Source organism: Bos taurus, chromosome 13 (genome assembly GCF_002263795.3).
Source record: "Bos taurus isolate L1 Dominette 01449 registration number 42190680 breed Hereford chromosome 13, ARS-UCD2.0, whole genome shotgun sequence".
Taxonomy (NCBI): Eukaryota; Metazoa; Chordata; class Mammalia; order Artiodactyla; family Bovidae; genus Bos; species Bos taurus.
Genome location: NC_037340.1, coordinates 35,289,842 through 35,361,930, shown reverse-complemented (window position 1 = coordinate 35,361,930; position 72,089 = coordinate 35,289,842). Strand labels below are relative to the sequence as shown.

The 72,089-nt window shown below is 44.0% G+C and overlaps 1 protein-coding gene and 1 non-coding gene across 3 annotated transcripts; both read right to left on the bottom strand.

Moving 5' to 3' along the window:
- Positions 1-20,826: 20,826 nt before the first annotated feature.
- TRNAW-CCA (transfer RNA tryptophan (anticodon CCA)) lies at positions 20,827-20,899 on the bottom strand. The gene has a single exon. It is a non-coding gene; the product is annotated as a tRNA-Trp (tRNA).
- Positions 20,900-40,137: 19,238 nt separating this feature from the next.
- On the bottom strand, positions 40,138-67,155 carry MAP3K8 (mitogen-activated protein kinase kinase kinase 8). Of its 2 annotated transcripts, none has more exons than XM_010811244.4 (8): positions 66,742-67,155; positions 62,100-62,461; positions 53,385-53,552; positions 50,713-50,974; positions 49,092-49,198; positions 43,983-44,135; positions 43,010-43,256; positions 40,138-41,272 (listed from the first exon to the last, which is right to left on the bottom strand). In XM_010811244.4, the coding sequence occupies exons 2-8, from the start codon at positions 62,436-62,438 to the stop codon at positions 41,142-41,144; spliced, it is 1,407 nt and encodes a 468-aa protein (XP_010809546.1). In that variant the 5' UTR covers positions 62,439-62,461; positions 66,742-67,155; the 3' UTR covers positions 40,138-41,141.
- Positions 67,156-72,089: the final 4,934 nt, after the last annotated feature.

Below are 72,089 nucleotides of genomic sequence, written 5' to 3'. Positions count from 1 at the left end.
TGGAGTCTAATCCCATAGGAAGTTCTGGAGCATCTGTTGTACCAGAGTTGGTCCTGCCTTTAGGAAGCCTAGGGTGTCAGCCTTAATTTTACTAGGCATGTTAATTCTCATCATACATCCAGGAATTCAGGAAATTGCCACTGGGTGAGTCTGTGCCTTAGTAGACCCGCTATGAGATGGACCTGCTAAGACTGCATTTACCACCTAATCTCCACCTGCCCCTACTCCACCTGCCCCTACTCACCTGACCCTATCAGGTCAGCTTGTCCTGCATCCAATAGTCCTCAAAAGGTGTGGCTCCATGACTTTCTTCAGTATATGGTACCCAGGTAAACCTTTGGGAGAAAGACCAGGAAAATCACCTCTTTACACAACTGCCATGATATTTTGGGGTCCTTTATGGCAAGCCAGCCTCTCTTTCAATCGAGTTTTACATCTAAAAGCTATTCAGAAAAAGAGCAAGGTCCCTACCTTGCCATTGTGGTGACTGACCTCAGCCTTATGCTCACCTGTTTTTGAGGTTCTTTGAATTTAAACATTGACTAAGACCCTCCAAGTCTGCCTATCTCTCTTGTCTGAGGATCAATACATTCTAGTAAACATCTCTATGTACCTCTATGCTGCTGCTGCTGCTGCTAAGTCACTTCGATCGTGTCCGACTCTGTGCGACCCTGTAGACGGCAGCCCACCAGGCTCCCCCGTCCCTGGGATTCTCCAGGCAAGAACACTGGAGTGGGTTGCCATTTCCTTCTCCGATGCATGAAAGTAAAAAGTGAAAGTGAAGTCGCTCAGTCGTGTCCGACTCTTCGCGACCCCATGGACTGCAGCCCACCAGGCTCTCCGTCCATGGGATTTTCCAGGCAAGAGTGCTATTCAAATTCTGTGGCCCGCTCTGGTCATTACACCCACCTGGTTTCCGAGATGGTGTTCGGTGCTTCCACCTGGCATCACCTTGACTACTAGGGATCCCAATTCTGGAACAATGTCTGTGTCCATTATCCCTGATGTACAAAAGACAACCTCTACTGAGCTCCCAGAAATGTCAGTGCTTCCGTAGCCAGCACGTCTCTTATCATCTTAGTAAATAGATATCCTTTAGGATCTCCTAAATGTTAGCAGTGTCAGCTGGTGAGTTCTCCATCTTAAATAGCAAATCATTGCAGCAGGCCCACCTCTCAGGGCCTTTTGATCCCTTCCTCCATGGTTGCCATGGCAGTTTCAGCATCTCTGCTTCATTGACCATGGCCCATCACTTTCTCTGAGCAAAGCAAGTCAGCCAACTCCTCGTTCTTGGGCTCTTGCCAGGTTGGGCCCTCCTAATTAACAGGAGTCGCTCCATATTGACAAATACCCTTTTTATCCAGACACACATGGATTCGGCTTGATCCTGAACCACCAAGAGTTACTCTCAGATGTAGATTTCCTGTCCCTGCCAGGACTGAGTAGCCAGGGCCTGGAGTGATTTGAGGGTACAAATTCCTTCCCATGCCTTAGCATGTGCCAGCCTGGGATTTAACCTCGGGTGCATCTGGTGGTCTGGAGGGGAGGGAAGAGCAGGTGCCATACAAAGACAGGCATTAGCCTGACCACACCAGCCTCCACCTCATTTAAAGCTTCTGCATGGTCCTCAGGAAGGGAGCGAGTGCTGTTTTTTATAAAAGAGAAAGAGCCCTTTTTTCTTAATGGGGGAAGGGGTGGGCCACTTCCCAGGCTACAGAAGGCTAGGGGATTTTGCATATCTACTGCTGCTGCTGCTGCTGCTAAGTCGCTTCAGTCGTGTCTGACTCTGTGCAACCCCATAGGTGGCAGCCCACCAGGCTTCCCTGTCCCTGGGATTCTCCAGGCAATAACACTCGAGTGGGTTGCCATTTCCTTCTCCAATGCATGAAAGTGAAAAGTGAAAGTGAAGTCACTCAGTCGCGTCCGACTCTAGCCACCCTATGGACTGCAGCCTACCAGGCTCCTCTGTCCATGGGATTTTCCAGGCAAAAGTACTGGAGTGGGGTGCCATTGCCTTCTCCGTTTTGCATATCGGTGGCTTATAAATACAAATACCCAGATTGCCCCAACCCAAGCTTTAAGGTTCTACTTCTTTCCTATCAGAGTCCTGACTTTGGCAGGAGACTTGCCAGGGCTAAGAATTCGACCTTCCATAAAGCTCTGCTAATCAACTGATCAGTCCCTGAGGCCGGAACTCAGCTCAATCTGCCCTCTAACTAAAGGAGAAACTAGGATTTGTTTAGGAGCTTCCCAGGTGGCGCCAGTGGTAAAGAACTGGCCTGCCAACTCAGGAGACATAAGAGACGTGGGTTCAATCCCTGGGTTGGCAAGATTCCCTGGAGAAGGGAATGACAATCCACTCTAGTATGCTTGTCTGGAGAACCCCATGGACAGAGGAGCCGGGCAGGCCACAGTCCATAGGATGACAGTTAGACATGACCGAAACAACTTAACATGCACGCAGGATTTGTTTAATGCTGCTGAGGAAACCCTGTCTTCCACACTTTGCTTTGAATTGATGACTGATAACCCCAAGCCTAACATTTTCTTCCTTCAAAGCATCAGTGCAAGCCCCTGATTCCATAGCTCTTTGATGACTAAGGTATAACTTTCAAACAGATGAGATACTATATAAGCCAATGCATCTATTTCCACTTACATTTCAACCCAGGGTAAGAGAGGTAAAAATCTGTGCAGCTGCACTGGTGCACACCAGGGATCAGAAATACTGCATCTTCTACCAGGGACACTGCAGAGAAATGTGTATGAAATGGACTATTCATTAAAAAGGGCTACTAATTAAAAGGGGTAGTTATGTATTACGAGGAGGAAAAAATGAGAAAATGGATTCCTACTGTATACCATACCCAAAATGAATTACAGGTTAGATTATAAACCTAAATGTCAGAGGAAAAGCAGTGAGCTTTAACAAATATTCTTACAACCTCAGAGTACAGGAGGATTTTTAAACTACATACACACACATGCAATTGAAGCCCAGAGAATCTCTTTCACATGTACACCAAAGGACATGAAAAGAATGTTCCTGGTATTATTGTTGAAAAAGCAAGAAAGTGAGAAACAACCCAATTGTTTATTGATGGGAGAATGGATCAATCATGGTATTTTCTTACAACAGAATATTATACATCACCAGATTCATAATGAAATCAATGACCTACAGCCACAAACACCAATATGAATGAATCTTCAACTTTCTGAAAACAAGTGGCTGCTGAATACAAACAGTGCAACATTGTTTCCAGTTGGCTCTAGTGGAAGGAAGGATGTGTGATCAGAGAGCAACCCCCAGGATGGTTAATAATCTCAACCTCGTGAGAACATGTGTATTTGATTCTTTTCTACATGTTTAACAGGTCATAATTTTTAATAAAAAACTAAAATTTATTTAACTGTATCCTTTGCCTCAAGCTGTTTGCAATCTAGGGAGGGAAGTGAGACATATTTTTTTAAAAAGTAAACTGAGACAGAATGGTTAAGAAAACTGCATCGTGGAGGAGTGGGGTGGGGGGTTGGAATAGAACTAATCATAACTGGGAAGATCAGGGAAGGTTGGTGACATTTGAGATGAGCCTTGTGAAGATTTTTAAGGAGATGAGAGAAAGAGAAGAAAGTTACCATCCAGGGCAGATTAGAAGAGTTTGCAGAGGATGCTGGGATATGAGGGCCATGCTACGTGATCCCACCCCTTAGGAATTCCTACAATTCCGCACCTTTAGAACAATCTCCGCTGTAACCTGGGGCTACTCATCTGCTCCAGTGAAATAGAAAGAGCTCAGCTGAAGAACGCTTTGAGCTGTAGCTTTGCTGCGCTCCCACTCTATGATCTGGGATGGCCCCTTCTCCCTCTGTGTAAAATGGAGATGCCACAGTTACCACATAGTTATTTAAGGTATGAAAAATGTGAGTCAACCGTGGAGAACGGTATGGAGCTTCCTCAAAAACTAAAAACAGAGCTACCATCTGATCTTGCAATCCCACTCCTGGGCATATATCTGGGAAAGATGAAAAGCATAACTCAAAAAGATACACGCACCCCAGTGTTCATTGCAGCCACTGTTTACAATAGCCAGGACAGGGAAGCATCCTGGGTGTCCATCAACAGATGAATGGATAAAGAAGATGTGGTGTATATATATACCCTGGAAAACTACTCAAGCATACAAAAGAATGAAATCATGCCATGTGCAACCACATGGATGGACCTAGAGATTACCATACTTAGTGAAGTAAGTCAGAAAGAGAAAGACAAATATATGATATCACATATGTGGAATCAAAAACATGACACAAATGAATCTATATATTGTAGAAAACATAAACAGACGCACAGATACAGAAAACAAATTTATGGCTACCAAAGGGGAAAGAGGGGTGGCCACTGCTGCTGCTGCTGCTGAGTCATTTCAGTTGTGTCTGACTCTGTGTGACCCCAGACACAGGAGCCCACCAGGCTACCCCGTCCCTGGGATTCTCCAGGCAAGAACATTGGAGTGGGTTGCTGTTTCCTTTTCCAATGCATGAAAGTGAAAAGTGAAAGTGAAGGGGGGTGGAGGGAGGGATAAATCAGGAGACTGAGAGTATCATATACACACTACCATGCATAAAACAGATAAATAACCAAGAACCTACTGTATAGCACAGGGAAAACTGTACTCTATATTATGTAATAACCTATAAGGAAAAAGTATTTGAAAAGGAATATACATGTTCATGTGTATATATGTGTATATGTATATATATGTTATACATGTTCAGTTATACACACACACATATGTATATGTAATGGGATGGCTGTGCTATACACTTGAAACAATACTGTGAATCAACTATACTTCAATTAAAAACAATTATTTTCTAAATATGGGCAAATATTGGCTCATCTATTCTCAGGACACAGTTATGTCAATGGCTTGATTTTTATCTTTGGCTTGATTTGTATCTAAATTCTATGTAGAGTGGACATTGCTTCCTTGGGCTGAGAGAAGCGGACTCAAGATCAGACTGGCCCTCACATGGAAAGCTTGAGGAAGGTGGTCCCACCCCCATCCCATCCCGAGGCTCAGGCTCCAGACTGAAAAGCAAGAGGAAAACTGACTTGGGAAATCTTCTCAGCTGTCCTCCAGGGCAGCAGCTGCCTGCGCACCGAACAAGCAAAGTTTCTGACCCCGCTTTTGGCCTCCATGGAAGAGGAGGTCCTGACCCATTCATGTCTGATCAATGGGTCAAGATCAAGGGCAGTGGCCTGTCCTGGTCTATGGCCCTGTGAAGTCAGAGGCCCAGTGACATAGCTGGTCCACTGTCAGGACAGTCTGAACAGCTGAGGTTACCATGAACTCCCCGTTCACCAGGCGTTTCTCTCCTGTAAGTAAACAAGTCAGCTTATGGTTTCAGCTGATTTTTTAACCCTAAAATGAATGTCACCAAAGAGCTTAGTGTACTTCTAGGAAATGTCCCCTTTTAAGTTCCTAGCTTGGGTGACATCAGATAGAAGCTTCCAGATGGAAAATAGGCTTCTCTGGAGGAAAGTTGTGACCTTTAAAGAAGGTGTGAAATAGCCTCTCCTCATTTCAGCCAGGCCTTTGGGTTCCAACCTTGATAAACAATGCCCAGAACAGTTAGATGTGAAACTCTGATTTGCTGTATGAGTCAGCCAAAGCCGGCCTGGGACAGGGGAATACCCGGTCCACTAGACAAAACTTCACTGTGGCCCAGGAGCCGGGCTGAGTCAGCCCACAGCTACTCTTGAGAATCTCCGGCCTAATAGTTTTTCCCACTTGGCTCAAGTACCTGAAGGGCTTTTCCTTTGTTTAAAAACGAAAAAAAAAAAAAAAGTGCTAACATACCAAATGGTATTTCAGAAGCTGGTCTCCAAACTGTTAAATCCTGAATCCTTTGAAGTAAACTTCTTTGTTTGTTTGTTTTCACTTTTTATTATGAGACATTTCAAAATTATTTAGTACGAATTGCCAGGTACTGATCACTCAGCTTCAGCAGCTCTGAATTCATGGACTATCTCACTTCATCTCTACCCTCCCTTACTTCCCCCACCCCATTCCCTGGGTTATTTCAAAGTAAATCCCATATGTCATATCATCTCATCAGTAAATTCAATGGGGGTTTTTTAACTCTTGTTTCAGAAGTTAAACAAGCTATGACCAAGCAAGTGGACTCTGTCAACAGTAAGAACCCATCTGTTACTACTCACCACTTACGGACAGCGACTTGTCCTAGGTAATGGGGTTGGTGAGTCACAGAGCCAGGGATAAACACAGGCTGTCCAGCTCAGCAGAAGATAAACGATTGAAACTTGGAGCCCTGGTCAAACTGTAAGTGACTCTCTAATAAGAAATACTGAATGGGGTAGGTTACTGCAGGCTTGCATAATAGGTTTAATCAATAATTTTTCAAGCACCTGCTATGTTCAGAATAAACACTTCTCCATAAGGAGCGTTTTGCAATGTGCAAAGTCCTTTGAACATCCTGGTAGTCCTCCTAGAGTTACCGTTGTGCATGCTCTAGGAAGGAACAAGCAAAAGCTCTGAACAGCCAACCAAATCTCCCAGACATTCACTGGTAAGAGGCCAGTTCTTCCAATATACAGCTGATATGTTGCTATCAGCAAACATGCCAAGAAAAGCAAAAAGCATTAAACAAATATAAGTCTCCCTCTCTACCAAAAAACAAGCAAGCACACAAAGAATGAGCCATTTTTACTGAAGGAAAGTAAATAGAGTGTCAGCTCCTGGACTACAAATTACCTATGATAACTAAAAGGCTGCCTATCTCATGGATGACTGGACCTGCAATCTATGCTGTCGTAAGTCTGAAAAGATGAAATATGCCCCCAGAGAAGAGGAGATCTCTTATAGGAAATTCTGAATTACTATTAATAGAAGCTTCTGTGTCCAGCTCAGTCACCCTCCCTGACCCCACCCTAGAGCCATGTGGCCTAGCCCATCCCCCAGAAGGAAAGGGTATTTTCGAATGTCAGACACAACCCAGAGCCACACAGAGAAAGTCCATCAGAAGTTCAGCCTCAAGAAGGGGGTGGTGGGAATGCAATAGATAAAGGAATTTCAAGAAGTCATAGGGGAAAAAAACTACAAGCACTGAAATTACATTTCCTGTAATTTCAGGGGAAATATTCACTGTCATCATTCGGTCAATCGCGTCCACAATTCTGCTCGTACGCAGGGAAGGAGAGGAGGCTGGCAACTTTCCTGCTGTCTTCACTCCTTCTGGGAACTCTTACAAAACCACCCGTCCAGGCTTTTTTTTTTTTTTTTTTTTTATGGCAGTAGAGTTGATTTACAGTGTTGTGTTAATTTCTGCTGTACAGCAAAGTGATTCAGTTATACATATATATCCTTTTTCATATTCTCTTTCATTATGGCTTATCACAGGATATTGAATATAGTTCCTTGTGCTATGCTGCAGGACCTTACTGTCCACCCATTCTATATATAACAGTTTGCATCAACTAACCGCAAACTTCCAGCCCAGTCCTCTGCATCTTATGTCTTGAAACCTCTCAACCAAAATATTTATCACTCATTTAATAAAGCACTCTTCCTATACACTGAATAACAATGCATGTATTAATTATTTCAGTGTACCAAAAGGAAAAAGTGCGTACTTTACTTATTAAGGCATACTTCCTTGAAATACTTTTGCATGAAGTATTTAAAATCTACTTCTAAACAATCAAACATCTATGACAAGCACATTTTCAAGCAATTTAGTGTTTAGTCTGTTCTAGTGAATGATGTCTTTTATTGTAGATTTAACCAAAGAGACCTTTAAGAAGCCATGCTTGGACTTTCATGGTGGTCCAGTCATTAAGACTCCATGCTTCCAATGCAGGGGGTGAGGGTTCGATCCCTTGTCTGGAAATTAAGATCCTATATGTCACGTGACACAGGCAAAAGGAAAAAAAAGAAGCAGCAGCCATGGTTATTTTTAAACACAAGAGCTAAATATTCAATCAACTTTCTGAGTATCTTTGTCAAATCATGATTTTTAACACTTCTTCGACTTCGCTTTTTCTCAGATAGAAGCCACTGCTTACTCGGAGAAACTGTTTAAACTAGGGTAAAATCACCAATTCTGAGGTGGCAGATCCCAATTCCAAGTAAAATGACCAATTCCAAGGAGGCAGTTTCTCCTCTGCGAAGGGGCTAAGATGTGTGTCTTCTATTCCAGGGGCCCAGGAGGAAATGGTGTGGGAGGGGAAGGCATCATGGGAATGCCTTTAAATGCTAAAGACCCTTGTTACCGAGAGACACAACGTTGCTTGCGTCACTGATCTTAGCTCCCAGTCTTCAGAGGGTCATTCCTCACTGATTTCCTTAAAATGGAAGGTCAAAGCCATCCCAACCTCAACCTCTTTGCCCTCAAAAAACTAACAATCTAGATTCAGTTCTGCAGTTGTCGTTATTCTAAAGAATCTGACCAGACATTTTTTTCTCACAGGAGCTTTGTAAACACTCACTCACCATCTTCCTCCGATGCTCCCGAGCTGTGAACCAGGTTGGGATCTCATGTCTGGTGGGTTTCTTAAGGGCCAATAAGCAGTTGATGTGGGTTTGGAGTTTAGATTCTATCCTGAAGTTTAGACGATGCTGACCATGAATTTATTTCTTTTTAAATACACCCTTCAGCAACGGTCTAGCTTGTGTCTGTTTGGAAGAGCAGAGCTCTACTAACTAAACGAAAACATTTATTCCAGATGTGTCTCTGCTCTGAAGGAACCAGAATCAGTTTTCCAACCACATCTCCTTAAATTCCCAAACAAGGACATGAAGAAGTGATTCAGTGAGGGGACACCGTCTGGGATATTGACCACTAACTGTAAGCGAGGTCAAGCCATATTCCCAACATTTTGTATGCATTACCTCATCGAACCCTCATAACTCTTTGAGGCAGCAAAATTATAATCCCATTGTACAGATAAATAAAACCAATATATGGAGAAGTTAAGTAACTTCCCAAGTCACAGAGAGATTCAAGAGTGTCTAGCCGAGACTCAAATTGATCTCGGGTGGCCTTGGCCTGCAGTAACTTGAAGCAAGCAGAGATTTTGTTCTTGGCCAGAGACTGAGGTCAGGTCATGACCGTGAGAGTGCTGAATCCTAGCCCCTAGAGCAAAGGTCAGCAACAAGGTCTTGGCCCTTCAGCTTTGCAGAAAAGAATTCCCACAAGACAGTAAGTAGTGAAACAAGTAAAGTATTTATTAGGAGGAAAAGAGTACAGTACCTATTGGTAGACACATGGGCAGACTTAGTGGGAGAGTCACACCCTCATGGGTGTTTGAGTCACTTTTAAGGGGCATTTCTTCCAAGTTTCCTTGACCAATGATTTTGATTTGCCTGTTTCAGAGTCTGTATTTTGTATAACTCAGGATCCTCCTATAGCTACGTGTTCATCTCTCAGCCAAGATGGATTCAGGCGAAGAGGCCTATGGGTAGGTTGACATCACTCCCTTTTGACCTCCAAGGATACTTCCTGTACATGTGCAGTTGGCTAGGTCTCCTGACTTCAAGAATGAGAAATACGTGGTCTCCTCTATCTGGGCAGGGCCCATCCTCCTGTCTAGAGTGTTCTGCTGTTCTCATCTTGGAGTATCAGTCCACAAGGAATGAATCTCCAGCTGCTTTCCCTTGGGGGGAGGGGGGGCGGGCAGTTATGTCCAGGAGGCTACCTGCTCCTTTTCTTCAGTTAGTGTTATCTGGTACTATCTCCATGCTGGGGCCATGATGCACTCTTGACCCATGTTATCTAACAGCAGCCCTATGAGATAACACCATAAGTATCCCCATTTTCCATGTGAGATTCTGAGGAATCTCAGTTAAAAACCATGCCCGTATGCCCACCACTGTCAGTCAGCTTCGAGCATCCAACCATTAAATATGAGTGAACAGCCAAGGATCAGCAGGCATCAGAAAAAGCCTTGTAGTAAGAAAAACAGAAGTCAAAGCAAACTAAGCAAGAATAAAAATGTATAAAAAGGAAGGAAAGAAAGCTTAAAAAAAAAAAAAAAACTTTGTGAATTTCTTCAGAACAAAATAAGAGAAGATATTCTATCCATAAAATAAGAACAATGTTTTAAAAGAAGTTTTCCTGAGACAAATGTTGTGTTTAAACTTAATATATAATAGGAGAAAAAATGTTAATTTCTGAAAGGTTTTGAAGTTAAAATTGAGAAAATGTCCCAGAAATTAAAAAGGAAAAATAAGAGGAAAAAATCATAAGAAATTTATAGGTGCTAATTAAGAGTTGAAGAAAAAAGCTGAGAAAATAAATGAGAATATAACACTAAGGAAATTATGCATATAAATTTCCCCAAGTCTCAAAATGAGTTTCCAAATTAAGAACCCCAGGATGCCTGAAAAATGTGCTGAGACACATTACCACTGTGTTTCAGAACACTGGAGCTAAGGGTCAAGAACTGGAATGACTTTAAAGTTGTTAAGAGCAATACTAGAAGGTAGGAGAAAACAGAACAAAATGCCTGCAGAGTTTTGAAGGGAAGTTATTTCTTATCTAGATACCTATGCACAGCTGTTTGTTAAGTATGAGAGTTCTTCTGGAGGGAGAAATTTCCTCTGTCCCTCTACGTATCAAACAAGAGTTTAATAACACGCATACACAGGAGAGGGGCTGCTCTGGTGGCTCAGCGGTAAAGAATCTGCCCACCAATGCAGTAGACAAGGGTTCAATCCCTGGGTTGGAAGATCCCCTGGAGAAGGAAACGGCAAACCACTCTAGTATTCTTGCCTGTGAAATCCCATGAACAGAGAAGCCTGGAGGTTCATGGGGTCACAAAAGAGTCGGACATGACTTAACTACTAAACAGCAACAACACACATAGGAGAGACTCAGGAAAACTGAGTAATTTGCCAAAATGGCCAAAGCTCTCATCTTAAAGAGCATGTTCAGCTGAAACCAAAAGAGGATGTTGGGGTAGTGGTTTTGGACTTTAAAGGGGAGGGAGCAATCGACATGAGGATGAGAAAACAAATGTTTGGCAGACAAATGTTTGCTGGGTCAGCAGAGACAATGGGACACAGAGTGGACTCCGATTTCTGGGCCCTGCCAAATTTCCCCAACCACACCTGGCCTGTAATCTTTGCAAACATCTCCAGTAATAGACCTATTCTGGAAAAAGGCCCTTTATCTAAATTCTTTAGGCAGGTAAGGGGAAAGGGGAAAGTGACTTTCTGTGTCTTTGGGGCCTCGATTGCTTTCAGCTCAAAATAATTTGTATGCCAAGGAGACATTTTGAGGTGGCAAATTTTCCTTCCCTGTAGAATAAAGACATTTTCAGAGATGCAAGCTTTCAAAAACTCATGGACTCTTCCTCAGGAAGCTACAGAGAAAGAACTCAGATGAAGAAGCAAACAGCTAAGAAATAAGATGGAAACCATGAGATGGTGAAAGTTCTCAAGGTCTCCAGCCTCATTTTGTGGCCCTTTGGAGCAGAAAACCAGGAGCCATTCCAGCCTGTAAAGATGTGGGATGGCTGTTCAGCCCTTCCCTCAGGCGATAACTTGCAGAAGGGAAGCAGTCAGTGACAGCTTCCAGCTGGCGGCTCCCAGACAATGCCTCAGCATGGCAGTGTTAGGGGACCATTGAGCGAAACAGCCTGCCTTGGCCAGACATGATGATAACCACTTGGATGAGTTGTCTCACAGCAGGAGGTCCTGATAAGGAAGATGGTGCTGCTGCTGAAAACTAACTGGGAGAATTTGGGAGGGGCCAAAAGGAGGGAGGAGGCACCAGCCCACAGTATGTCCTACCAACCTCCCAGAATCCTTCACATGAGAATCCATCTCAGCTGGGAGATGCCAGTGCCACCAAGAAGAACCCTAAGTCAGACCGACTTGGGCCAAACAAGATGATGGGCCAGAGACAACCCAGAAACTAACCCCATCACCATAAACCCTGACACTGTGAGCCACGTGGCAGAGCAGCCCTCCTGGTTTCCCTTAACCTGCTGCTCTCCGCCTGGGTGCCCCTTCACAATAAAATCTTTGTTTTGTCAGCTCATGTGTCTCCTCGATGAATTCACTTCCAAGTGTTAGACAAGAGCCCACTCTCAGGCCCTGGAAGGTGTCCCCCTTCCTGCAATTGCAGGGTTCCTACAGCTGGTCTCTTCTGCCGGACATAGCATTCTTCTAAGGAGACTCCGGCTGCCACCCTGAGGTTTCCAGGAGCCACAGTGCAGTCTGAGATTCTTCCTACCACACCTTCCTTCCTTCCTCCTCTCCCTTCCCAGGTGTCAGACCTGCATCCCCGTCTGAAGGCTCTCCCTGCCTCCTCCTGCCCCTTTATGTTCCCCTCGCCCAGGCAATTGTCCTAATAAATCTCTTTGCCCTTCAAATACCATCTTGGTGTCTGCTTCCTGGAGAACCCAAATTGGCACAAATCGAGAACAAATTTAGGTCAGAAGTTTCCTGGAAAAGCTTTTTCAAGAAGAAAAAATATTAGAATACCCAGGATTGATTTTATTGAGCAATACTAACACACGTGGAAGTGAGAGGTGGATAATTAGTGATAAATACATAAGCAGTTAGCCTCCTGCCTGCCCTCTACAAAGGCAATAGTTAACCCTAGTGAGGAAAAACCTAGTTTACTATGTTGACTGAAAAATGCACAACAATAGAAGTTGAGAACTATGTTTTATTCAGCAGACATACTGCGGACTTAAGCCCAGAAGGCAGCCTCTCAGGTATCTCTGAGGGACTGCTCTGAAGATTTCAGGGAGGAGCCAGGACCTATAGGGGGGATTGTAACAAAAACCAGTTAGTCAGAACATCCAAAGATGACTGTTAGTTAAAGAAAACCGGATATCTTAAGTTAATGAATTTGACACTTTGCATATATGGGAAAATACAAGAGTCTGGGCTCACTGAATTCATTCCTTTGACATGAACCTTAGCTGTCTAGGGCCAGTTTCCTACTTTCTCCATCCTGAATCCCCTCAGGGTACACACAGTCCGGCAGCTACAGTGGCTGCTGGCTTGATGGCAGCAACATCCTTTTTCACTGATACAGCAGGCAACATTGTTCATCCACAACCATTTGGCTCAGCTTTAAATAGTAACATAATAATAATGCAAACACCACACAGTGTAACCTAACTGAAATTATAACTCATGTTGGAAGAATAGGGAATTAGAAAGTGTCCAAGGATATCGCAAAGGTTTGTTCGGGAGGAGAATTAAATCCTCATCTTTCATATGGAGAAATCAATAGATGACACCTAAACAGGAAAATTAAGTAGTTAATATGTTATTTAGTAAGTAAGTATGTTAGAGGAAAAAGTTGGTTTAAAACTCAACATTCAGAAAAGTAAGATCATGGCATCTGGTCCCATCACTTTATGGCAAATAGATGAGGAAACAATGGAAACAGTGACAGGCTTTATTTTGGGGGGCTCCAAAATCACTGCAGATGGTGACTGCAGCCATGAAATTAGAACACGCATGCTCCTTGGAAGAAAAGTTATGACCAACCTAGACAGCATATTAAAAAGCAGAGACATTACTTTGCCAACAAAGGTCCATCTAGTCAAGGCTATGGTTTTTCCAGTAGTCATGTATGGATGTGAGAGTTGGACTATAAGGAAAGCTGAGCGCCCAAGAATTGATGTTTTTGAACTGTAATGTTGGAGAAGATTCTTGCTAGTCCCTTGGACTGCAAGGAGATCCAACCAGTTAGTCCTAAAGGAAATCAGTCCTGAATATTCATTGGAAGGACTGATACTGAAGCTGAAACTCCAATACTTTGGCCACCTGATGCGAAGAACTGACTCATTTGCATAGATCCTGCTGTTGGGAAAGATTAAAGGCGGGAGGAGAAGGGGACGACAGAGGATGAGATGGTTGGATGGCCTCACCGACTCCATGGCCATGAGTTTGAGTAAATTCCAGGTGATGGACAGGGAGGCCTGGCGTGCTGCAGTCAATGGGGTCGCAAAGAGTCAGACACGACTGACTGACTGAACTGAACTGAACTGAACTGAACTGATGTTATTTAGTGATGAAGTGAATGTTACCAAAAGAATCAATTAAAACTGCTGAAAGTAGATGCCTTAGGGAGCAGAAAATGGAGGGGGAAGTTCAGGGAACTGGGATTTGGGAGTTAAAAACCGTGAAAACAATTCAGCTCTTAAACCATGCACAGCTATAACTTTTATTTAAAAATACATTGCCAAGGGACTTCCCTGGGGGTCCAGTGATTAAGAATCTGCCTTGCAATGCAGAGGACATGGGTTTAATCCCTGATGCAGGAACAAAGATCCCACATGCCAAGGGGCAATTACCCTTACACAAAACCAAAGACAGTCTGAGAACCACAGTGAAACATCTCACACGACACAACTAAGACCCAATGCAGCCAAACAAACAAACATGTACAAAGAATTAATTTTAAAAATATATTGCCATACAAAAATATACAATAAAAAGAACCAAGTAAAAAAAAGGGACTTCCCAGGCCACACTCATGGTAAAGAACCCACCTGCCAATGCAGGAGATGCAAGGGACACAGGTTTGATACTTGTATCAGGAAGATCCCCTGGAGGAAGGCATAGCAACCCACTCCAGTGTTCTTGCCTGGAGAATCCCATGGACAGAGGAGCCTGGCAGGCTACAGTCCATGGGTTCACAAAGTGACTGAAGCAACTTAACACACACACAAGTAAAAAGAAACAGGAAGGACCCTAGGCGACCTCGGAGGAGAGAAGAGTTAGGTAGGTGTGAGGTGAGAGTTAACCCAGTGAGCTGGACTGAGCATCTCATGTGTGTCTGACATGGGGTTGGGCAAGGTGAGTGTGGTTGGAGTGTGGCGAGCAGGGAGGACAAGGACGCAGGGGAGGCAAGCAGAGAAGTGAGGACACAGATGACCTTGTCAGCCACATCATCTCGGGATATTTTCTTAGGAGCCACGGGAAGACTGAATTGTTCCCTTTGCAAAGATGTCTCAGATGAACGCCTACGATTCGTGTCTAGGATGCTGAGAACTTGTTGGAGGTAGACAGGGAAAAGGAGGGAGAAGAAAATGGGTGTCCTGGATGTTGGCCAGCATCTTGGAGGATGGCTGTGCATCTTGGATAAAGCACATACCTAAGTGCAGGATGGGAACAGAAGGTGTGAATGTGTTCCATTTTTGTGATGATGGTTACGTTGTCTGAAAGTTTTCTGGGTCAAGATGTCAAGTAAGCAGTTAGATTCACAGACTTAATAGAAAAATCTGGCAAATTTGAGTCATTAACACATAGACGCGTGGTAATTCAAATCCTTGGGAATAAGTGAGGTGTTTCAGGAAGAGAGAACCAACCTTGGGCAGAGCCCTATGGAACCCCACAAGGGCTGAGTATGGAGCAGCCAAGGAAACAAGGGAGGGAACAGTCAGAGAGTAGAGAGTGTGTGTGTGTGTGTGTCGAACAGTCTCTCACTGGAAAATTCACTTTGATACATCATTCAGATATTCAAATGCAACTGTCTTGTGATAACTGAAATTTGGCCACATAGAGGGGGTGCAGGCTGACCCCAGAGCTACTAAAGCACTGCTGTGCTGTGCTCAGTCATGCCCGACTCTTTGCGACCCCATGGACTGTAGCCCACCAGGCTCCTGCATCCATGGGATTTAGTAGAGGCAGAGGGAAAAGAGGATGCAAAGTCCCCAGCAGCTTTGTGCCAAAGAAGCCTGATGCTGATCCCAAAGGCTGAGATACAGAAAACGGCTCAAAGGAAGCAGAATAGTAAAAGAGAACAGTAGGAAAAAAATGCTGTTGTGGGACTTCCACGGTGATCTAGTGTTTGGGACGTCACCTTCCAGTGTGGGGAGAGTGGGTTCAATCATTGGTTAGGGAGCTAGGATCCCACACGCCTCAGGGCCAGAAAATCAGAACATAAACAACAGAAGCAGCATTGCAACAAATTCAATAAAGACTTTAAAAGATGAGACTTCCCTGGTGGTCCAGTGGTCAAGAATCCACCTGCCAATGCAAGGGACAGGGGGTTCGAGCCCTGGTCTGGGAAGATTCCACATGCCGAGAAGCAACTGAGCCTGTCCACCACAGCTGCTGGAGCCCACAGGCCCAGAGCGCGAGCTCTGCAGCAAGAGAAGCCACCACAGTGCGATGTCCGTGTTCTGCAACAAGAGTAGCCCCTGCTCTCTGCAGCTAGAAAAAGCCCGTGTGCAGCAACAAAGACTCAGCACAGTCAAAAATAAAAAAAATTTTAATTAAAAAAAAAACTTTAAAGAATGATCCACATCAAAAAAAAAAAAAAAAACACCTTAAAAAAATGGTACTGTGATAAACTGTAAATTAGCTAAACTTTCAGGAGTTTTGAGACTTGTCTTAATAGGTGAAAAACAGTTGTAACCAAAGGTTTATAAGAAACCGTTTGATGTATAAACACTAGACTGAGTGATTTCTTTGGTTTTTCGTCATTCATTTGGGCAAATTGATGCAAATCCCCAAACGGCTTAACCCTAGTGTGTGATTTCTGGATGGTTTCTCCTCACAGTGGGTTGCCCCAGGCAGGTATTGTCAGAACCTCCAGCTGTGCCAGCCCTGCTTATCACACCCTGTGACTGAGGTCTTTCCAAGTGCTAAAACCACTTCCTAAGTACGAGAAACGAGATGTTTTTCTACTCAGGTAAAATACAAAATATAAACACAGGCTCTCTTGAAAGGGTACCTGAATAAAATTATGCCAAACTGGAACATTTACTTTAAAAGTCTGAAGATAATGACCCCTTTGTTGAAACGGTCTTATCAGTTGCTACGTTTGCTTGGCACGCTGTCTTCATAAAGCAACATCAAAAACCTGATGGGAAGGGGTTATCATTCTTTTACTTCAGCAAAAAATAAATAAATGAAGATTCTGGTCTTTGTGTCCCAGTATCCTCTGGGTATTGTCTGCATCTATTTTGAATTTTGTCTTGATTGCTGTGGATGTTAAATAAATAGTAAACGCCTTTTAGGAGAAGAATAGTTAATGCTGTTGCTGCTGCTGCTGCTAAGTCGCTTCAGTCGTGTGCGACCCTGTGCGACTCCACAGACAGCAGCCCACCAGGCTCCCCCGTCCCTGGGATTCTCCAGGCAAGAACACTGGAGTGGGTTGCCATTTCCTTCTCTGATGCAGGAAAGTGAAAAGTGAAAGTGAAGTCGCTCAGTCGTGTCTGACTCTTAGTGACCCCATGGACTGCAGCCTACCAGGCTCCTCCATCCACGGGATTTTCCAGGCAAGAGTACTGGAGTGGGGTGCCATTGCCTTCTCCTATAGTTAATGCTAATAGATGCTAACTCATAGCAGTGAAAATAGGGCATCAGAAAAATCAGAGAACGGTAGTTTGACCACAGAAACTGTGGTTGGTATGGTCACTGCTGTAGTGAAAGGAAATGCAAACTTCTTTTATTTCCTGTCCTGAAACAAAGCTTATCAAAGAATACTTTAGAAAAAAGTACCTTAAAAGAATAACATATATATTTCTCTTTTCATCTATTCCTTTTAAAAAAATTTTATTGAAGTATCAGATCAGATCAGATCAGATCAGTTGCTCAGTCGTGTCCGACTCTGCGACCCCATGAATCGCAGCACGCCAGGCCTCCCTGTCCATCACCAACTCCCGGAGTTCACTCAGACTCACGTCCATCGAGTCAGTGATGCCATCCAGCCATCTCATCCTCTGTCGTCCCCTTCTCCTCCTGTCCCCAATCCCTCTCAGCATCAGAGTCTTTTCCAATGAGTCAACTCTTCGAATGAGGTGGCCAAAGTACTGGAGTTTCAGCTTTAGCACCATTCCTTCCAAAGAAATCCCAGGGCTGATCTCCTTCAGAATGGACTGGTTGGATCTCCTTAGTATAGTTGATTTAAAATATTACATTAGTTTCAGGTGTATAGCAAAGTGATACAATATTTTTCTAGATTATACTCCATTTAAAGTTATTATAAAATACTGGCTCTATTCCCAGGCTGTACTGCATAATTTTACAGCTGATTTATTTTATACATAGTAGTTTGTTCTTCTTATGCCTATTTTTTTACCTCTCTTTTTTATCATTTTGCATTTTTTGTTGTTTATTTAGCTTCACAAGATCTATGATCTTCATTGCAGCATGCAAAATCTTAGTTGCTGCAGGAAGAATCCAGTTCCCTGATCAGGGATCAAACCGGGGCCCTCTGCATTGGGAGTACAGTCTCAGCCACTGGACCACCAGGGAAGTCCCCATTTCTTTACTTTTTTTATTTGGACATTGGAGTGTCCCAGACAAGGGAGTGCTATAGCGGCTTCACTCTGAGGACCTGTGCTGCACACAAGTCCCGAGATGGCAGAGTCCGCCCCTGAGAATGTGTAGTCCCTGGAGAAATGGGCTTCTGTTGGAGCACTCTGTTGAATTCTGAAGATAAATCCACCAGGCTGAAATCTTCATAGGTTCCCTATTACTATCACATTAAACTTTTTATATCTTTCTTTCAAAAATATCTATAATTTGAATGCATCCATCCTCAGCCTCCCATTCTAAACTATGATATAACAGACTTTCCTTCAGTGTCTTTTGAACCATGTTGTTCTAGAAGCAGGATGGAGCCAGCTGTCAGAAACACCTAGGCTCTTCTGGTTTGGGCCCTCGGCAGCTGTGGGGTTTTTGGACCATCATCTTACTTTCTTGGAAGATTACCTCTCGAGCTCTGAATTAACAGAATCCTGGTAAATCTTCCCCAGACCTCTCTCTGCTGTGATCATCGATCCTTTCACCTTATAGCATATTTTCAATTCGTGGTTCAGGCATTTGTGGCCATGAAACTAAAAAAAATACATAAGATGATGCTAAACTCTTCCATTTAGTTCTGAACAGCTATTGGACTCTAAGGAGATCAAACCAGTCAGTCCTAAAGGAAATCAGGCCTGCATATTCATTGGAAGGACTGATGCTAAAGCTGAAACTCCAATATTTTGGCCACCTGATGCAAAGAACTGATTCATTGGAAAAGACCCTGATGCTGGGAAATATTGAGGGCAGGAGAAGGGGAAGGCAGAGGATGAGATGGTTGGATGGCATCACAAACTTGATGGACATGAGTTTGAACAGGCTCCGGGAGTTGATGATGGACAGGTAAGTCTGGCTTTCTGCCGTCCAGGGGGTCGCAGAGTTGAACACAACTAAGCAACTGAACTGAACTGATAAGTTCTAACTAGCCAGTTCTATGGGCTTCCCAGGTGTTGCAGGTGGTAAAGAATCCACCTGCCAATGCAGGAGACCTAAGAGATGTGGGTCTGATCCCTGGGTCGGGAAGATCCCCTGGAGGATGGCATGGCAACCCACTCTAGTATTCTTGCCTAGAGAATTCCATGGACAGGAGAGACTGGCGGGCTATGGTCCATGGGGTTGCAAAGAGTTGGACACGACTGAATGACTTAGCACTCATGCACAGCCAGTTCTATAGGCAATAGTTTAGAATAACACTTTTTTAGATGAGGAGAATTCATTTCTCTGAAGACTTAGGTGTTAATACTGTAGTGTTTATAGATTGGCAGAGAAAGCAAGGGAGAGCGTGGGAAGGAAGTGGTGAGGGCAAGGTGCCCAGAGTCCCTCTGAGAAGTAAACAGTGGTCAGCACCGGTCTGGGGAAATTTCTCTCTCAGGCCATGTGAACAGAGCTGCACGCTAGAGTGATTCCCCAATACCCCTTCCAAAAATGCCCTGGGGGCCTCCACTGGGACCAGTCCTGACCTTGACTGACCAGATGGTTCGCATCACATAGCCAGGAAGATTCAATCTCTCTCCCCCTTTCTCTCTCTCTCCTTTTGAAATGAAATTTCAACTTTTCAAGCAGGAATCCAGCTTTTCAAGCAGGAAAACTGTGAACAGAGCTTGGTGCAAATCCCAAATCTCATCCATATATAAACTTTCAAGTTTTTCTTCTGTTAATGCAGGCAAATCAGATTTCCAGAGCAATAGTGCATCCATCTGCTTGCATTTCCTGACCCAGCAAGGCTACTCACAGTTCAACTGTTCCAGGGAGGGACCTTTTCATACACTTTCTTTAATCCCCAGGCTTCCCTGGTAGCCCAGCACAGAAAGAATCTGCCTGCAGTGCAGGAAATGCAGGAGATGCAGGTTGAGTCCCTGGGTTGGGAAGATTCCCCTGGGGAAGGAAATGGCAACCCACTCTGCGTTCTTGCCTGGAGAAATCCATGGACAGAGGAGCCTGGGTGGCTACAGTCCATGGGGTTGCAAAGAGTCAGACATGGCTGAAGCAACTGAGAAGAGCAGAGCAAAATCAAGAAAAACTATTCTCCATCTACACCCAAGTTTTACATTCTATACTTTGGGGAAATCTGAGAACATAGACCAGTGAGGAAGATGAAGAAAAAGGAAACCATGGGACAGTGGCGCAAGCCATCCAGGGACCAGTCTCCAACAAGGGCTTTAGGGTGTGCAGATGTCCTGCAGGCACCTGAAAGCTGCTTTAAACCAGCCTGTGCTAGAGCCAGTAAAGGTGTGAGATGCAAAAACACCACACCAGCATCTTCACACTGCTTCCACCTTACAGATGACTGAGCACACAGCTGCCCACAGAGTGTGCTCTGAGGGACTTGGGAGGGATTACTGTTCCTGTGTTCTTCCTGCAGAACAGCCTTCCCCACAAGGCCAGAAATGTCACCATCCATCATTCACTCCCTTTCCTCAAGCACTGCCCTCTTTCTAGTTTTTTGTTCATTTGGCTGTACCGAATCTTAATGGTGGCATGCGAACTCTTAGCCGCAGCACGTGGGATCAAGTTCCCTGACCAGGGATGGAACCTGGACCCCCTGCATTTGGAGTGCAGAGTCTTAGCCCTTGGACCATCAGGGAAGTCCCTCCCTCTAGTTTTTATTCAAATTATAAATATGCCACACTCACTCCCTGGTACTTTTCTATGCATAAGTCTACTAAGTGGAACCAAGAAGCAGGACAAGCCAGCGAGGATGGAGACCAGGTAGGAGGGGGAGATGGTATCTCAACTGCACAAAACCTTTTCCTACATCAAAGATTTTCTGGGTCCAACCCCATCCTTTTGACATGCACTTCACTCCCACTGCAAGGAAAATTCTGAGCCTGTGGGTATGTTTTCATGAATTATTAAACCATCTTTCTAAGACGGTCTAGAATGGAAAACACTGTGGCAAAGGAAAGACACCAAGTGAGCAAAACAATGTAAAGCATCTCACATGGCACATATCACTTAATAGATGTTCAATAAATAAATGTTTCCTTCCTTCCTTTCCTAGAGTTGCAGTATCTCCAGTGTATTAATTTTTCTGCATGTGGTTACATTCCTCAGAAGTGTAGGTTTCATGTCTGGAATGATGGGAAATACCAAGTAAAGTTCATAAAACATCAATCTTAGGGAGGAAATGACAGCCATGGATATCAGGGGGTCTCATACCTGTTGGCTAGATCCAGCTTATAGTTTCATAAGAGGTGGAAATTAAAGAAAGTCCAGAGGGTTGAGATGCTTACTGACCAGAAGAGCATGACTGTATGTTCAGACCTGAATCACAAAGACTCCAAGGAGACAAGGCAGCACCTCCACCCCAGGAAAATTGGGTGTGTTCTAAGCGGCCGAGGACCACATGGATTGCATTTCCAATGTGTGTTGTTAGATGTGCCTCTCTAAATGAAATTCCATGTTCCACGTGGGGGGGCAGGGCCAAAAAAAAAAAAAAGACAGAATAATCAAATAAGTTCAGAAGGTCCTGAACTTAACTGATTTTTATTTCAAGGTTTCTGAGGCCCTTTACTGTTTTAGGACTCAAGGTTGATTTCCTAACGGAAGGGTTTCTTGGAAAAATCTCAAGGACCAGTGTGTTCTTTATGATCCACACATGCATCACCATGAACATCAGGCTACCATGGTCCTAGCTGCAGGTCTGCCATTGTCTGGCTGTGCAGGGACACCACAAGCCACTTCACCTCCTTGGATCTCATCTTCCTTGTCCTGCTGAGCTAAGGAGTCAATCTAAGGTGTTCATATCTTTAGGATTCGGTGTCTATCCCAGAGTTAGGGTTGACCAGAAACCTTGAATTTCTCAGGGTAAAAAGCACAACTTCAGAACAACAGACCCCTCAGAGGGCTACCTGGTGCTTTCTCCCTTGACCAGACCTTAGTCCTGAACTCACTATTCATCATCACTGCACAGCTCTGGTCCCTGGCAGTGAAACACACTGACCTGAGTGCCTGCGGCAAGCTCACCCAGCCCCAGATTCTGCCAGGTCTGGTTCTACCTCTGTGACTCACTCATCTCCATCTGTGACACTCGAGTGTTCCCCAAAGTCATCCCACTGTGCCTGGGACCACGTGTCCTGTGTTTGGAGCTCACCAGACCTCACCGGCAGCTCCACCCATTCTGTCCTTGGCAATTTTCTTTTGGATGCTGATTTTCTTATTTCCAAATCATTTGATTTGTTTCTTATATCTTCCTCTTTTTTCCTACCGACACTGGCCAGCAGTTTTGCTTTTTTCTTTCTTCCCCAAATGGCCACTTCCCTCCTCCTCCTCCTCTCACTGCTCTCTGTGGCTTCCCTGTAGCTTTCAGGGCAAAAGTTGCCATTGCCCTTCCATGTTAGGACGCTGAAATCCAACCCTCCCTTCCATGGTGACACAGGATCGAGTTAGCCATTCACTGGGGTGACCATAGAATTTATCCTTCAAACAGATACTTTTTGAATGAAGGAGGGAGCTGTGAACAATTATGCCCAAACAATAGTATACCGGGACAGTTGCTGGTGGGGTTCTATGGTCACCCCATTGTGTGCAGACATATGATTTGCTCTATGGCTGACATTTTATATAGTTTTCTTTTACGAGTTGCATTTATGTCCTAATCTTGCAGATTGGCAGCACTATACCTTGAATATAGTGCTTGAGTTACGTGCATTGCATGTGTCTGACCATCCCCAACATCAGCCAAATTCCTCCTCTAAATGATGAGCTCCCTAATTTGGTGGTTAAAACTGCTCTCCTGTTCATGGTCGTGGTCACGGGTAACAGCAGCATCTGCATCTTGCTGGTGCCCCCACCTGCTTCCCAGCTCTTTTAGGTACCTCCTTTATTCACCCTGTCCCAGCTTTCTAGCTTGATCTAGTTACCTACAGCAGCATTCACTGGGATAATTCCAACGTCAAGAACTTCTTGCAGGGCAGGAAGAGAGACTCAGATGCAGACAGCAGACTTGTGGACACAGCTGGGGAAGGAGAGGGTGGGATGAACTGAGACAGTGGCATTGAAACATGTACAGTAGCACGTGTGAAATGGATAGCTAGTGGGAAGTTGTTGTATAACACAGGGAGCTCAGCTTGGTGTTCTGTGATGACCTAGAGGGGTGGGGTAGAGGAGTAGGAGGGAGGGTCAAGAGGGAAGGGATTTATGTATACATATAGCTGATTCATGTTGTACAGCAGAAACTAACAGACATTATAAAGCCATTATCCTACAATTAAAAATAAAAGAAAAATCATTTTTAAAAAGGCAAGAACCTCTGGGTCCTCAACTCCCACCAGATCCTTACTAGCCTGCTTCTGTTGTTAGGTTTGTGCTCCTCTTCCTTGGCAGCTAGATGCTTTTCGGTGAGTGCCCAAGCTGATTTCACTAGCCTCTGTGTGTTGTTGGGCTGGTAAGAGACAGAACTCCAACTCAAGCTAGTTTAGTTCCAAAGGGGAATTCATAGACTCAAGAATCTAAGAGAAATTTTGGTGATGAGATGCAGCTGAGCCTGAGAATAAACTGGAACAAGAGATCTGAGTGGCCCCCCAGACTATCTGCATCTCTTGTCCTACTTAGGTCATCAGTTTGAGTCTCTCTGCTTGACGACCAGCATCACCCCATGCCAGGAAATGTGATTTCTGTGCTCCTAGGTTTTACACTCTAGTGGTGTGTGTGTGTGCAGCCAAAGCCATATTTCCATCAGCTCTAAGGTGTGAACTTGGGGCTTGACCACTAGAAGCTCTGGAGGTCACACTCGGCCAGGGACAGGGAGTGGGCACAGCAGGTATCCTGCCTGGAGTAGTGATGACATCACTGCTCAGACACAGGGCGAGATCTTGCAACAGCTTGGTTCTTGAGACAGAGAACAGGTTCACTGGTAGTGTACATACACAGGTGGTTTCTGGTGCATTCTCAGATTCTTCTGTCCGGTTTTGTTGAGGCCTGGGTGAGGAAGTATTCATTTTACTTAACTGATATGCTTGGTGAACATCTGACACACCTCAGTGCTTTTGACACTAAGATGATTAACTGCATGGCTTTGGGTCTCCAGTCCCAAAACTCAGACAGGAACCAGCTTGGATCTGACTCTCCAGCCCTAAAGACGATCAGGGCAGGGGCTGTTTCCAGGAGATCGGAGTGGCTGGCGGGCAGTCCCACAGAGTCCTCGACCCGAGTCTCCTGGACCCTGCAGGGCCCATCCACCATCTTCCATGTTTCTTCTGCTGAGCCCTGGGGGACCTGCTTTCTCTTGCTGAAGGTGGAACACTCTGTCAGTAAAACTCGCCCTGATTTCCTTTTGTGCTGTTGTTTTCTTTGTGATTATCAGCTGCTGCTGAGGTTATGTTATTTTAGGAAGGTCCTTGGGAGTGGTCATTACATAACTGCCCCAGCTGCCGCCCAACAAGTCAGAAATTGTTAGGGATGCTCACCTCCACCCAGTGGTTCTAGTACAACAAACAGCTTCTCATCTCCACCCCCGCGTCCCTCTCCCCAGTTCCTCCCTCCGGGTCCCGCGCTGGGGTAGTCACATGCCTGCTGACTTTCAGCTGAGTTTCATCACCTGGGAGATTGATTCATCTGAGTTGAACTCCCAAGTTTCCTTCACCTTTGACACCTTTCTTTTGTGTACCTTGAACTTCTTTTCAGATAAATTATGATGATGCCTTTGGTCAAGTTGAGTCTCCTTCTTTGACTTTCTCTTGGGATCTTTTCTGAGGACCTTGTTTGTCCATGTGCCCTAGATCCACAGATCCACACACCCCCACCATGACCACCTCCATCATCTCCACTTGACCACTTTTCCCTCTGGGTTTCCCTCTCCCTCTTTCCCTTCATGGATCTAAATCATGAGAGCCCATCCTTGCCTGCCTGGAGATTATCTGCTCCTGCTTGTCCTTCGTTCTCCTCATGCTTTCCCCAGCTACTTCTTCAGCATCCCTTCAATTTCCTCCGGATCCACTGATCCACCCCTGTTCCTGTGCAAAACTTGTCTTGCAAGCCTTGTCCTCTGTCTTCCAAGGAGCAGTCTCCTGCCTGCCTCCCAGCAGATGCCACCAGCCCTCTGTTTCATTTCCCCTCTCACTCTGGGCCCATCTCCACTGTGGCCTACATATGAGTCGTTTATATAAATGCAACTTCCCTCCACCCAGAGATTACCACAGCCTTTTTTTTTTTTTAACTCAAATCATAGATATAGGTACTATGCTTGAAACACCATTCTCAACAGCACCATTGAATTCAGAGAGTTTCCTCTTTTCTCTTTTGTTTTTGAAATAACAAGAGTATCCTTTGGGGGGGGGTGTGAAAATAATACATGGCGGCAATAGAAAATTGGCAATTGAAACAACTTTTTGTTGTACAATGTATCATTTCTGTTGTTTGAAAGATAGTTTTTTTTAAAGGAATGGTTGTAATTATATTATACATACAACTATGGATCCTCCCATTTTCACTTAATATTAAGACTTTCCGGATATTCATTGAGTGTTTTGTGTGTGAAGGATTGTTTCAGGTCCTGGGGATACAATGCTGCTCACCCTCTTTGAACGTGTGGTCTAATGTCAGAGGTAACAGGGCAGTTATGATCCTGTATAGATAGCACAAAATCTTGTCCTGGAGGGGGTGGTCAGGGAAGGTCTTCTCCCCACCCCCCACCTCGTGAAGTGAGATCCCAGCTAAGACAGAAAGAATTATCAGGGGTTACCTGGGAAGACTCTTCTAGGTACAGGGAATAACATGTATGCAGCAAGGAGGAGAAGGGCACAAGAGAAGTGTAAATGCTGATTCTAGAGAGGCAATAACAGATGGTATGAGCCAGGTTATTGAATGTGTATTTTATCTCAAGAGAGCCAGACACTTCCTTTTGAGTCTAATTAGATTTTCCCATAAGACAGCTGTAATTACAGTAATGAAGCAGGGATCAACTCTTTTGTCTAATTATTAACTCTTCATAATACACCTTTTCTTGATAATGGAGATTCACAAGTAGAGGTACCATCACTTACTTAATCCTTTCCCTGCTGTTCCTGATATTTCATAGTTATAAATAATGTTGCAGTCAACACATTTCTCCTGGTCTCTCCTCTGCATTAACAGAAACCCTTTGCAGATGCTAACTCAATAGCCTCTTCTACGTAATTCACCCTAAGTTCTTTTTGTTCCAACTCTACTCACGTTTCATGCTTCCAATCCAAGCCCTTAACTAGCCTACATACTTGGTAGGAACTACGGGGCTTGCCAGGCTTCCCAGCTGGCGCTAGTGGTAAAGAACCTGCCTGCCAGTCCAAGAGAGGTAAGAGACCCAGGCTTAACCCCTGGGTCAGGACGATCCCCTAGAGCAGGGCCTAGCAACCCATTCCAGTATTCTTGCCTGGAGAATCCCATGGACAGAGGAGCCTGGAGGGCTACATTCCATAGGGTGGCAAAGAGTTGGACACGACTGAAGTGACTTAGCATGCACACAAGGGGCTTCCCAGCTGGCACAGTTGGTAAAGAATCCACCTGCCAATGCAGGAGACAGAAGAGACAAGGGTTTGATTCCTGGGTTGGGAAGATCCCCTGGAGAAGGAAATGACAACCCACTCCAGTATTCTTGCCTGGAAAATTCAGTGGACAAAGGAACTTGATGGGCTATAGTCCATGGGGTCGCAAAGAGTTGAAAGAGTGGACAGGTTCTCCTGTGTTTCTGAAAGGAGCTGGGAGTCTTAGTGTGAGAGCCCATAGTGGTGTATGGACAGCACACACACACAAACTGAAAATGGACTGAAATCTCACATCAGCCGTTTCCACACACTTCCTCTTTTTCATTGTACCTTTTTTTAGCTTTCCCAGCTTACTTCTTAATTACCATCAGTGAGTGCAGAAGAGGAAGGAAGCAACTATCACCCTTCTTGAGTTACTGGGTTATTTTAGATTCAATGTGATGGATCCACAATTGAAGCTTTGAAACAAAAGTTCTATTAAGTTTCACAGCAGTGCCATAACACACATAAGAGTTTCTATAACTATTCAGATAACGTGATGTCCCTTCTTTTTCATGTTGTTTTCTGCTGATTGCAGTTCTTGTTACTGTGTCATCTTTCCTAACAACTTAGCTTCCTCTCAAATTAAATTTTATTCATTAAAGGAACACCGTTTTCATGGTTCATACTTTCTTGCTAATTAGACTGTATATAACCGCGGTATTAAAAACCACACCAAAGTTTATAGAGCTCACAAACCTTACACTAATAAACAATTTCATCCTTTGTAAATTTTGTGTGTGTGTATTTTTAAATCTCTTCTAAATCCTATTAAAATTCCACAAGCTTCTTTGTGCAGAAGGGGATTGCCAGAAAGAAGAGTTTTTCATTCACTTATTCATTCATTTACTTCTTTTTAAAAAGTGTTTATTGAAGAACCCATCATGAGCGAGGTTTGTGATACACTCTACTGTCCCAGGACATGGAAGATGTCAAGTATGACCCAGGTTCCAGCTCCAACCTCAAACTTTGATCAAGAGTTAAGAAGATACAATATTCTGAATATCTCAATTAAAAAAGACCTCTTTGTGCAGCGTGCGAAGACGACTCTATCACAACCGCACTCCTAACATAATGCCTAGAGCAGATCATGTTTTAACACTCCCTTCCTCTATATGACAAAATTATTTTCAGTCATAATTATGAAATGAAATAATGTGTAGTTATGACCAGAATAGAAGCACAATGAAAATGTTCTTTCATTAAATTTCATAATATATACATGGCTGTATAATAGCCATGCCCATAAAAAAATTAAGAATGAAATAAGTATTACAGTTCAAAAAAAATGTCACTCCTGCAGGTCATCACAGAGCACCAGGCTGAGCTCCCTGGGGCTGGATGGAGGGTGGGAAGGAGGCAATATATGTATATCTATAGCTAATCCACGTTGTTGAACCAAGGAAATCAACACATTATAAAGAAATAATCCTCCAATTAAAAATAAAAATTTATTTTTAAAAAAAGGAATGATTAATATTTTTAATTGCATTAATTTATTTTTAAAGAGATAGAATTTCTACTTTTCACTGTTGCAGTAGACAATAATAAATTATAGTTTCTGCTTTCCAGTCATAACTCCTGCAAATCTGTCAATAACAGACTTAGCTTTGATTGATCTTCTTCATGAATATGTGCAATACATTCTATGCTATGGTCAGATTTTCCATTTTTCTTCTTATAGTTGAATTTGAGAACAATGCTTATTAATTGTAATTGCAAAATGCTCCTTCCACATGAGACAATAGATATACAAACAGTTAGGAAAAGAATACAGTTTAGCAGATATTTCCATGAATCCCATTTCACAATAAACTCCAGAAATAGCAACACTGCCAGTATTTTTGTTCTTGGGAATTGATCCCAGTGGCTTTCAAAAGTCTTCATACTAAGAAAAACTTCCATTGTCTTCCAAGTATCTTCTCCAGAAGACACTATACATTGCCTCCATACTTGCTAAAATCTTTCGAAGTTTTTCTTCCTCTCCAAAAATCAGAGAGTAAACCTTGACATTACCTGCTCTGTTCCTTGAGAACAAGTGTTTAGTTCTTGGGGAAAATGACTGGGATATTTACACATTACACTTTGGGTTTCTTGTGGCAATGTAGGCCAGCATCTTTTGTCATTGCTATGTATTCTTCTTCATTTAATTCTATTTTCTATGTCAACATTACTTGTTCATTTTTTGTTGTTGCAGAGTTAAAGGCCATTTTCATAAAATCTAAGCAGATCTTCCTAACTTCAAAGTCAGGATTAATTTTTCAAAATAATCTGTGGCATGGACAGCTTCATACTGACCCCATCTTCTTTGGGAAAGGCTTTTTATTTGATATCTACAGTCTGCACCATTTTTCACTGATGGGGTGAGACTTCTAAGAATTCATTAAAATTTCCCATAATTCCAAAAATATCCCACCTGAAGAAACACAACCAAGAGAGTAAACTTGGCAAAGTTGTGAGAATGATTTCTTACAACTGTGCTGGACACCACTGTGCACACTGATCAGAGCAATAGAGGGGACATTGCCCTGACCATGGCAGAGGTTTATGCTCAGTCCATCCACGTCCAATTATTCCAAGATCTCTTTGATGCATCCAGCAGCAATCTGGGCCCCAGAATGGTAGCTTAAACTTATATAATGCTATATGTCAATTCAGTTCAGTTCTGTTCAGTCACTCAGTCATGTCTGACTCTTTATGACCGCATGGACTGCAGCACTCCAGGCCTCCCTGTCCGTCACCAACTCCTGGAGTTTACTCAGATTCATGTCCTTTGTGTTGGTGACGCCATCCAAACATCTCATCCTCTGTCGTCCCCTTCTCCTCCTGCCCTCAATCTTTCCCAGCATCAGGGTCTTTTCAAATGAGTCAGTCCTTCTCATCAGGTGGCCAAAGTATTGGAGTTTCAGCTTCAGCATCATGTCCTTCCAATGAATATTCAGGCCTGATTTCCTTTAGGATGGACTGGTTGGATCTCCTTGCAGTCCAAGGGACTCTCAAGAGTCTTCTCCAATACCAGAGTTCAAAAGCATCAATTCTTTGATGCTCAGCTTTCTTTACAGTCCAACTCTCATATCCATACATGACTACTGAAAAAACCATAGCTTTGACTAGACAGACCTTGGTTGGCAAAAGAATGTCTCTGCTTTTTAATAAGCTGTCTAGGTTGGTCATAATTTTTCTTCCAAGGAACAAGCATCTTTCGATTTCATGGCTGCAGTCACCATCTGCGGTGATTTTGGAGCCCCCCAAAATAAAGTATGTCACTGGTTTCACTGTTTCCCCATGTATTTGCCATGAAGTGATGGGACCAGATGCCATGATCATAGCTTTCTGAATGTTGAGTTTTAAGCCAACTTTTTCACTGTCCTCTTTCACTTTCATCAAGAGGCTCTTTAGTTCTTTTTTTGTTTTCTGCCATAAGGGTGGTGTCATTTGCATATCTGAGATTATTGATATTTCTCCCAGCAATCTTGATTCCAGCTTGTGCTTCATCCAGTCCAGCATTTCTCATGATGTACTCTGTATATAAGTTAAATAAGCCGGGTGACAATATACAGCCTTGACATAATAGGTCAATTACATCTCAATAAAATCGGAAGAAAACAGTTTTAATAAACCACCTATGTTCTCTGTAATCTTGGTATTTAGTAGACATTTATGAAATCATAATATTATCAAATATCAACTGCCTGTTTTATTTTATTTTTTCGTTTCCCTTAAACAGAAGTGAAAAGTGAAAGTGAAAGGTGCTCAGTCGTGTCCGACTCTTTGCTACCCCATGGACTGTAGCTCACCAATTTCTTGGTCCATTTTTTGTTTTACAACAAACAGTAATTAAAAGAGAAAAAGTAAATTTTAATTATAACAATCAGTAATTACAAGAGAAAAAATAATTTTAAAAGATTTTTTCAAATTTAAAATATTTCATGTGTGAACCAAATTTTACACCTACCAGACAAAAATATTTTACCTCATAGTTCACATTCTATTTTACTATTTCAAATTTTAAACACAAATAGGAACTCCAAGTGGTCACTCAGAGTGATAGAATTGAAGTGACTCAGATCTATTTCTTCTTCTCTAAAACTATTCTCTAAAAGTCATTGTTTATTTTGAATTGGTTTAAACGTGGATATACCTAAGACCACAGAGGCTGCAGACACCAACTGTGACTGAGTAATGTCAACAATTATGTCATGTTGGAAACTTACTCTTGAAACTATATAGGTAACTGAGTTCTCTGTGGGGATAGCTTTGCAATTAGCTCCATAAGTTAGCACCATATGTTTATTATATAAAGTAATGACTGTGCTACTATGAGGTATGTAGAGCAGTCAATTCATAGAGACAGAAAGTAGAAGGGTTGTCACCAGGGGCTGGGGGAGGGGAACAGGAAGTTAGTGTTTAATGGGGATGGAGTTTCAATTTTGCAAAAATTGAAAAAGGGTTCTGTGTATGGATGGTAGTGATGGCTGCACAACAACATGAATGCACGTAATGACACTAACTCTACTCTTCAAAACGGTTAAAACGGGAAATTGCCTATTTTATGTAGTAAATTTTACCACAAGTTTTAAAAATAACTAATTTTTTAAAAAACAAAAAAGATAAGTAATTAAAATATGATAACTTTTAGCTTACATATATTATAGAAAGCAGCAATCACCACAGCAATTGTTTAGAATTTAGACCAACAAAAGATTTTTTTTAGGAAGGATCATTTTATCACGCAGGGTATAGTAGTAGTCAAAGCACAACTGCTTGTATTGAGTCCATCATGGTTTGTGAGGTCTCTGTAGACAATGCCCCGCCATCCCCTGCATGCTGGAGGAGAGCTCCCACTATCCCATCTGCAACTGAGCAAGACACTGTGGGGCTTCTAGGAACAGAAGCCTTTCTGTCCCCCATTTCTTGTTTGTAGGGAATAAGCATCAGCCTCCATGACCTTCCCTGAGTCCCAAAGTGAAAGGGAAAGGCGCTGAGTCATGTCCAACTCTTTGTAACCCCATGGAATTCTCCAGGCCAGAATACTGGAGTGGGTAGCCTATCCAAGGGATCTTCCTGACCCAGGAATCAAACCAGGGTCTCCTGTATAGCAGGCAGATTCTTTACCAACTGAGCTATCAGGGAAGCCGCAGAGGGCATATTCAATGGTTGCTAATCAAAAAAGGGAGAGGATGTGGAGAAAGAGAGGAGCTGTCAAAAAACAATAGTGCAGATTTGTGGCAGGTCCTGGTTCCACCTGAAGGGATACACATAATAGTATCTTTGATTTCTTCTAGAGAACTAAATGGAGAAGGCGATGGCACCCCACTCCAGTACTCTTGCCAGGACGGAGGAGCCTGGTGGGCTGCAGTCCATGGGGTCACTAAGAGTCGGACACGACTGAGCGACTTCACTTTCACTTTTCACTTTCATGCATTGGAGAAGGAAATGGCAACCCACTCCAGTGTTCTTGCCTGGAGAATCCCAGGGACGGGGGAGCCTGGTGGGCTGCTGTCTATGGGGTCACACAGAGTCGGACACGACTGAAGTGACTTAGCAGCAGCAGCAGCAGAGAACTAAAGCTGCCACCAAATGGAAGATATTAGCATTCTTCATTCCAGAGAGAAGATCATGGTTTGATAGCCCCAAGAACCAGAGAAGCTTGTCAAGAGACCACTTGAGGCCCGATTAAAGGAATGTAGGCCCTGCACACACACTAATCTTATCAGCAAACCCACCCTTGAATAGTTGCTGTAAATCCTCCACCAGATCCTCCTGGGTTGAGATACACAGTTTTTGGAGGGCTCAAGCCCACTGTGTGCCCCTTCACCTTGCAAAGCAATAAAGCTATTCTACTTCACCTGAACTCTGTCTCTGAGCTTTAATTCAGCACCAGTGCATAGAGGCCTAGTTTTCAGTATCACATCCTTGGTCTATTCTTTCAAAGGTAATATCCTGGGTTGCACATGTCAGGATAAGAAGAGATGGTCAAGTGGTGGGTTTTCTCAGTCCCAGCCCTCACTTATGGATTTGAGTGAAGTGCTAAACTGAGGTAAATGGAACCTGATTAATCAGAAACTGCCTAAAGGTACCTGGAGACTGAACCCAGCAGTGCAGAAAGGCCTACACTCACAGGCAAACCTTGACCAGCAAGACAGGACACCTGTGTCTTTTCCTGAAGCTGTAGCCAATTCAGTAATACACTGATTTGCTTCACATCATTTTCTGTCTCACTCCCTCTTCCCTCACTCTACTGGCCTGGAATTATACCACCCCCTGACCTCTTAGGAGAGGAGAAGGGCTGGAGGTTGAATCACTCATCAATGGTCAATGATTCAGTAAATGCATCTGTGAAACAAGACCTCCATTATAACACAAAAGGGCTTCCCTGGCAGTCCAGTATTAAGACTCTACACTTCCAATGCAGAGGGCTACATTTGATGCCTGGTCAGAGAACTAAGTGCAGTAGGAAATGACAACCCACTCCAGTATTCTCGCCTGGAGAATCCCATGGACAGAGGAGCCTGGCTGGCTACAGTCAGTAGGGTCGCAAAAGAGTCAGACATAACTGAAGTGACTTAGCACACACGCAGAGAACTAAGACCCCACGTGCTGCACAGTGCAGCCAAAAAAGAAAAAAGAAAGAAAACCTCAAAGGAGGGGCTCAGAGAGCTTCCAAGTTTCCAGCCAGACCCTTCCCCTTGCCACCATGCAATGTCCCAAACTCCACAAGGACAGAAGGACCTCCACAAAGGTCCCTTTGTTTGGGACCTCACCCTAAGGATTGCTTCATCTGACTGGTTATTTCTTCAGTATGCCTGGTAATAAACAGGTGATCTAGTAAGGAAATGGAGAAGGCAATGGCACCCTACTCCAGTACTCTTGCCTGGAAAATCCCATGGATGGAGGAGCCTGGTGGGCTGCAGTCCATGGGGTCGCTAGGAGTCGGACATGACTGATCGACTTCCCTTTCACTTTTCACTTTCATGCATTGGAGAAGGAAATGACAACCCACTGCAGTGTTCTTGCCTAGAGAATCTCAGGGACGGGGGAGCCCAGTGGGCTGCTATCTATGGGGTCTCACAGAGTCGGACACGACTGAAGCGACTTAGCAGCAGCAGCTGCAGCAGTAAGGAAAATGATTCTCTGAGTAATGTGAGCCACTGTAGCAAATTAATCAAACCCCAGGAAGGGGTTGTGGGAATCCCAGAAACCCAGGGATCTGGGAGTCGGGGTAGGGGGCAGTCGTGTAGGACTGAGCCCCTTACCTTGGGACCTGATGCTATCTCCAGGAAGAAAGTGTCAGAATCGTGTTGAATGGTAGGACTACTAGCTGGCGCCTGAGAACTGGGGGGTCTTGTGGGGAAAAGCATCCCCTGCATCAGAACTGGTGACTAGAAATCTGGTCAAGGTCAAACCTACAGTACGGTTTGCATCAAAAGGAGTTTGAATACCATAAAGTTCACTCCTTGGATTAGGACTGTCTGCTCCACTACATCCCACGGCTCTGGGGAACAGAGGGCACGTAGCAACGTACTTTGTCATTGCTAACATCAGTGAGAAGCTCATGACTTTATTTCTGCATCAAACACCAGCAATTCTTCCCCTTTAATATCACCTTGATATTTGTCTCCATGTCTAGAGTCCCTCCTTCCTGTGTCCTTTGCCCCAGAGCCTGTTCTTGTGGGTAGCATCTCATGACCTCAGCTGGAGACAGGATCCAGCCTCAAGAAGAGAACTTGATTGATGGGTCCAGTCCAGCCCTGTCCATTCAGCACAGCCCAGAGCTAATGGGTGTGTAAAGTGTTGTCTCACTTCTGCTCTGGGATTCCCCAGCCCCTCAAGACAGCCATGTGGTCTGAAGGCAAGAACCTCATGTTAGAAGTCAGCAGCCTTGGTTCCCATCTTGCCCTGCGAACAATTCGATTCAGACCTTTGGCAGCTCCATAAACGTGGCCTGTTCAATTTCCTTTCCTGTTCAATGAATCTTTGTTGTTATTGTTGTTACTTAGAGTCGTGAAGTCATGTCAGACTCTCCCACCCATGCATGGACTGCAGCACTTCAGGCTTCCCTGTCCTCCACTCTCTCCCAGATTGTCTCAAATTCATGTCCACTGAGTGGGTAATGCTATCTAACAATTTCATGCTCTGTCGCCCCCTTTTCCTTTTGCTTCAGTCTTTCCCAGCATCGGGTTTTTCCCAATGAGTCAGCTCTTTGCATCAGGTAGCCAAAGTATTGAAGTTTCAGCAATAGTCCCTTCAATGAATATTCAGGGAACCTAAAAGATATCAAAAGCTGGGAGTGAATAGAAAGGCCCTCTGGTCCAACTCCTCTGGTTCCACCCCTCCATTTCCAAAAGCAGCTGGAAGGACACTGGGGTGGGGCAGATTGAAGTCTCCCTCCACCAGGCAGAAACAGCTAGGGAAAGTTTTGTCTAAGACGAATGCAAGACACTTGTTAAATATGATCACTCTTATTTAAATGCTTCCTTCTGTCACTGCTGGGAAATATTTCTGTCAAAAACCAAGATGTAAAATTAAGTAGACATTATGTATTTTGTTGTTGTTGTTTTCCAAGGAAGGGTGCTAGCTAAGTGTACATGTGTGTGTGCCCAGAATATCGCTAGGAGCAGCAGCTGTTTCTGGAGAGCTGGCTGGGGCCTAGGGAGGGCCACAGAGGAGAATGAGGAAGGTATTTGCCAAAATCTTTCTGTTCGTTCTTGCCCGCTGGCCAGGGGACAAAAGGAACTTGGGGTTTCAGAGACAAAATCTGAATTAATTACCCTGTTTGCACTCTCTCTTTCCTGTATAGTTTAATTAAGATAGAAACAATTGGGGCTTTCTTGCTCACGGGCTCTGGAGAGGACTCACAGATAAGTCCACACAGGGAAGTTGTGAGAGATCCAGGGCGTCGCCTGGGCCCCTGAGGCCCCACCCAGCCTTCTCATCTTTTGGAAGCAAAGCTTTGGCAAGACCTGAATTTCCAAGCAGAAGAAATACCCAGGCAGAGAGTGGGGAGGCTCTGCTGAGGCCCAAAGTTGACGCCAGCCCTTGTCATTCTATAACCTCTCCTTTATCCTTACTGCCTGTGGGTTCATGGTCCCCGGAGTCCACCCACGTGCTTTCGTGAGAAGCCATGTTGACCTAGAGATCAGCCCCACCCCTCGGGTGCACCGCTCTCTTGTTCCTGAGATTGTTCTTCTTCCTTTTCATCCCTTGGATGCCTTGCAAGAATGTTAGGCTCAGAAGAACCAAGTCAGTTGGAGTTAGTTGGACCACTAAGGAGACATGTTCCAATGAAATGCAAAATGATTCCTACTCCTGGAGTTCTATATCCATGTAGGAAAAAGAGACCTGAAGTACTCTAAGCATCATAGAGAGGAAATTTAGCATGAGTTTAGGAAATAAGAATGATAGTCAACAGTTGAAGAGCAATTGCCCAGCTCTTCTGATTTTCAGGGTTATTCCAAGGATAATACAATTACCAAGACAACTCAGGGCACCTCTGCGTGGACAGAGGGCTGTAATGAGAAGAATATTCTGCCCTCCAGCTGATTCCTTGCTGTTTGTATTTCCAGTTCACTTCACTTGTACGGTCACCAGAATTAACAGGATCTCATGAAATCAGCGGAGAAGGCAATGGCACCCCACTCCAGTGTTCTTGCCTGGAGAATCCCAGGGACAGGGGAGCCTGGTGGGCTGCCGTCTATGGGGTCACACAGAGTTGGACAGGACTGAAGTGACTTAGCAGCAGCAGCAGCATGAAATCAGCTTTAGTGCTCTGGACACCCAGATAAGCTCGCCTTTATCACTTCTATCTCTGCAATTTCTGATGAAACAGATGTCTGAAGGTGAAGTGCTTAGAATTTACCCCAGCACTGATCATAAGTGAAGGACATGCTCTGTCCTCATATGTGATCTCACTTTGTTTTGTTTTTAATTTTTGTTTTTTATAGAAGTAGAGCTGATTAACAATGTTGTGGTAGTTTCAGGCGGACAGCAAAGGGACTCAGCCAAACATGTACATGTATCTGTTCTCCCCCAAACTCCCCTCCCATCCAGGCTGCCATGTAACATGGAGCAGAGTTCCCTGTGCTATACAGTAGATCCTTGTTGGTTTTCCATTTTATTTATTTATTTTTGGCTGCTCTGGATCTTCACTGCTGGAAGGGCTTGTCTCTAGTCACGGTGAGTGAAGGCTACGCTCTGGTTGCAGCGTGTGGGCTTCTCTCTGCGGTGGCTTCTCTTGCCATAGAGCACAGGCTCTAGGGTGTGCGGGCTTCAGTGGTTGCAGCTCCCAGGCTCTGGGCACCAGCACAGTGGTTGTGGCACATGGACTTAGTTGCTCCATGGCATGTGCTATCTTCCCAAATCAGGGATCAAACCCATGTCTCTTGCATAGACAGGTGGATTCTTTACCACTGGACCTCCAGGGAAGCCCCAGTTATCCATTTAAAATATAGCAGTGTGCACATGTCTGTCCCAAATTCCCTAACTATCCTTTCCCCCCATCGTCTCTCATTTTGACTTCGGAGTGAGACAAAGCAGATTTCCCATAGCTTCTTCACTGGGACCCATAATTGTGTGATGTCCCCTCCTCCTGACACTGTCACCTGCCTGCCTTCCCTAGGGGGAAGCCAAACAAAAGTCACAGCAAGGGCATGTGAGATCTGGGACAAAAGTGCTCTGTGTGCAGCCACTTTGCATCCTCATCTCTGGCTCAAAGTGATGTTTTGAAACCCTGTTACTGCAATGATCACTTTCTGGTGCACTTGAGATTAAATCAACATTTAAAAATCTAGCTCCCAGGCAAAAGGTTAGTCTTGGTCAAAAAAGTATTTGGGGAAACAGAAAGTCATACATTAAAACAAAGAAACTCCTAACAATTCCAAAATGGGATATACTTCCTTTCAGCAGGGACTGGATTGGTCCGGCGGGCTGGAACCTTCTCCTACTTGTGTCCCCTGTAGGGGCCAGCCCAGTTCTTTGCCCAGAGAAAGTCCCCATAAGGCTTTGACTCAACTGCCAGCCTGCTGGGCAGCACATTTCTTTCCGATTGCCCCTAGGTCTGGCCCTGGACGCTGGCATCAAACAATCTTTGTTTCCAATCATGCTGCAGATCTACAAAAAATAAAAAAATCCCCCAGGCCCTCTAGAAAACATTGCTTTCACATTCAGTTACGCCACGGAAAAGTGCTATCAATGAAAGATCAATTGACTTCGGTATGTCAGATAGTGGAGGAACTCGGTGGCTGATAGAAATCAGCCCACTGCTTCAGGTCTTGCCGTGTCATGACATGGCATACATCCGGTAGAACTAGCACCAGGGGTGTGGATGTGTTGGTTGACCCCCTAGATGGAAGCCGTTTTTCTGAGGCTCGGCAAGCCCCCATTAGGTCCCGCACATTCTGGGTGGGCAGTCTTCATGATCTGTTTCAAGTTATTTTCAGACCTCAAGGCAGACATAAGGGCGTTGTGATCATCAGAGGATCAGGTTCCAGCGTTGCCCATGTGACCCCCCCCCCAAACAGGTCTATATACCAGTCTAAGAGCAGCTTAGACAAGACCGTCTCCAAGCCCCAAATGGAAAGGTCCCATCCATCTTCCATGCTGCTGCTAAGTCACTTCAGTCGTGTCCGACTCTGTGCGACCCCATAGACGACAGCCCACCAGGCTCCCCCATCCCTGGGATTCTCCAGGGAAGAACACTGGAGTGGGTTGCCATTTCCTTCTCCAATGCATGAAAGTGAAAAGTGAAAGGGAAGTTGCTCAGTCGTGTCCGACTCTTCGCGTAACGCATTCCAATTCCCCCACACAATCAGCCTTGCTGCCTGAAGCAGGAAGTACCCGGGTGGGCAGGTGTTGGTTTCAGGATATGATCATTCTGTCCTCATTACCCTAGGGTCTGACAGCCCCACTGCCCATCTTCCAGGAAGGAGGTGAGCAGTGGATTCCCTCAGAACCTTCTTGGGGCCGCCTGGCTTCTCTGAAGCTGATGTTCTGTCTGGTGGCCCATCCCAGCCACAACTCATGGCTTTCTGGGTGGGCAGTTGTGCAAGTCCTCGGTGCTCACGTCCCAGCCCTGAACTCCCCTGGGTGCTCTTCTGACCACCTTCTCAGCCCCACTACCCTTGACCACCTCTTAGCAGACAAACATCCCCAGATCTTTCCATGAGAGCTCCAGTTTACTTAAAAGAAATGTTCTTCCCCAAGTGGAATTTGTTAACTGGACCTCAATTCACATGGGCTGTTTAGGTTTTTCAAGAAAATCATCAAAAGTTATGCACCTTTGGGACTTTCCTGGGGGTCCAGTGGCTAAGGCTCAGGGCTCCCAATGAAGGGGGACCAGGTTCGCTTCTTGGTCAGGGAACTAGATCCCACATGCTACAACTAAGATCCAGTGCAGCCAAATAAAAAAGGACATTGTGCACCTTGACAGCTCTATGCAAGTCCAGGTGTGTTGGGCCCAGCCTGGGAGGGCACAGAAGTTGGCATAGGGCCACAGAGGGGTCCCCACAAGCAAGGACTCCTGAGGCCAAAGCTGTATCAGCTTAGTGGTAAATCTATCTCTGCCCTTATTCAGAGACCAGAATCTTAGGGACACTGAGTTTTCTGTCACTTCTGTTGGTCTATCGTTATCACAAGAACAATCTGAGGAGGAGATTAAGCATGTGATCCAGAAAGGCCCACATGCAAATACCTCCCATCTCTCTCCTGGCGGGCTTTGAGATCTTCAGCATTAAGTGAGCTAACCTCACTCTGCTTCAGTTTCTTCTTCTGAAAAAACAAAAACAAAGCAGAGGTAACAGTGCCTCTTTCACAAGTGCAGTGTTGCAAATTACAGGGAGGGTATGTTTATATAACACTGGTACAAGTGTTTAACACTATTCACTCAGTGAACGATGGATCAGACCCCCATTCAACAGTGTTCATTAGAGTTTCTAGACATGATTGAAATCTACCTTCTACAAAGGCAAGTTGGTTATGAGCTTGACAATAATTGGCATGGAGAATGCAAGCAGGTATTCAGAGGTGGTATAAATGTATAAAAACAAGATGCAAAATCGAACCACACTTAGCCTAAACCAGCAGCTGAGAATTATTTCCCAACCACAATGAGAATTATTTCCCAACCACGATGTACTGAAAATACATAATCCAGATGACAACCATGGCTTCATACAGCAGCAACAGCAGAGATGCACACATACAACGTGCAAAGCTCACAAAGCTCTCGGGCACTTTTGGCCTCCTCATGGCACACGTTCTCCTCCAAGTTCTATTCCAACCCCTAAAACCCATCCCTGGGCCCGTTGAGAATCACACTCTTTACAAGATTTCAGGCAAAATACTGAATTTATTCAGCTGATTTGATGGGTCATGTTGGATAAAAGTATCATTTTCATTTGCATGATGTAAAAACATACTTGAAGGAGGAATACTCGCATACATTACAGTGTTAAAAATATATATGTATGAAAGATTCATGAAGGCATTTGATATGAAACATACACAGTATGCTATTTTAATATACAAATGCTTTCAAGAAAATAGAGAAGTAAGAATTATAAAAGTAGCATCATTAAGAATTTATAAATGTTCCATTTTTCTTAAAGGTCATATTCTCATCCTTTGGGATGTACAGACATTATGTGGTTTAACACAGTTTTATCCACATTCAAAACATCATGTTTCAAATGTCTGAAGCATAGCATGTACAGTACAAAATGTTTCCATAGGAACCGAACCAAACCTGTCACTAGTGGCAGCTGTTACATGGCTCCCAATTCACCGGTTAGCCATTTTTAAGACACTAGCTCAGCTTATCGCTATAATATTCAAGTTGTTCTATTTACCCCAAATATAAAGATTTTCATTTCTATCAGCATTTACAAAGGCTTGAAGAGTTATCATACAATATATACCAATATACACCATATATACACTGAGTTAAAAGAAGTTCCCTTCGTTAAATTATTAATAGAACCAAGAACAGTCATTGTAGGCTAATATATTATTCTTGTGATTGGTATTCTTAAAATTTTGAGCAAAGTGCACAGTGAATGGAATCAGTCACTGAGAAATGATCCTTCCGTGAACTCTCAGCTTCCTTAGAGTCAGGTATGCCACCTGAGAAATGAGAACTTTCCAGCCTAGCGGGCCAAGGGTAGCTTCACATATCAACACACAGGAGCCACATGGAGTCACATTCATGAGTCTGAAGAGCCCAGCCAATAAAAATACAATTCCCTCCATGAAGATCCTATGCAGAGTTGGCAGAATCAGCTTCCCAGAGATCTATGAATGTTGAGTCCTAATTCAGGGCAAACGCCACCAGCCATCAGCCATACTCCAGGGTCGGCGGACCCCGGACAAGGTTGAAATAGCCAGCAAGGGCCCCAAGGTCTATGTAGAGAGAACGCTGCCTCTTCAGCATCTCCGATTCCTCAGTGCTCCCAGTGCACGAAGAGTCTGAAAAAGGAAACATCGAAAAAATAAAATAAGTGATCAGGGGATATGTTCAATAATAGATGCCTGTTCCCTCAACTTAACAAAAACAACACTGCTGCTGCTGCTGCTGCTGCTGCTAAGTCGCTTCAGTTGTGTCCGATTCTGTGAGACCCCGTAGATGGCAGCCCACCAGGCTCCCTGTCCCTGGGATTCTCCAGGCAAGAACACTGGAGTGGGTTGCCATTTCCTTCTCCAATGCAGGAAAGTGAAAAGTGAAAGTGAAGTCGCTCAGTTGTGTCCGACTCTTAGGGACCCCATGGACTGCAGCCCATCAGGCTCCTCCGTCCATGGGATTTTCCAGGCAAGAGTACTGAAGTGTGGTGCCATTGCCTGCTCCGAATGGAACAGCATTAAAACTCTGTTGAATTATTATTAAAAAGCCATAGAATTGGGGGCTTCCCTGGTGGTCCAGTGGTTGAGACTCTGCCTGCCAGTGCAGGGGCTGTGGGTTCGATCCCTGGTTGGGAAACTAAGATCCCACATGCCTCAGGGTACAGCCAAATATTTTTTCTAAAAGCCATAGAGTTGAACACGATGGGCTAATTTATGGGATGCAGCACAGACAAAAGAATTAAAAAAAGAGTCAACAACCATAAGAAATTAGCTGGAAATCCTGGCCCATTTTCCAACATCCCAGACGATTCTTTTCAAATACAGGAAAGTCAGACAAGAAGCCAAGAAATGCAAACAAGCATTCCAGGCTTGACATCTGGGTTTGGACCCAGACAGAGTTAGAACATCACAGATTTCATAATAAAAATAGAAACCCTTCTCCATGCATATCCAATGTTCCTGGAATGTGTATCGTTTTTCCTAAATGGGAAGGTTTCACAGCTGGAAGAGAGATTTTTGAGCAGAGGAAGACAGAAATGCAGGTTGCCTTCAAATTCAATATTTTATCAGTGCTGTGATGTTTCCAACCAACAACTGGCATAGTTTATCATAACTGCATTGTACAGAGTCCCACTCTTTGTCAACAGCAAAACTGTCATGCTTGATCTATTTTTAAAAGCAAACACTCTTCTCTGTTGCAAGAGAAAGCAAGGCAGAGATAATTCTCAAAGACAGCATTACCTCCATCTGCACTGGAAACCAGTTAGGCTTGCTGGTAAATTAGCTGATTTTTTTTTTTAATTGTGAGTGTTTTTTTTTTGGCCACACCCCATGGCTTGCAAGATCCTAGCTTCCCCATCAGGAATCAAATTCATGCCCCCTGCAGTGGAAGCATGGAATCTTGACCACTGGACTGCCAAGGAATTCCTAGCTAATTTTTTCTTTTTTTTTTGGTATATGCTTTTGCTAACATTCTTGCTGAAATCTCTCCAACAACTTATAGCATGCAGCAAGTCACTTCAGTTTTTTTTTTTAATTTTACTTAAGTCAAGTTGATTGACAATGTTTTATTAATTTCTGCTGTACAGAAAAGTAACTCAGTTACATATACATATAAAAGAATATGAAAAATATTATATATATATACTTTTTCATATTCTTTTCCATTATGCTTTATCACAGGATACTGAGTATAGGTTCCTGTGCTATACAGTAGGAACTTGTTGTTACCCATCCTACATATACTAGCTTGCACCTGCTAATTCTATTTGTTTTTCCAGGCATGTTCATGGGTTCTATTAGAAGGTGGATGGAGACAGAAAAAGAAGGGAAGCCAGGGCACCGCACACTGCAGGGTGTCCATACCGGCAATGTTCTCAGGAAGTTCTAACTCCTTCCGGCTCAGCAGCCGCTTCCGCTCAAAGAGGGCAGAGTCCAGACTCTGGCAGCGGGGTTGATCCTCCCTGGGGGGGTTCAGTGCCTCGTGTTTCAGTAGGTCTGCTGCCCTAGGCCGGTGATTGGGGTTTCTCTCCAGGGCAGCCTCAATCAGCTCTCTCATACCAGGACTGCAGTCTTCAGCGATATCTTCCAAAGGAGGCGCTTGCTTGTGGATCTGTGAACAAACCAGCTCTCTTAGCATCAACGGCATGAAAATATACCCTCGACAGGACAGGTATTCTAGTTACAAGACCTGGAAACTCTTTTGTTTTGAAGTGAACACAGCTCATACCCTTCAGTAACATTTCCTAAGGACACTGAGTGAAACCCATCTTTTGGTTAAATGCAGTCAGAGATAAACACTCGGGGTCTGAATACACAGCTTTCCATAGAAGCAATGCCCAAAGGCCCCTGTGCAGAAACGGGGAAGCACCTGCCTCTCAATTTCTCTATAGTCAAAGGAGGCGGGTGAGTGGTGGGGGCGGGGGTGGGGGGGCGCTGCGTGTTTCACTATGTGCCAGGCTGCCCTGGGGATCTTGAATCTAATACCGTCTTTCTGGAAAGTGTTCAAAGAACGTATACAACTTCCTCAGTTCAATGATTTATGCTACTCTGATGCTTTTCAGTGGCATCGTGTATAACAGCATAGTGTATAATTTCTGCCTGGGCATAGCTGGATGGGTTTCCATACAGTGATCCCTCCATGTGGGAGAGTTAGTAAGCCTAGTATATGGTCAGCATACCATGGTTAGCATACTGAGCATATAGTAGTGTTACCATAGAGGATGATGGTCATACTTCACCATCATCCCATCAGATGTGTGTGCTATCAGAGAGAGAGCAGCTCTCCTGAGCAGGTGAGATGCTCTAACCCCACCCTCCCCCCACTGCCCCCACTTACTATGTACAGGTAGGAGGGGTAGGCGGAGCGTGGGTAACGTTTCACCCAGGGTGGGGTGCCCGTCTGCATGTGGATGAGAGTGGCCCCCAGGCTGTAGATGTCTGCTTTGGTCGAATGGCCCCTGCAGAGGATCACCTCCGGACTCATGTAAATCTGAAAGAGAAGCAGGAAGGTCAGTCTGACCCCCTCATGGGTCTAGGCACCATTTCCCTAACCCAGTTCTGGAAGATGGTACATGCCCCTCGCTGTATCCACTGCACACTTCATCCCTTGAGAACAGCATGTCCCTGCTGTGTTCCCTTCAGCAAAGGAGTAGCACTGACCAGTGCGGCCTCAGGCAGCTTTACCCTGCAGCCTCACAGCACCTCTCCCCACAGACTGAGCACAAGGCAGACCAGGCAGCAAACCATCCACGGCTGAGAACACATCTGGCACTCCCACTCAAAGTTCTGCAAAGCAAGGATCAATGTTTCCTGTTCCTACTGAAATACCAATTCCTTTTGTATTTCAATGGACACTAAAATACACGTCCTCATTTCATGTTTGGCATTAAAACGCCAAACTGATAATTATCTTCAGTCATCAAAAGCAGCAGAGGTCCCAGAGTATCAACACCGACTACACAGAAGAGAAGAATTTAAAGTGTAGCAATGGACGACTTCCCTGGTGGTACAGCCAGCCAATGCAAGGGACACGGGTTTGATTCCCAGTCCGGGAAGATTTCACGTGCTTCAGAGCAACTGGGTCTGTGTGCTATAAACTACAGAGCTATGTGCTGCAACTACTGAAAAGCCCATGCACCCTAGAGCCTGTGTTTCACAATAAGAGAGAAGCCCCTGCAATGAGAAGCCCACGCACTGCAACCAGAGAAAGCCCCTGTGCAGCAACAAAGACCCAGAGCAGCCAAAAACAAATAAATAAAGTGTAATATTGGAAAAGTGATCCTAATGGGTCATTTCTATGAACCACTTCTTATTTCTACCCAACAGGGAGCCCAGTGACTAAATATTAAAGGCAGGCCATGTTCACATTGTGAAAGTTGGTTTTATGAGCCAATGCTGGAAAAGGAGGGCTCGTTTTAGAAATGGTTTCCCTAAGCAGTGTGTGTTTCTAAAAGAGAAAAAGAGCAAACACCAGTGACCTGTCCTTATGGCTGGTACAGGCACAGTGCAGTTCCTACCCTCACCGTCAATATTTAGCTTTAACAACCTTGGATGCTGCCATGAACATGGAGAGGGGGGTGAGTATTCCCAGAATACATTTCAGAGCAAATAAAGAAAGAACTGGCTTACAAAAACTGGGGAAATTGCCCAGTTTCCCCACCTCACTTGCCTCAAGTACTTCCTACAACACACTTCCGGGCTGCCTGGGCTTGGTTCCTTTACTAGCTTTTTTTTTTTTTTCTCTCTCTCTCTCTCCTTGGACTTTCCTACTAAATAAAATCGCAAAGTTGAGCAACATGCTCAGTGGTCAGGACAACTGTTAACAGAGGTGCCTGCCTCCCTTCCCCCCGACCCTGGGCGACTCTCCTAAGCAAGGATTAGGCAAAGTGTTACTTCTGGTGTCACCAGTGGCAGCTGTGTGCTCGCCTGGGGCCCTGGCAGGGTTGTGGGGTGGCATGTGGTAGGGGCAGATCCCTTGCCCAGAGCCCCATGGCTCCCAGTTCCTGACTCCTTAAGCTCTAGGGAGCCACAGTAGCAGGGCATGGGGTTCAGGGCACTTCCTAAAGCAGGCCTGAGGGGAACCCAAGCCAGACTCTCTGGGGGTTGTGCACCCTTAGGCATGGACCCAGGAGCCTAGAGCTCGGCGGGGTAGGGCTTGGGGTGGGGGTGTCAAGGCCTTTACCTCCCAACACATTTATTACAAAGGGAAGGAGACTCTGTGTGTGTGTGTGTATGTGTTTGTATGTCCCCAAGTACTTGATGATGACATGTGACCTTATATAAGAACTTTACAAAAGCAACAAGGCTATCAAGGGAACTCGAATTGCTTTTTCACATTCATTATTTCTTCTTTCTCTGTACCAGGGAATTCCAAAACAATGGTTTAAAGACAGGCTGGATTAACCCTGTATGTGCATCGCATGGCACAGTTACAAGATCATGCCCTGAATAGGAAGACCGTGGGTGACCAGCGTCTGTATTTGGAAGCTCGGCTCGGGGGTTCAGAAGACATCTGATAAAACCAAATGATCAAGTTCTAATGGAAGGCGAATCTGCACGGCTGACCCTGATTAATGATGCCTTCTTGCTCTTTGAGAGGTCAAAACAAGCTTTCTGAGAAGTGGCCTCTACATCTCAACTCATCAGCACACTTCCTACCACACTACAATTACATGTGCCAGACATACAATAAACAAACCCGGGTGGATCAGAAGAGTTTTTATAGCTAGGAACGCCAAGGCCAGTTTAGCACTTCATAGAAAGCAATTAACATTTGGTGAAAATACTTCAATCCAAACTCCTATTCAGGAATAGACACTGTGTTGCTATCTCATACTCAAATACACACTCTTCTGATAGAAAATCCCAGAAAGGAGATGTCTTTCTTCAGTTATTGCAAAATGTCCAATTTGATCATCCTGCCGGGAAGAGAAAGGTATTTTCCATCTTTTAAAACCATAAATAGTTTGTTTTTCAAACTAGCTCCAGGAAAAGGAGTAGAGTGTCACATATCTGAACATCTGACAACTGCCAAAACATGCTGAAGTATTTCCAAAGAAATCATGTCAGAAGTGTTAAGTCTTATTAGATTTTGTGCTTTGGGGAAGTATTCCCAAGATCTGGAGACTAAAACATGCTTAAAATAAAAGGTCTACAGTTTTCTGAATATTATTTTGCTCGAAGACAACTCTCCAGGATCCTCTCCCAAGTATTTTCCAGAATATGTTCACTAATAAAAGCAAAACCAAAGATCTCTTCCAGAATAAGTTCACTAATAAAAGCAAAACCAAAGATCTCTTCTGCTGCCCAAGAAAGTCTGCTTTAAGAGAGTTAAGAAAAGGCTTACACAACCTGGATGGGAGGAGGGTTTAGGGGAGAATGTTGCTGCTGCTGCTGCTAAGTCGCTTCAGTCGTGTCCGATTCTGTGCGACCCCATAGACAGCAGCCCACCAGGCTCCCCCATCCCTGGGATTCTCCAGGCAAGAACACTGGAGTGGGTTGCCATTTCCTTCTCCAATGCAGGAAAGTGAAAAGTGAAAGTGAAGTCGCTCAGTCGTGTCCCACTCTTAGCGACCCCATGGACTGCAGCCCACCAGGCTCCTCCGTCCATGGGCTTTTCCAGGCAAGAGTACTGGAGTGGGGTGCCATCGTGTATACATGTATATGTATGGCTGAGTCCCTTCACTATTTACCTGAAACTACCACTGCATTATTAATTGGCTGTGCCCCAATACAAATTAAAAAGGTTAAAGTTTGAGGGGGGTGGGGGGAGATTAAAAAAAGGCTGACAAAATCCCAGCCTAAAATGCAGACAATTCTTTTTGCAACTGCGTGCATATGTGTACTCTGTCACTTAGTCGTGTCTGACTCTTTGCAACACTTTGGATTATAGCCCACCATGCTCCTCTGTCCATGGGATTTTTCAGGCAAGAATTCTAGAATGGGTTGCCATTTCCTCCTCCAGGGGATCTTCCCAACCCGGGGATCGAATCCATATCTCCTGCATCTCCTGCATTGCAGGCAGATTCTTTACCGCTGAGCCATTGGGGAAACCCTTGCACTGTAATAGTAAATGCAATACATTTACTAGCTAAAATAAAGTTCATCTTTTGATTAATACAGGGACTGGCCTGGTAATCTGGCCTGTCTGAAGCAAAGATTCAGCAACTGCCCCCTCTTCGCTTCCTGAGGGCACTTTCAACAGAGAAGGACATGGGGCTGAGGGACTCTGATAGCTAAACACCTCATTGTCATGGAGATGGGCCAGGAAGGCAGATTCTACCCCCATGTACCTTCCCAGATGCAACCAACCCCACACCCATCATAACTGACTGTGAATTAAATGGCTGGTCATTTATTAATAATCCAGGTAAATTTAAAATCGGTCCTAACTCCAGAATGGAGTCCTTGTTGGCTTTGTCTTGGGTTCCATCCCTTGCATACACAGCAGCCTGAATGCTCAGATGTCCAACAGACACTCACTATATGAATCAACGATGCAGCCTAATAATGTGAATGCTAAATATATTATTTGAAGGCTCATGAATGCATTTCTCTGAATCTCATTTAGATTCAGGAAAGTTTTGTTTTTGTTGTTTTTGTTTCACAAATGAGTTGAATATTATAGTAAGCTTATACCTTCAAATAAGATTCATTCGTGCTCTAATAAGTGAGATTTCTTTTAAGAGTCCAAGGATTAAAGAGAGACCTAAAATATCAGATCTCAATAAATGTTGTTCTTAATGATCATGACGATTATGGCTATAACTGAACCAAAGCAGTAATACTGTTATACTGAAAATGTACATATTAGTTACACAGCAGTTAAACCTTAGACTATAGACTCAGAAAAAACTAGATTGGATTCCCTGATCTGTCAGTAGCTAAATAACTTTGGGCACTTTATCTTAACCTCTTCAAGCTTATTTTCTTATTTTAAAATGGTAATAATAGTATTTCCCTATGATAATAGTATTGTGAGGATAAAATAATACAATCCAAATAAAGTGTTAAAATGAGCACACGACACAGAGTGAACGCTTATTAAAAACGTTCCCATGATAATAATGATTTAATGTAATGGATTTCTTCCCCTTCTTTGTCCTTTCTGCAGTAATGATAGAACATCTTATTTTTCCTGTTGATAAGATATTGCCAGACTGCGCTGGTGGTCCAGTAGTTAAGAATCAGCCACGCAATGCAGGGGATGCGGGTTTGATCCCTGGTCGGGGAACTAAGATCACACATGCCTCAGGGCAACGAAGCCATGTCCCACAACTACTGAGCCCACTGGCTCTGGAGTCTGAGCACCACAACTTGAGAGAAGCCCATGCATCACAAAGAAAGACCCCGAATGCCACAATTAAGACCCAAGGACAGCAAAGCATAAATAAATACTAAAAAAAAAAAAAAAGCTATTGCCCATTTTTTGGATGAACATAATTACCTCTGTTCCACGGAGGTCCTTAGGAAAATAGATCTCTTCGGTCATTTGGACACTTAGACCAAAATCCACCAAAACAGCTTTTGTGGACATGAAAACGATGTTGCTAGCTATAAAGAGAGGAGAATAAAGAGAGGAGAAATTTTAGTAAAAAATTGTGTATCTATCCATAAACAAAATGGAAACATTATTTAAACTGGGTTTCAAATAAAGATACATTGAAATGCTTCCTTTATTGATATGAGTGCATTATATTCAAAAGGGAAAGGTGAATGTGGGTGCGAGTTTAGGTAAAAATCACTTCAGAATTGTCAAGCATTCAGTCAAAGTGGATATAAATGAAGGTAGTCATTAATAATCCTCAAATTACAATAGCCAAGACATGGAAACAAGCTAAGCATCTATCAATGGACGAATGGATAAAGAAGATTTATACATATGCAAATTTTGTGATATACACATATATGTTGCCTGATACATATTAATATAATGGGATATTATACAGCCATAAAAAAGAAGGAAATCCTGCTATTTGTGACAACATGGATGAACCTTGATGGCTAAATAAATCAGAGAGAGAAAGACAAATATTATACAATCTAACTTTTATGAGGAGTCTAAAAAAGAAAAAAGCAAGCAAACATAGAAACACAGAACAAAGTGGTTGCCAGGGGTTGGGGAAAGAGAATTTGGGATGGTGGTAAAAAAGGTACAAACTTCCAGTAACGAGATGAAAAACTTCTGGGACTATATGTCCAGAAGTAAGGTATAGCATGGTGACTATAGTTAACAATTGTTGCTGTTCGGTCGCTAAGTGGTGTCTGACTCTTTGTGACCCCATGGACTGCAGCTCTCCAAGCTCCTCTGTCCTCCACTATCTCCTGGAATTTGTTCAAATTCATGTCCACTGAGTCAGTGATGCTACCTAACCACTTAATTCTCTGCCACCCCCTTCCCCTTTTGCCTTCAATCCTTCCCAGCATCAGGGTATTTTCCAATACTGTATGGTATTTTTGTAAGCTGCAGATTTTAAAAGTTCTCACCACACAAAAAGATTATAAATACATGAGATGGATGATGTGTTAACTAACCTTATCATGATAATCACTTTGCAATATATACATGTATCAAATCACTACACTGTACATCTTACACATGTGTTATATTGTCAATTATTTCTCAATAAAGGTGGGAAATATTTTTTATATTTTATATACTGTGTACTATTATCAAGCCACTTTCTAAAACTAAAAAGTAAAATACCCAACTTTTCTCAGTACAAGTTTTGCTAGCCCACTTTATGCTTAGATATTAAGGATTCATAGTGGAGCTCCCTTATGTATTTCCCCACAATCTCTTACTCTTAGAAAACAACCATGCTCATGCTTAGTTGCTCAGTTGTGTACGACTCTTTGCAACCCCATGGACTACCAGGCTCCTCTGTCCATGGAATTTTCTAGGCAAGAATACTAGAGTGGGTTGCCATTTCCTTCTAGGAGATATTCCTGACCCATGGGCAGTCCTCATGCCATCAAGGACCTTCATATTGAATAGAAGAGCCCATCTGCCTAAAGTCCAGCTAGTCTGTTTAAGCCAAAAAGGGACACATCCAAAGATAACTCACGTTTAATGTCATGGTGGATCACTTTCTTTGAGTGCAGAAAATCAAGTCCCTTGAGAACATGTTTTGTCACCCAAATAATCTCAAATTCTCTCATGGGTCCACAGCTCTCCAGTTTCTCCAGGACAGACCCTCCTTCACCTGCTTCCATGAAGAGATGGACAGTTTCACCCCATAGAACGGCGCCATACAACTCGGCGATGTTCTCATGCCGGAAGCAAGCCTGGATTTCCACATCAGATGGCTTAAATTGGTCTACTGGGATCTAGAACACAAAAGCACAAGGAATATCCTCAACAACCCCAGGATAATGAAAAATATACACAATATAGGTCAACCAGAAGGCAAACAAATGCCCTCAAGGATACTCTGATGTATTATGAAATTGTACTCCAGAGTAAAGATAATGTTTACTTGGGATCTGCCTTTACATTAATGTCTGCATAAGGTGAAAAAATTCAAAATAAGAAAATAAAGGACAAAATAATAAAATACTAATTTCATTTAGAGTAGAGACACCAATGAAAGAATTGTTCATGATTGACCCACAGAAGGTAATTTCCCATCTGTTATACATGGAATTTCTATGCTACCTAGATTTTGGGTCATTATTTTCAGTCTTCCTTGTCATAAAACACTGTCTCTAGTCTCACAGTTCACGTTCTAACAATGCATTTAAATAAGCACTGACCATCTATTCTATGGAAAATCAATAGTCATTAATAAAGAAAGAAGTAACTCTTACATGACAGGAATGCCTCCAAAATAAACTGTTAGACTGAAGTAGGCAAGATGCAGAAATGCATATATTATGTTCGCATTTGTAAAACAATATTCCACTATACAGACACATGTCCATAGAAATTTTCTGGAAGGACGTGTAAGAACCCATTAATGGTAACTGCTGCAAGGAAAGGGGTCTCATTCTTTAGCCTGCATCCTTATGAACTGTTTGGGGTTGTTAATCATCTTACATGTTTCTCTTTTTTAAGAAAACACACAGCTTAAAAATTAAATATAAGGACTGCAAGGAAAACAGCCCACAAAGCTATTTGCCATGTCTTTTGTGATAAAACTGAAAAACAGAACACTTTCTGGCTCTAAGAGCTTTAAAAAAATGTCTCCAGATTTTTTTTTTTTTAACTTGGACATATCTCTTTCTAAATGCAACCTTCAAATAACTACTATATTACTTCATTTTTTCCTCTTAATAACAGATGCTCTGGGTCAACCTTAATGGAGGCACAAACGAGGCCCTCATGATGAAAAGAGTGACTGAGATGATAGTGTCATTATTTTCTATTTTGTTTTTTGTTAAATCAAAAGTGAGTCTATTTCATTGCCCTTAAAAAACTTTAAAGTGTAAGAGACGTACACAAAAATGCAAAACAGATTATCACACTCAATAAATTTTCAACCGAACACACCCATGTAACCACCATGTAGATCAGGAAACAGAACTTCACCAGCATCCCTGAAACCCCCTGCTGGCCCCTACCTGTCACCGCTCCCCAGGGACACCCAGAGACGGGATTTCCAACATGTCTGTTTAGCCTTTTGGGCCTTTATATAGGGTCGGCCAAAACATTCCTTCAGGTTTTTCCACACGATGTAATGGGAAAACTTGAACAAATGTTTTGGCCAACTCAGTATAAGTGGAATCTCATAGAACGGATCCTGTTTTGTGTCCAGCTGTTCTAGCTTCACCTAATGTAGATTTATCTATATCACTGCAGTTGTAAGTCACTTCTTCTCTTTGCTGGACAGCATTGCATTGTATAAATATACCACATTTCAACATCTGCAAACTTTCCAGTTTGGGGCTATTGCACAGTGCTGCTATGGACACGCCAGCATATGGCTTCTGGGGATCGTGGATGCATGCCTACTGGTAAGGCACCTGCAGGAGTGGAATTGCTGGGTTATAGGGTGTGTGCCTGCTCACTTTGGCAAATCAGGCCAGTATTCCAAAATGAGGGCACCTCAGCGGGTGCTGAATGTTTAATAAGAAGAGATGGGGTATCTTCAATACTGGTCTATTTAAATTTAGCCTTTGGGGACTTCCCTGGTGGTTCAGTGGCTAAGACTCCACGCTCCCAATGCAGGGGGCCCAAGTTCAATTCTTGATTGGGGACTAGATCCAGGATGCTGCAACTAAGAGTCTGAATGCCAAAGCGAAGATCCCACATGCCGCAACTAAGACCCAGTGCAGCCAAAATAAATAAATAAATATTTTAAAAATAAATAAATAAATTCAGCCCTTTAATCTGTAGTCCTGAGAAGTCTTGTGGCTTTCTGAACAGTGTCTACTTCCCTGCCTAGTCCCCTCCCCTGTGGGTGAGATTAAAAACAGCAGCAAATAAATTTGCTCTTGCAGGAGAGCTTCCCTCCCCCATCATACCACAAGAAGGATGCAGGCATCCAAGCTGGCGCTAAGTAAGCTAGTACCTTCTTTTTTACCAGCGCAAACTGACTAAATTCAACTATTGTACTTAAGTAGACTTGGGGATTGAATGATCCCAGGTAGGAAGCCTATCTATAAAACACAGATGCTTTGCTGGACTGAGTACCCTCAAACAAGAGGCAGTCAAAGGGTAGCCAGCTTTGGGTAAAGAAACACACAAAAGCCCCAACGCCAACACTCAGGGCACCGTGTCTGGTTATGAAGTACATACCAATTTACATGCCATCCTTTTCTTAGTCTTTATATCTTGTGCTAAGTACACTTTCCCAAATGCCCCCCGAGGAATGAAATCGGAGCCAATGTTCCTGTAGGTCAGCTTCCAAGGGATGAGCAGAACATCAGAGTCTATCTGGTAGCGTCCATTCTGAGGAGTGATTACCTACAACAAAGCAAACACGCAGGAGGGTGAGAATTTCAGCAAGGTTCTCTTCCAAGACCCACCCTTCAGGAACTGGTTATGTTAGAACACATTCTTACACGCAGTGTGAAAAATGAATGTCACTGTATGTAATCCTAACAGTGTACAGAGGCTATATTTAGAGCTTCAGCAAGACAGAGAAAGCATGTAACAGAAACACGTCACTGGCCAGACCTGATCGTATTTCTATCTGCATGTGAGTAATTCATTGCGAAAGAGAACTTTAAAAATGGTTTATCTAAGGCACCCTGATTGTTGTGATCAAAAGGCTGAAAATAAAGATTGCAGAAATGTAACCTGTACACGCAAGCTGACTGGTTTCCAATTAAAATGTGCTAACCTGTTAGTCTGCATAACTATTACTCAGAGGTGACGCACACAGAGAGAGTGCGGAAATGAACTGATGATCACAGAGGATTCTGGGAAACAATGTGTTTTGCCAGAGCTGTAAGTTAAGATAAATAAAGCAAGGGCAGAATTCTCTCTCATCTACTCACTCATTTAATGTTTACTGAGGGCATGATATGGGCCAGGCTCTATGTTTGGTGCTGAGGAGGCAAGAACAAGAGACAGACAGTCCCTGAGCTCTGAGTGTCAGCAGACACTTTGAACAAGACAGCTAACTCAAAAACTGAGAGCCACAACCTAAGATAGATAAAGATGTGGTACATATATATGCAATGGAATACTACTCAGCCATGAAAAAGAATGAACCAATGTCATTTGCAGCAACACGGATAGATCTAGAGATGATACAAAGTGAAGTCAAACAGAGAAAGACAAATACCACATGATATCATTTACACGTGGAAACTTAAAAAAAAAAAAAGACACAAATGAACTTATATACAAAGCAGAAAACAAACTTACGGTTTCCAAAGGGGAAATGGGAGAGGATAAATTAGGAGTTTGAGATTAACATACACACACTACTATATATAAAATAGATAACCAACAAGGATCTACTGTGTAGCAAAGGAAACACCACTCAATATTTTGCAATAATCTATAAGGGAAAAGAATCTAAAAAAGAATATACAGCATAACTGAAACACTTGGCTGCATACCTGAAATGAATGCAACATTGTAAATCAACTCAAATAAATAAATAAAAATAATAACTAAAAAATTAAGAGAGAGATATCTCGATAGCAGTATGGATTATAAGGGTATGTACCCATGTCAAAACTGGATATTAAAGATCTTTGTATTCTGTGTGTGTGTGTTAGTCACTCAGTCATGTCTGACTCTTTGTGACCCCATGGACTATAGCCTGCCATGCTCCATTGTCCATGAAATTCTCCGGGCAAGAATACTGGAGTGGGTGGCCATTTCCTTTTCCAGGGGATCTTCCTGACCCAGGGATTAAACCTGTGTCTCCTGCATTGCAAGCAGATTCTTTACCATCTGAGCCACCAGGGAAGCCCTCTGTGTATTCTACTGCATAGAAACTCTATCTCAATTTTTAAAGAGTGAAAAATTAAAGGGAGAAATAATAATAAATAAAATGAAAACAAGTTAATAAGTTCACAAGAGAGGTGACCTGGAGCACATTCCTTTTATAAAAAAAATGGTGTACGGTTTTTTTCAAGGGCTGCTGCTGCTGCTGCTGCTAAGTCGCTTCAGTCGTGTCCAACTCTGTGCGACCCCATGGACGGCAACCTACCAGGCTCCCCCGTCCCTGGGATTCTCCAGGCAAGAACACTGGAGATGGTTGCCATTTCCTTCTCCAATGCAAGAAAGTGAAATGTGGAAGTGAAGTCGCTCAGTCGTGTCCGACTCTCAGCGACCCCATGGACTGCAGCCTTCCAGGCTCCTCCATCCATGGGATTTTCCAGGCAAGAGTACTGGAGTGGGGTGCCATTGCCTTCTCCGGCTAGAATCCCAAAAATACAGGTTTTACCTACAAGTCATTAGTAATATTATGACTTCGGGAATTATGAGACTATTAAAGTGACACAAAGTTATTTCAAGAACGGAAGAGGCTGCAGGGGAATGCGGATCACTTGGGGAGAGAAGATAGCGATTCATCTCCAGACCCACTGGGCTGCTTACTCGACCCTGCTCTGGGAACAACCCTGGTGACCGTAAGGGTTATTCATTCGGGACCAATTATTGCTAATCGTAACTACACCCCACAGACATGTGCACTATTAGTCAGGGGATGAAACAGAGAAAGAGGCTCATACTTAGAAATGTGAAGTTACTCACACTCAAAACTTTAGCATTTACTGAGCATGACCGCTGTGCAAGACTCGAGAGGGACCATAACTAAGCAGAGACCATGGTCTTGCCAAGTTTTAAATATGACCTCATTTCAAGAAGCGTCACCTCAAGTTCCTGGAGGCCACTTCTACAGGAGGCTGGGGACATGGTGGGTTTAGTCCTCAAGACAGAACTGTGCTCTTGGCACTCGGCTGCACTGGCTTTACCGCCTCTTCCTTGTTATTAAATATTTACAGATCCAATTGCTCTTGATTCTCCAGGGCTCACTTCAGGGTTTAAGCAGCCTTCGAAAAAAAAACATCTTACTTTTTTTTAGTTTTTTTTTTTTTTTTAATCACTGAAGTACAGTTGATTTACAATGTTGTGTTAATTTCAGGTGTTCAGGATAGCGATTCAGTTACATAAACACATATATATTGTTTTTGAGGTTCTTTTCCATTATAAGTTATTACAAGATACTGAGTAGAATCCCCTGTGCTATATGGCGGGTCCTTGTTGTTTATCTATTTTATATGCAGCAGTTTGTACATGCTAACCCCAAACTCCTAATTTCTCCCTTTCCCCTCACCTTTCTCCTTTGGTAACCATGTTTGTTTACCTTTCTCCTTTGGTAACCATATGTTTGTTTTCGACATCTGTTGAGTCTGTTTCTATTTTGTAAATAATTTCCTTTGTATCATGTTTTTAGATTCCACATATACATGACATCATGGGATATTTGTCTTTGTCTGACTTCACTTGAAAGTTTTACTTTTGTTCAACTCAAATCTGCTTTAACCCACTCTGGCCCAGTGTCCTCTTAGTTGAGAGGATAAGGGTAACAATACTAGCCATCTTCTGAGTGCTAGCTCTGGGCCAGGCACTGTGCTGAGTACTTCAACACTAACACATGAGTTTCGCACAAGTCTGTGACGTAAGGACTCTCTTTATCTCCACTTAGAGATGAAGAAACTGACTTGAAGAGGTTAAGGAATTCAGTAGGCAGTGACAGTCAGGTCTGTCTGACCTCAAGCCACAGCTCCTATTCTTTAGATAAGAGCCTTCAGTTTTCCAGAGGTTGTAATTAAAGTTGAACCCAGTGACCAAATGCCTAATTTACAGTCCACTGAGACGGCTTGGCCTTCTCCTCTTTAGATCAAATTCTGCAGTTCCTTCATCCCAGTGTACCATTCCCCACATTCTTCTCTGAATGCCCTGAGAGTTCTCCACACCATCTCTGATGACAGACCCTGAACGTGCAGGGTGACACACACGTGTTGGCCAGTATGTGGTTCTGCAAGTCCTGGGATCTTCCCAAGTCCCAGACCTTCCCTATCTGGGTTTGAAATATTTTTCCCCTTCTTCTTCTTCTTTCTAGCAGCCCAAGTAAATAATCTTCTGGAAATCTCTGTTGTCCATTATCTCTGTCAACTCTTCCATGTACTAAAGCCACATTCAAGTGCAGACATTGGAGGCAAGCTGTCCGTGTGTGTGTGTGTGTGTGTGTGTGTGTGTGTGTGTGTGTGCGCGCACGCGCTCAGTAGCTCAGTCATGTTCAACTTTTTGCAACCCCGTGGACTGTCACCCGCCAGGCTCCTCTGTCCATGAGATTCTCCAGGCAAGAATACTGGAGTGGTTTGCTATTTCCTTCACCAGGAGATCTTCCTGACCCAGGGATTGAACCCACATCTCCTGCGTCTCCTGCATTGACAGGCAAATTCTTTACCACTGCATCACCTGGGAAGCCCCTATGCTGTCCATTTATTTATCCTGATCACTGCCATTGGCATGACACATCACCAGCCCAGAAACAGCATTTGAGTAGGTAAGTCAGTGAGAATGATTCCATAAGGGTGATGTGGTAGCTAGAAAATGGATGTGACCTTGGGCTACATGAAGAGAGATAAGGGATCTAGAACAAAGGCCAAGCTGGCTCTGTGCTCCCCTGCTGGTCCCACAGCAAAGGGACAGCCGGGTTCAAGTTCTGGGCTATCAGATGGTCACTGGCTGGGGCCTGAGACCCAAGGAGGAGGAAAGTTAACAGCACAGTGCGCAGGAAGGGGCAGGCACAGCCAGGAGTGATGGGGAAAGAAGAGGGAAGACGTGGGGGACGAGGGAAGAAGAGGGAAGACGTGGGGACGAGGGAAGAAGAGGGAAGACGTGCAGCTTTGTAAACACTGGGAGGACTGTCGTAAGGAAGGGGCGTGACAACCACAGTGGCCTGTGTCCTTTCAACACTCACCATGTGCACACAGGTCACTTGTAATTATTTGCCCCAAACAACCATGTGGAGAATGTGGCCACTTACCCATTTTACAAATGAGTAAACGGAGGCACAGAGGTTGTAGTAGCTGGCTTGGTGTCACCTAAGCCATTTCAGAGCTGAGATACATGCCGGGCCCTTTAACTCAAGGGCCTCTTTACCACTACTCAGCATATACCTATGAGATTCATCCCATTTTTATGGCCAAGAAGTAAGGCTAGGACTAAGGGGGCTCACACATAAATGCTTGTGCCGTCTAAGGAAGGACTTCTCTGCAATCAGTTGGCCTGATATGACCACACACACCCCAGAATATGATGCATGCTTTGTCACAGTTTTCCAAGCAAAGGCGAAAATGCCCCAGCAATTATTGGAGATGATGAATGGGGTGAGCCAAGCCTCAGAGAGAGAGCTTGATTCAAGTATCTTTAAGGTTTTTTAAGACTGAGAAGCCAGGAATCCGTGACTAAGCCCTGAGGAGCAGCACTCAGCACCACACACCCACACCTCTGAGTGAGCTCCTTAGGGATCTTCAGCTTCCCAATAATCACCCAAGAGTTGAGTGTTGAGAATTCATTTTAGGCTATTAATCTCAGATGTGGGTGAGAGTTGGTCTAGATTATAGGTAACTTGTAGCATCCTCATACAAAGCATTCCCTGGCTTAGTCTCCTCACGTTTCTTCCCCAGGTCCTGTGGATGTTGGAGGAATCTTTATAAATATTATTTTTAGGAAAATAGCTGCTACCTGCACACACATGCAGACCACCGTTTCACATGCCTGTGCTACAGGTTATTTTTGTAATTCCTGGGCCCTCCACCCTGTCTAATTCCATGGTGCTGTGATTGTTAGTTGCCAGCAACACACCATGTATCTATGCCTCCAATCTCACCATCTGGAACATTCTCTGCTCTCCATCCCCTTCATCTGGCTGATTCCAACTCAGTAATTAAAACATCACTTCCTCTTGGGGGGCATTCCCCTGGCAAGGCAGTGGTTAGGACTCAGCAGTTCCACTCTGCCAGGGCCCGGGGTTCAATCCCTGGTTGGGAAACTAAGATCCTGCAAGTTGCATGGTGTGGCCAAAAACAAGGGGGAAAAAAAATTATTTTTTAATTCCTCTTGGAGGCCTCTCTAATGTTCTCCCTTCCTCCTATCAACCCTCATGGTTATGTGAGGTATCTTGCCTGACCATTCCCCTGATCAGGGCGTAGCTGTATTGAGAAATGTTACACTGCATTATAATTACATGTTTACTTGCCTCCTTCAGCACACAGAAAGCGACCAGGAAACACAAACTGTATTTCTAGCACCTGAAAAAGCACCTCATGCCCTGTAGATGTTTGAGCTCTGTCTAGCAAACGAATGGACAAATCCTGGAAGGGAGCATGTGGTCCGTATGAAGGTACACTTGGAACCAACGTGTTCAGTAGATGACTAGCCATCATCTTGTAAAGCAGAGAAATGAAATTTCCCCGAATTCCCTTCCGCACATTCCCAATTCTACGGCCCATCTCTCATCAGTCTGATTGGCCAGGGGAAAGAAGGGAAGTCTCTACATATTTACAAGCAAAAACAATGTGTTTATTCTGTATGGTTTCCTTTAAAATAATCATTTTAACAAGTAAGTATGCAAAAAACAAACACATAAACCATTATGTTTCTGATCATAGACATATATGTTATTTTGAACCAGAGTTCTCCAGCTATATTTTAGCTAAGACAAACAGGTATGACCCCTAGTTCAAATTATGACTTTCCATGTATGAAAAGAAGTACTCTTCTCAAGACAAAGTTAAGTATCAAATACACTTTGGCATATCCAGACCAAAGCAAGTCATACAACAATGCAAAATGTAACCTTTACTTTTTTTTGTAAAACATGATTTTGCAATCTTGCTGGCAATTGAGCGATAGGTGAACACAGCTGGCTTCTAACAAAACAATTCGCTACATAGCTGACCTAAATCACTGTGTTGTTTTGAACTAAACAAATGAGGTACACAAAAAATAATAATAATAATTAGGTACTTGGTACAGACTCTACTTGTTCAACGCCACCCTCCATATATTAACCATCTTTCCATTTATATGCACCAAAGGAAACTGAGGTGCTTTCATCATCAGTAAGCATGTTTTGCAAGTTCCCACCCACTCCTTTGAGAATTGTTCTTTTCCAAAAATTAGATCACCTTTAGCCAGCACCTACCTTCACCTTTGACACACTAAGAGACTAACCACACCCCAATACATCACCTGATCTTCTATTGTGGCAACTAAGTGTTGTCACAATATTTTAGATTATTTGCATACTTAGGATAACTAAACAAATATATCCCTTGTCATTCATACCTCACCAATTAAAGAGAGAGCATCTCTGGATAACTACTTACTGCACACAAACTACATTTCTACAAGAATTGAATTTAGCCAGTACTAATACTATGATGTTTCAAGATGTAACAAAAGAGGGGCACAAAAATTCAGCTGTCAAAAATGTTAATTAAACAGAACATTCTTTGATATAAATTATAGCAATATTTTTTGGATCTGTCTCCTAAAGCAAAGGAAATAAAAGCAAGAATAAACAAATGGGGCCTAATTAAACCTAAAAACGTTTGCACAGCAAAGGAAACCAAGGACAAAACACAAAGACAACCTACTGGACAGGAGAAAATATTTTCAAATGATACTACCAATAAGGAAAGGGTGAATATTCAAAATATACCAACAGTTCCTACAGTTCTTCAACATCAAAAAAATAACAACCCGATTAAAAAATGGGCAGAAGACCTCAACTGACATTTCCCCCAAGAGGATATGCAAATAGGCAACAAGCACAGGAAAAAATGCTCAACATCTCTAATCACTGGGAAATGCAAATCAAGACTACAAGGAGATATCACCTCACACCTGTAAGAATGGTTATCATCGAAAAGAACACAAATAACGAATGCTGATGAGGATGTGAAGATAAGGGAATCCTACACTGTTCGTGGGAATGCAAATTGGTGCAGCTACCATGGAAAACAGGATGGAGGTTTCTCAAAAAACTTAAAAGAGAACCACCATATTCCCAAGCAACTCTACTCTTGGGCATATATCTGAAAAAAATGGAAACAATAATTCAATGAGACACATGCATCCCAGTGTTCTCAGCAGCATTATTTACAATTGCCAAGAAGTGGAAGCAATCTAACCATCTGTCAACACATGAATGGATAAAGAAGATGTGGTACACACACACACACACACACACACACACACACACACACACACAAAACGGAATACTACTCAGTCATAAAAAAGAATGAAATTTTGCCATTTGCAACAACATGGAGGGTATTATGCTTTTAAGTGAAATTAAGTCAGACAAACACAAACACTGTATGATATCACTTATATGTGGAATCTAAAAAGTAAAACAAATTAATAAATATTAAAAAAAGAAACAGACTCATAGAAAATAAACTAATGGCTAACAGTGGGTAGAGGGAAAGGAAGGGGGTAGGGGATTGAGAGGTACAAACTATTATGTGTAAAATAACCTATAAGGATATACTGTGTTACATGGGAAATATAGCCAATATTTTAAAATAATATACATGGAGTATCTCCTTCAAAAATTGTGAATCATTATATTGTACACCTGTAACATAAAATTATACATAAACTATACTATATTATATATATATATAAAGACAAAGTCTTTATTCCCCTCTCACATGAGTCTCAAAGCCTTTCTCTTTGACTTAATTGACAAGTGAGCTCTTTAGTGAATAATGAAATTAAAATTCATTCTTCTTAATTACCTATTTGTAGAACTACTTCTAAAATATGGAGAAGATTCTTTAAACAAAACTTTTAATGAAGGCTGTATTTTTTGCATCTTTCACACGGAGGTCATTCTTACAGATATTCCATTTTTAAAAACTGTACCTGGCAGCCAGTCTGAACAACGTTCAAATCCCACTCAGCATTAAATGTAGCAGGAGTAGGAAGCTGAACACACAGCACTCAACTGATGAGGAAAAAACATACCATATTTAACAAAATTCCAGATTCTTGAGGTCGGCGTCTGTATAAACGCTTCGCAGTGTTGGATATGTGGTTTGCAAAAGCTAGCAAGTCCTCCACGGTCCCGTATCTGACTGAGGACAACCAGGGCCCCTCCTGCCCACTGAGCAGCAGAGACTCAGACCGCTCCTCCTCGTTGTGGTTACTGTCCTGACACATGGTCAGCAGACTGGGTTCATAAACCGCTGGCTCTTCACTTGCATAAAGATTTTCCATAATGTCTATCACATCGGACACATTCAAATGTTTCATTAATAAATCGAGTTCTTCTTTGTTGTCACTCCCGGTGCTCATGAACTCCATCACTGTTGGGCTCTCCAAAGAGTCTGCAGAAGAAAGCGCGACTACTTACTTTACTGTGTGTGTGTTTGCGATCAACAGGAAACTGACAAGATGGACTGGGTACAGACTTCTATATGCTTTTGTTCATAAAATAGGGGCTCCAGCCACAGGGTGTGTGAGGTCAAGTGCACAGACAGTGAAGAAAGGGACCTGAGATAACCTTTAATCTGGCGCTGATTTTACAGAGAGGAAACCTGAGATCCAGTGAACTCACTACCTACCCATTTACTCACTGAGTTGCTGGCATCAGCTGTAGCCTCTGAAAATAAACGTTCACTAAATTCAAGTATGAACTTGAGGAGCAGGAGCTGAGGCGCCTGGGTCTTGACAGTTTCCAACCTGCTGCTCTCCCAAAAGGGGCAACCCTTTCTGCATGATCTCTGTGACTTTTAGGCCTTGGGTGAATTTAAAAAGAAAAGAAACTCTCTGGGAATTCCCTGACAGTTCAGTGGTTAGGACTCAGCCCTTTTACCACAGGATCCTGGGTTCAATCCCAGGTAGGGGAATGAAGATTCTTCAAGCCACATGGTATAGCCAAAGATAAATAAATACATAAAATAAAAATAGAAATACACTTTAAAAAAAATTTCCTTTACCAAATTCAGGAGCTAGCTTTGCAAATAAAATTCAGGTCTTGAAGCCAGAAGCATCTCAAATGGATTTTAATCTAAGCAAATTTGGTGATGGTAAGTCAAGTTTCAGGAATAATTCTGATGCAAATAAATTAAACGGCTCACTTAGAAGGAAGACAGCAAACCTCAAATTCTCCTTCTGCTGAGGATGGCTATGAGAAAGGAGAAGATTCTTTTAACCTGTAATCAGCTGTCCCCTCCTGTGACCAGAACTCTTTAACGGGACAAAGCATGCATTTCGCAGATTCAAGAGGGTTCATATAACATCTAAATCAATGACTCTCTAGAAGTTGTGGTAAGAGGCCAGGGCAGCCAAATCTATCATAAGCAAGACACAGACAAGGTCAACTAAGTCTGCTTAGCCAAAACTGTATTTCAGTTTTTTACACACATCAGGAGCCATACTTGGGGATCTGTAAATAAGAAAATGAAGAGAAATGAATTGTAAACTGTGAGGCTGTAACACAGGATTTTAGAACAATCCCATCCCAAAGGGTTAAAGATAAAAGGACTTAAGGGACCAAGAAAATAGAAAGGTATGTATGTCTACTTAAACTACTGCACTCCTGGAAGCAGCCTCTCTCTGAGAGATGTTTCAGGTTCTTAAAAGCATAAGCCTTCAATGCACACAGGGATAATAAAAGCCACAGGCTCCCATCAACCTGGAGCACGCACACCAAACCCAGGGAAATATTCCACGTCAGGGTCCCCTGCCCACAAGACCCAGACACAGACCTCTTGGTGAATTTCACTGGAGAAATGAACCATGCAATTTTGTGCCATTATTAAGTTACTGGGGGATCAATTTCTGCTCTACAAACAGTGTCTGGGATAAGAAGGTAAGATACTGCAGTCTGACACCCCACCTAGACTCAGACTGCAGGGGATCCAATCTCTAGCCTCTCCTTTTCTGTCTGCTAATCTTTACCCACAGGACCACCTGCAAAGCCCTCTTTAACCCCACTGCACATCAACGTTCCCCATCTGTAAAATGCAAGTAATAACAGCATGTCCTTCATAGGTGGTTGTGAGGATCAAAGGAGCTCAAGAGCACAAGGTCCTAGGTGCAGAGTCTGGTACACAGTGAATCAACTGTGTCTTTTGCAGCTGCTATGATGTGCATGAAAGCAAAGGACCGAGTCTGATTCCTGGCTTTGCAGATACCTCAACAGAGCAGCTTTCTTATCTGCAAATGGGATGTGGCTACCTATTCCCCCACTTCTTTGCAGCAAGGTTTTAAAGATCGTTTCTAAAATAAGAGACAAAGAAGAAAAAAAAAAAGAAAGAAACCTATGAAACGTTTTGATGGCTGTTATCACTGATAGTTGCATCTAGAGAGCAAAGGAAGCCCCCCTCTCTGAGACCTAGCGGGTCTTGGAGGAAGACTGATTTAGGGTCTTGGAGTCTGTTGAATTCTGAAAGGAATTTCTTAGGTTAATGGAGGAACCTTCAACTTGGGTTTCATGGGGCTGTTTAGTTGCAGTTTCTACTTGCAAAATTTACAGGAAAAAAAAAAACCAAAAACGGAATTAAAACAAAAACAGCCCAATTTTGGATCCCACTGGCTAAAAACTTCCAAAGCTGCTAGGTTTACTTCTCAAAAGGCTGGCCAGAGAGAAAATAAAGTTCCCGGGGTAACAGGGTTAAAGAAAGAGAGAAAAAGGTCCAGACAGTTTACAGGTCAGCTGATCCAGAGAGTGGAAAGGCAGGTTTTGGTTCTTATATTCTCCAGAAAGTCTGGAGCATTTGTATGTAAAACCTAAGAGGCGGAGACACACACACCCGTAAACTGGAAGCTAGAGGAGGGAGGGAATGCACAGAGGGAGGGCAGGGAGGTGAAGGAGTGTGTCTTCCGTGCCACTAATTCCTTAGCAACGCCACCCTCCTCACGCAAATCTGTGTGCTCCCGAGGCAACCCTGATGACCAGTTCATCCACTAAAGGTCTGAGCAAAAGCTGTAGCACTTTCAGGCCTTAACTAGGCAGACAAAATGCTAACAATTTCCTAGTTATTCACCATCAGTAGCCATCTAGAAAAAGTGTGAATGGTGAAGGTATCTGTATTCCACGTTAGCCACAAGGACCCTTCTCCACACAGTTTACAGTTAAAAAAAAAAAAATCTGCATTAAATCACTGGTTGTTACTGCAGTTGGGGAGTATACCAATTTTAGACATGGACAAATGGGCAGATATAGTCAAAATTCTGCCCATTTGTCCATGTCTAAAATCCCATGGGCAGAGGAGCCTGCAGGGTATAGTCCATGGGGTCACGAGGATCAGACACGACTGGGTAACTAAACCACCACCACAGTCAAAATTATCTGCTCTTAATTATTTCTGACACTGGCAATACAATCAAGAGGAAATACTTTTCCTAAACATAAATGGCATACTCCTGGCTTCTTTTATCTACACAAACAAAAGTTGAGGGTTTCCTGGCAAGTGTGAGTGAAAATGGCCAACATGACTGGCCTAAGTTCCTACTTAACAAAAGGATGATTATACCCTGTGGTACTTCCCATTTAAAACATTTTTCTGCCAAAATATTACATTGCCCCTCGGGGCACACATCCAGGAAGACTTTCTCTAATGATATTTTTGTTCTCAAAAAGCCCCAGAATGAAGCTCTCCAATTTTCCTTACAGGAGACCTCAGTCCGAAACACTGCACACAAACCTCCACCCATCAGATCTGGGGGCGTTTGCCGAGTCAGATAACCTTCTACTTGGCAAGTACCTACAACTCAGGCCACAGATACAGAAGCCAACTGAATTAGCGCTTCTTTCCCTGTTTTTATTAAGAGCAGTCCAAAATATGTCTTTCCCAAAGTGAAACAGACTGCAGTGTTTCACGTAAAGACAGTTAACTTTTGGGAAAATCTGTATGCCGTTCTTCCTTTTAAACTTCGCAATCCTGAATACTGAATTTCCACGGGGAAACATCTGTGAAATAACATTTTTCCCCTGAAGATTCTTTCTTAGGCCAAAAACCCAGCACTGGTCTCCTGATATAATCACCCTATTAGTCACAGAAGACGGTCCACGGAACAAGCATGAAACTTAAGTTTCAGCTCTTCCATGTCTCTCGGTCCCGCCAGCCCCCACCCCTACTCCCTTCTTCCCGTCTCTTTCCTTAAAGAGAAGGGAGCCTTAAAGGGCTTGCAAGTTAAGTTAGAAGAGCAACCCTCGTTAGGGCGAGGGGCAGCTGGGGGCCCCCGCCTCCGGGGTGCACTCACCGGGTCTGGGCAGGGAGACAGCAGCTGTGCAGGTGGCGCACGCGGCGGGAGGCGCAGTGACAGCGGGCCCCAGCCTCCGGGTGCATCGCCGGGACCTGCTCTGCCCGCGCACTCGGGATCCGGGAAGCAGGAGGAAGGGGGAGGAGTCGGGGGCGGCGCCCCGAGAGACCCTTGCGCAAGGTGCTTTCCAGCTGTGCCGGCTGCAGCGACTACCCGCGCGCAGCACAGGAGCGCCGCAGCTGGAAGAGGGCAGCTCCTACCTCCTGGAGCCCCGGAATACACCCCGCACCCCCACGCCCTGATGCCGGGGCTCCCCGGATCTCAGGGTGGGAACCCCCGGGGCACCCAGCAGGGCTGCGATCTAACGATACCCCAGAGCCCCCAAAGTCTGCGTTACCTGCGGCCTCCGCGCGGTCCCGCGAGCGGAGCGCTCCCGCCGCGGTCCCCCGACGGCTCTCGTCGCAGCTGGTGGGCAGCCCCCGGGAGCCGGGCGCTCCGGGGTCCCCAAGCCCGGCGACAGCAGAACAGGGAGCCAGGGCGACCGGCCCCGGAGCGTGGCGAGCAGTCCAGGTCCGAGCTGCCAAATGAGCCCGGAGCAGCTCGCGCTCCCGGGCCGCCCTCGTCGGCCCCTGAGTCACGGCGTCTGAGCCGGCCGAGGGGCGGCGCAGCAGACTCCAGCCGCCGCCTCCCCGCCTTTTCCATTTCCCCTTTCTCTCCGTAAACAGAAAGAGCCCGCCGGCTTGCGGGGCAGCCCGAGCCCCCGCGCTGGGAAATTCCGTCCTCCCCCTCCCACGACTTGCCCTCGGGGCCCGGGGCGGAGCTGGAGGCGGGGCAGGGGAGGGGCGCGCCCTGAGCGGAATCGGCCTCGCCACGCCTCCCGGGGACACGGAGTACCGCGCGGCACCGGCCCTAGGCCTGGGAAAACACCTACGAGTTCCCTCTGAGCCGGGTTACCCGGCAGCCAGGGTGCTAGAGGGCACCCGGATGCGGAGTTGGCAAGGGCGACCGCAACTCGGCACCCTGTCCCCGAAGGAAGATCGTAGTTCCTAACGTGCTGGTGTTGGGCTCAGATTTCGGTTCAGGTCACAGACACAGCGCGGTGCTCCGCGCCTTCCTCCACCCCGCACCCACTCAAGTTCCAGGGCTCGCGAGAGGCGGCCGCAGTGTAAGCCCAAACCAGGGGAGTTTGGTATGGGGTAAGGGCGAACCCCTGGACCCGGGCCGGGATCGCCGCCAGCAAAACCTGGTTTCGCTCTTTCCGGCCTTCATTCGAACTAGTTATTGGTGATGCTGCCCGACACCAAAGTATGTCTGCCCTTATTTCCTCCTAACCCCAGCGTCGAATCTGGGAGTCTATCCTGCTGGGGCAGAAGCTCAAAGTTCATCTAGAGTGATCGTCCTTCCCAAGTGGAAAGCGTTTACTCCCAGGGAAGCCGGAAGAAGATTCTAGGGAAACAGCGCCCCTCTGCGAAATCCACGTTCCCAGTACCTACTGAGTACCTGCTCTCACGCTCCCGCCAATAGTGCCTGAGTCTTGCTGGGTACCTTTTGCAAGACAGGCCGAAGGAGATGCTGTTAGGCAGGGGTCCTCAACCTCGAGGATGCAATCCCTGATGATCTGAGGTGGAGCTGATGTCATAATGATAGAAATAAAATGCACAAGAAATGTAATGCGCTTGAATCACCCCCCCCCCAAACCATCCACCACCACCCGCTTCTCAGTTCAGTTCAGTCGCTCAGTCCAGTCCGACTCTGCGACCCTATAGACTGCAGCATGCCAGGCTTCCGTGCCCATCACCATCTCCAGGAGCTTGCTCAAACTCATGTCTATTGAGTTGGTGATGCCATCCATCTCATCCTCTGTTGTCCCCTTCTCCTGCCTTCAATCTTTCTCAGCATCAGGATCTTAAAACTGTTTCCACAAAACTGGTCCCAGGTGCCAAAAAGGTTGCGGACTGCTGCTCTTAGGCACACACCCACTCTCCCTGCTAGCGACCCAGACCTTGGATGTGCCTTGTGGAGTCCAGATTCAAATGTCTTTCAAGACTGCATCGGACCTGCTCTAAGACTCTCCATATTTCTCCTATGGATAGTGAACTGTTATTCCCACCCAAAGAAGTCATCTGAGAATTGCCAGTGGAGGGAGGCTAACTGAGATGTGCTAGCCTCATTTCTCTGTGCTCCTGTTTCCCACGATGGTAACAAGGTGATTGATAGGGGCCCAAGAATTTAGTAAAATGGTTAGGACTGTTTGTGGACTAAGGCATCCCCCAGATTATTTTAAATACTAGGGTGTTGCGACATGAATGACATGGGCATATGCCATTTCCAGGTGGCCCCAGTGCTGAACCACTCCCCACCCCCAACCTGATCCAGGGGACTAGGCTTTTTCTGCTCCTGGAGGAGGGCGTGCTACCTGGACCGACCCAGTTGCTCTGACTCCGCAGAGACTGCCGGCGCCCAGGCTGGGAGAAGCCTGACTGGCCTGGACGCGGACTCCATGGAATTTGGCCAGAACTCAAGAGCAGATTATCCCAGTCTCGGCTGAAACTGAAGCATTTACTACTTAGTCTTTTCTCTGGGAACAAGATTGGCCGGGTTGTTGCCTCTAACTGTAACATGAGAAACGTCTCTCCTCTTATCTGTTGTCTTCCACCAAGGAAGGGTGAGTCTTATAAACATTTTAAAAATAGAAACATGGAACCGCCCCCTTGATGAGCTCATGAAAACCACACCTAATCTTCTGGGAACTAAGTATTAGCCTTGGTTCCTACACAGAGATCTTCCAAATATAGCTGGATTTTAGGGAGCTGCTGAAATAGCTGCTCCAGGGGGGTTCTCTCTGGTTCTTCACTGCTTATGCAATCGCAGATTTCATCTGGTGGGGTGAATTAAGAGGCTTTACTCACTTTTTAATGTCTAACAGATTGGCCCTGGTGACCCGGATTACTGGAGAGAGAAAACAATTGAAGGGAAAGAAAAAGTTTGCAGACTACTTGCATTTTTCTCGGTCAAGACTTTGTTACACAGGCTGCAAAAGCAATCCTGCTCAATGTGCTGGAAAAGTGAGGCTTCAGCTTGCTGAGGAGAAGCCACCAAGTGGGGAGCATGCACAGCCAGAGAGGGGTGATTAAAGCAGAGATGGCTGTTTGCAGCCAGCAAAATGCACTTGAAACTGAGCTGCAAGGTTGCAGTTTACTTGAAGAGGCTTCTCCACAGGTGCATTGGGACAGTAATAGACTTGTTATTTGTAGTGCGGAAATCAGAGCTCATTTACACCCCCAGGACCAAGGTGATTAACTACGGTAGATGCTTCAGTCAGTGCATCAGTCTGTGTAACCCTAACCAGATCTATACTGATAAATAAAATACAGAACACTGCTTTCCAGTCTTTTTCATATTCATAAAAATTATAGTATTTTCCTAGAATACTGGGATAAGCTGGAATAAATTGGAGGATACCTATATGTGACTTGGGCTTCCCTGGTGGTTCAGTGGTAAAGAATCTGCCTGTCATGCAGGAGACACAGGTTTGATCCCTGGGTTGGGAAGATCCCCTGGAGAAGGAAATGACAACCCACTCCAGTATTCTTGCCTGGGAAATCCCATGGAAAGAGGAGCCTGGTGGGCTACAGTCTATGGAGTCACTGAGTCAGACACAATTGAGCGACTAAACAACAGCAATATGTGACTTGAAGAAAAATGTATCAATATTTCATTTTCTTAAATTATAATAGCAATAAAATACAAGTGTTTGAGAAAGATCATTGAATATTGAATTTTAGTAAAGTTTTAAATAAGATGTTTTTAAAGTTAAGTGGAACTTGAGCCTGATTTAATCAGCATAACTTTTTGCTATCTGGCTTTTGTTGCAGCTATACATATTTACGCACTATCCTGGATAGCTCAAGTGGTAAAAAATCTGGCCATGATGCGGGAGACCTGGGTTGGATCCCTGGGTTGAGAAGATTTCCTGGAGAAAGGCATGGCAACCCACTCCAGTACTCTTGCCTGGAGAATTCAATGGACAGAGGACTTAGTGGGCTACAGTCTATGGGATTGTAAAGAGCCAGACACGACTGAGCGACTAACACTTTCACATGCATATTTACCTATTCAGTTCAGCTGCTCAGTTGTGTCCGACTCTTTGCGACCCATGGACGGCAGGATGCCAGGCTTCCCTGCCCATCACCAGCTCCCGGAATCTGCTCAAACTCATCTCCATTGAGTTGGTGATGCCATCTCATCCTCTGTCATCCCCTTCTCCTCCCACCTTCAGTCTTTCCCAGCATCAGGGTCTTTTCCAATGAGTCAGTTATTTGAAGAATCAAGTGGCAAAAGGATTGGAGCTTCAGCGTCAGCATCATTCCTTCCAGTGAATATTCAGGACTGATCTCCTTTAGGAGGGACTGGTTGGATCTCCTTGCAGTCCAAGGGACTCTCAAGAGTCTTCTCCAACACCACAGTTCAAAAGCATCAATTCTTTGGAGCTCAGCTTTCTTTATAGTCCAACTCTCACATCCATACATGACTACTGGAAAAACCACAGCCTTGACTAGACAGACCTTTGTCAGCAAAGTAATGTCTCTGCTTTTTAATGTGCTGTCCAGGTTGGTCATAGCTTTTCTTCCAAGGAGCAAGCATCTTTTAATTTCATGGCTACAGTCACCATCTGCAGTGATTTTGGAGCCCCCCAAAATAAAATCTATCACTGTTTCCATTGTTTCCCCATCTATTTGCCGTGAAGTGGTGGGACCAGATGCTATGATCTTAGTTTTTTGAATGTTGAGTTTTAAGCCAGCTTTTCCACACTCCTCTTTCACTTTCATCAAGAAGCTCTTCAGTTCCTCTTTGCTTTCTGCCATAAGGGTGTTGTCATCTGCATATCCAAGGTTATTGATATTTCCCTGGGCAATCTTGATTCTAGCTTGTGCTTCATCCAGCCTAGCATTTCACATGATGTACTCTGCATATAAGTTAAATAAGCAGGGTGACAATATACAGCCTTGAGGTACTCCTTTCCCAATTCGGACCCAGTCTGTTGTTTCATGTCTGGTTGTAACTGTTGCTTTTTGACCTGTATACAGATTTCTCAAGAGGCAGGTCAGGTGGTCTGGTATTCCCATCTCTTGAAGAATTTTCCATAGTTTATTGTGATCCACACCGTCAAAGGCTTTGGCATAGTCAGTAAAGCAGAAGTAATGGGTAAAACCTCTTAGCCATTAAGAGGTTTGAATAATGACCTCTTTGCTGCTGCTGCTAAGTCACTTCAGTCGTGTCCGACTCTGTGTGACCCCATAAACGGAAGCCCACCAGGCTCCCCTGTCCCTGGGATTCTCCAGGCAAGAACACTGGAGTGGGTTGCCATTTTCTTCTCCAATGCATGAAAGTGAAAAGTGAAAGTGAAGTCGCTCAGTTGTGTCCGACTCTTTGCAACCACATGGACTGCAGCCTACCAGGCTCCTCTGTCCATGGGATTTTCTAGGCAAGAGTACTGGAGTGGGGTGCCATTGCCTTCTCCAATGACCTCTTTAAACTTCTGATAATAACCTTCAGATGAGAAAGTGTGCAGACACATAAGTAATAAATATAAAACCATTATAATAATCTTTAAATTTTCTGAACAGTTGAAATTCCGTTTTAAAAATCCAGTAGGTCTTGATTTTTTTCATTTCAACAGGTAGGTTTCTTATGGTAAGTGAATTTTAATGATAATTGAATGTTTTCATATTAAGTCTTTCTAAG

Excerpts from the sequence above, each read along its gene's own strand:
- MAP3K8 (XM_010811244.4), bottom strand. The coding sequence starts at position 62,438 with ATGGAGTTCATGAGCACCGGGAGTGACAACAAAGAAGAACTCGATTTA. Across the intron at positions 50,975-53,384 it reads AAAGGATGGCATGTAAATTG|ATCCCAGTAGACCAATTTAA; the intron begins GTATGTACTTCA and ends TTTGTGTTCTAG. Across the intron at positions 43,257-43,982 it reads ACCCCTCCTACCTGTACATA|ATCCACAAGCAAGCGCCTCC; the intron begins GTAAGTGGGGGC and ends GTTTGTTCACAG.